Source organism: Silene latifolia, chromosome 1 (genome assembly GCF_048544455.1).
Source record: "Silene latifolia isolate original U9 population chromosome 1, ASM4854445v1, whole genome shotgun sequence".
NCBI classification, from domain to species: Eukaryota; Viridiplantae; Streptophyta; class Magnoliopsida; order Caryophyllales; family Caryophyllaceae; genus Silene; species Silene latifolia.
Genome location: NC_133526.1, coordinates 195907275 through 195978316, shown reverse-complemented (window position 1 = coordinate 195978316; position 71042 = coordinate 195907275). Strand labels below are relative to the sequence as shown.

The window sequence follows — 71042 nt, the reverse complement described above, 5'->3', positions numbered from 1 at the left end:
ATGTGATGAATTATGTTGCTAGTTCATTTCTATTGTCTCCAGAATTCATGGCGTAGACACATGGTTACGGTCAGTTTTGCGTAGTATTGTCGTCTGGTTTAACAAAAATTACTACTACTATAGTTAAATGAGGTTATGGCATAAAATATGGCCGTTGCAAGAGCTACCACGGTCTTATTAAGTACTTCTATATGATCAATTACGTTGCTCGTGTACTTTTATGTACTAGTGGTGATCTAATGTGAATTTTAAAAAGTTAATAGTGTCCTAATAAGCATTTGTCGCGTAGAATCGTTATAACAGTTATTGGTCATTTCCCTATGTTAGGTCGCATTGAGATGGGTCTGTTTGGCAAGACTGTCCCCAAAACAGCTGGTAATGTATTACTCTCCTTGATTAGATTCTTTAATCAGTTAGGGAATGTTAGCTTTATTGTGTGAAACTTTGAATGTTACTGACTTTGGGTCTTTCCTTCTATTTTATGTAGAAAATTTCCGAGCATTGTGCACTGGTAAGTTTGCTATTTCATCCTTTGGTCTACTCTTTGTTTTCATTCTGATTTTTTGTAAGAAGAATGAAGAGAGTGGTTATTAGGTACGAGTTTGATATAGGGCAAATTTTCGAGACTGTCCAGTTCATAGTATGCACTACTACAATAGCTGTTTTCTGATAAAATGTTTTAGGTTGTGATCAGTTTGAAATTAATGTTTTTAATGTTTTTATTTAATTTTTAAAAATTTATTTGTTCTTTTCGGATTTAGTACACCTTTTTACCAACAACTTTCTTATATATTAAAACTTGGTTCACTTTTAAGGTATTCCGGACCCTTAAGTTTTACTTCGGTTTTAAAAATCGTTTTTAATCTTTATTCTCGATTTAAATTCTAAGTTTCTATAAAAGAAATCCGGACTTCGATTTTAAAACCTATAAGTTTACCTTGCTTTTGTATTATGTTTCACTCCCCTTTTGTTTTTCGATTTTAATTTTTTTGCATTTTGAGGTGTGCGTTCACCCATGGACGGTTCTAAAGGATGATTCATGTTAGCCGACCCCAAATCATTTTGGGATTAAGGCTCTGATGTTGTTGTTGTTGTGATCAGTTTGCTGGATTAGAAATTTGTCAAATTCATTAAGATTTGAGGATTGCAGTGCATTTAACTAACGGTAGACGAGTTTCACTTTGTTTATGAGAATGTAGTCTAAATAGCACTTTAATAACCTTTTCAGGAGAGAAAGGTATTGGCAAGTCTGGGAAACCACTGCACTACAAGGGAAGCAAATTCCACAGGATTATTCCAAGTTTCATGCTTCAAGGAGGTGACTTCACTCTTGGTGACGGAAGAGGTGGGGAATCAATTTACGGAGAGAAGTTTGCTGATGAAAACTTCAAGCTGAAGCATACTGGGCCAGGTAGTTATAGTTTCCTAGTTATGGCATTACATGCTTGAAAAGTTAGTACTCCGTAATTAGTAAATACGTAAACATACAGCTCGCTGAGTATAAAGTCTTCTCTAAAAAGTAATTTTCATTGTGCGGGAGTTATTCAACCGTGCCATCTTCCCATGTGCAGGTCTTCTGTCCATGGCGAATGCAGGGGAGGACACCAATGGTTCTCAGTTCTTTATTACGACTGTAACAACCAGCTGGTTAGTAAATTACGCATTTATTAAGAGAGAGCATTATTATATATCTAGCTAGTCGGTGTATATGAGCTAATTTCTTAAATTCATACTGCAACTGTAACATACTCCGTACAGTATTCTGAGCGAACTTGTTATTACCGTATGATTTTGCAGGTTGGATGGCAGGCATGTTGTCTTCGGAAAGGTTCTTTCTGGAATGGATGTTGTTTACAAGATTGAAGCCGAGGGTAAGCAGAATGGCACACCTAAAAGCAAAGTCGTTATTACTGACAGTGGGGAACTTCCTCTGTAATTTCTTATCCTAATCCTAATTTTTAGGAATGGGAATAGTTCAATCTCTAGTTTTTTAATTAGAGTTGTCGAATATTTTTGCCGCGTCATCTTCTAGACCACGGCGATACGAAAAGCTGTGTTGTGGATAACTAATGGCAACACCACTGTATCTGTACCATGGTTGACGTTGATGGTTTCGATTTTCAATATAATGTCTTCTGCACCACGTCCACCAGTACACCATTCAATGACTATTTATCAGGTGCATGTAGGAACCGTCTTTAACGGCCGACTTTGCGACGTGTGTATTTATTAGCTGGTTAACTGGTTGCCTGATCATCTTCCTCTTGATCAATCCACTCGCGTTTTCATTCTGTTTGAGAAACATCAGTAATCGACACGCGCCTTTTAAATGTGAAAAAAATATCATAGACGTAAACAGAGTAATTGCTTGTTGCGCCATGTCTACTTAAGACTGTCAAATGATAACGTCTTAAAACAGGAGACTTCTTAGTTCTAACCGATGGTACAACCCAAAAAATACCAGGTCTATTTTGCTACGGTTGTACAGAAAATTTACAGCAACAGGCCGCCTTATCATTAATTCAAAAGCGTAGAAAGCCCCTCTCTTGCAAATCCGCGACTGAAATAAAAATTCTACATTTCAATGGCAAGTGCCTTCTAGTTCGTCTTTCTTCAAATAATGTTCAAAAATAGTTCAGCATACTAACAGAAAACTGTACAAGAATGCTGGGCGCGGGTGACTTCTTCTCTTTAGTTAACGAGTTCTATGTCGCGCACCTGAGAATAATGCTACCACTGAATACAGACTCAAATACAGCAAATAAATTACATCATGTAGATCAACATAAGATACACATCCAACTATCCAAGTGCTTCTAAAACAAATGTGCAAGGCTAGGGTTGGCTTGTACACAGCAGACATGGAGAACACCTGAGCTCTGATCCATATCCGCAGGAATACAACTCTATTCAGGCTCGCTGTCACTTTCAGAATCAAGAAAGCTGAACTCTCTCGGACCCTCGAGTTTAATCAGCACTGTACCTGAGTTCTCTTCGCTCCAAGCAACTCTTTCTTTTTTCAAAAGGTTAATCACCTGCATTAAAATCCATCATTTTGTGGCCCTGGTACAAGAACCGTATACAGTCTAGATAGAGAACCATTTTGCAATAGTTAATAATACTCCAATGCCTGAAAAGTGCGTCTATGGCTCATTTGGAAATCGAAAATAAATTATGAATTTACACAATAAGAATAGGAAAACAAAAACAGTGATTCTTTACTGTATCTTTCAAATCGCTCAAATAATAACCCTACTATCCTCTACCAGCCAATTAACCGATTGATTAGATAAGAAGAGCTACAATATTAGAAAACCCTTACCGATTGTTTCACAACGGACTTCCCCAAACCTCGAGACCCACATCCTGTTATTACCCGAATATATTGCACAGCTAAAGCACAGAGAACAGGAAGTAATCAGAGACTTGAATACTGAAAACATGGCAATTCATGAACATCAGAGAAATTAAGGATGTAGTACAAACTACTCACAGGAAATATATGTTGCAAATAACAAATGAAGCTTCACCACCTGCATCGCTTGTTTAACGTGTTGTCCATGTAAATCAATTGTCAAGGAGTTTTGTATCCCCCTGTTCCTGCAAATGTCGCATTAAATAAAATTATGGAAAAAGAATCACCAAAAATAAAATACAGAATGTACATAGTCCATAGTTGGTCAGGCAACCTAGTCTTAAATATTTCCAAGCTTGCCTTTTCATCTGCTTCTCGAGCCATCTTGCTGTACAGTTTAGCCTAGGCAAAACAAAATAGGTCTGAGCCAAGTTATAAAGACGCAATAAAACAAAAGGCTGAGTCACAAAGAGATTAATGTGAAAAGGGTGATTGGATAAGATCGGTTTCAATGGTTTATACCCGTCTTATAGCTTGTAGTTGACGCTTGACACATACCGGAGAGACAAAACTAAAAATTTACCCAGTAACTGGCAATAGGTCAAACAAGATTCCATGTAATTTATGCGGTCAGTGATTATTTGCAAAATTTCTTGTGCATCTTTTACTTATAACCATACAGTGTAGCTTTGTCAAGCGACAAAAATATAGCGTCCAATTGCACAAGTTTAGACATGAACATCTAACTAGCCAAGCAGGATCTGATCTAATATCATTGGAGCTGCACTATCTAATTTTCATCCTTTTAGGTTTCAGTAGGAAGTTAAGGCTAGGCAAATGCCTCATAAAAAGCATCCCAACGCAAAATAGGCTATGTTACGCCTACTCTTCTAATTTACTCGCATATCCGTGTTTGACACTCGACACTCGAACACGAGCATGACATTTAGACGGCTCATTTAAGACGAAATATGCCGATTTTTCATAAAATAACCGAGTCCAACACTTGGACATGCACCGTGCTGGATACTACTGAAACAAGTCTGAGAAACATAGGTAATAGGCTCTTGGATTTAAGGGGTAGACAATTCAGCATATAAATCGATAGCAAGTAAGATAAAGAACAAAGCCTGTCCCAACAAAATTTGGGATTGGCTAAAATGAGGAATCACAGAATTGCCACTGTGAATGTTAATATTGATAAGCTCCTACACCAATGAATGCAAAAACCACGAGAATCCAAGAAATTAGAAGGAAAGAGAGATGTCTAGATTTTAGATGTTATATGAACCATGAGGCAAAGGACCTCAAAAAAAAAAAGCATTTTCTCCAGCACCATTTCTTTTACAAACCCGGACTGTTTGGTTTGCAGAAAAAAGGAAAACATCAATCAGAAGTTTTAATGGAAAAGAAGAAGGGCATAATACTTAAAGCTCACATTTGAGAGAATCAGGAGAATAATATACAATCATCAATTTACAGCAATGGTTTAGCTAGACAGATCAGATTTCACTAGGCTAGTGAAAGGAAGAAATGGTTACCTTCTCAGACATGTATCTGGCATAATTCTTTTCTCCACTAGAAAATGCAGCAGCGGCCTACACGACAAAATGCCTCATAATGTTAACACAAGCACTTTAAGAAAAAGGGGTCTTGTTTCTAGAAAAAAATAAGTAAAGCACATTTGTTCCAAGAGAAAGATGTTCGATTTTCTCACAGAGCATGCTTTATTTAGGGAAGTTTGTAATTTTGTATTATGGCAAACACCATCTTTGAAACGCATTTGACAGAAACAAAACCAATCTCAAATGTGTTACAGATTTTTTTGTTGGTCCCTTATTGAGAACAGCTGATTCCAGAGTAAGTAGAATGACCAAAGCAAAGGGTCCAAAAGGTGAGAAAATGAGAAAATGAGGAAGTAAAACAACCTTGTTATAACAAGTTCTAGTTTTATCCCAATGCTGTTGTGCTGTTCCTCTAAACATCTGATATTCAGTTCCTTTTGCAACAGCTAAAATGGAGAAAGCGCCAGAAAAATAAAAAGATGTGAACAAAAATGCTGTGAAAAAATCGCCTTTAATTATTTAAACACTAAGCAAAACATCATGATAGCGCAATTATATATTAACCAGCTCAGGCGCATAAGGCAATTAAATCAGATCTACATCGTAATACAGATACGGAATAAAACATGGCAAACACTAAATGTAATGATTTCTGATGGAGCAGGCAACAGATCAAGTAGCACCAATGAAATAGGTTAAACCCCTGGGCCTTGTCCAACAGAAATCTATAAAAAGAAATCCCAGACAAATGTACACCATATTTTCATGTGTACCTTGAGTAATCACGTGTTGTGGAAGAGAGTCGGTACAGCCGAGTCCAACTCGTTTTTGAGCAAAAGTCTCCATTTGTTTTACTACATTCTTCCAGTTCATTGTAGAAGGTTCATGTTCTGCACTCTTCGGCATACTAAACAAGGATTCCAACAGTTGCTGAGGTAGCTCGTCTCCATCCATCCTTGCATTTTCTGCGCCTAACTTTCTTGAAGAGTTAGAAGAAAGAAGTGCGTCTGCATAATTCCTGAAAACATATATTGTAATCTCTGTCAGTTACACATCAGCATTTGCAACTTGCTAAACAATCTTTTCATCAAACCCAATTGAAAAATACAAACACCAGGTGATGCCAATTCAGATTTTCAGGACAAAAACCTACGGAGTAATATACAGCAAATCCCAACCCTGACCACTGCCAGGAAAAAACAATACAAAAACAATGTTTACTACTCACTGAGAACCAAGGATGCTCATCAGCCAAAGAAAAAAAAATTACCTGCCAGTATAGTTGAAAAACTGCATATTATCTTGAACATCACTTTCAGAACAGTATGAATTGGAATCAGAGCCCCAAAACTGTAATTACAAAAAAACAAAAAAGAAGACAGGGTCAACAACAAACTTCTATCAAGACATGACATATCAATTTTACCAAAAAAAACGCAACTAAAGAAGATTCACAAAAAGTGGTAACACATGTATGGCATGCTACCATGCACAAATGAAGATGAAAAGGGAGCAATTTGAACAATTGATGAAAACCAATCTGTCGGAAGGGACCTCTTCGTCAACTTTTTAAGACGATTGAAGTTTTCAGTCGCTTGCCTTATATTGTGCCTGGAGACTGGGGGTGACTTCAGAGGTGGTTAACTTCCCTCACCAGTCACCCCTCTCCAAGGGCAGCCTGCAACAGTACAGCGGCGGTGTTGGGTTAGTGTATAGGTCAGGAGTGGATACAGTATAGGGGATCGGAAGGTAGATTATAGGACTACCGGAGTGACAATATTGTGCTTTTTCTTGACAATCCAAAATTGTAGAAACAACAGAAAAGCATTTTTGGTCAGCAATCCCAAGCAGTGAAGTCAGTAATTAAGTAGAGTAATGGAATTAGATATTAATTTCGTACCACAAACTACGAATGAGATGTACTATATCTTACACTGTCACTTAAGTCCATGTATCTTGAATTTTCACTGCAGTTTGAATATTTGTCACTTGCAGAAGATTCACTAGGAGATGCAGACAAATCAAGCAAAACCTCCAGTGCCTGCATGATAAAAAAAAAAATGAAAAATGAATCTATTTTAAGTATTGTAGACACTAAAATTTTACATTTTGGACTTTTGGTTAACTTGCAGATGATAGGATATTATGTTGTAATTCCAGAAATCATTAATCAAAAAAGATATGTGACAATATTTCTAGAATATTAGGGAATATTTTTCTTTTGCTCTCCAAGTTGTTAGGTAGTTTTTTTTTTCACTTTTCTTTTTGTGGCCCTTAAATTGCTAATCTGGCCCGAATAAAATAAGAAATTACCCTTTTCTTTAATTTGTTTTCTTCTATTTCCTTCATCTTCAATATCATCATTCATATATATATTTATCTAACATAATTAAAAAAACAATTCAAGATAAACAATTTCTCTCTTTAATTTTTCGTTCATTTAGCGTACTCATTGATATTATACTAAATTGATTTAAATTCTAGTATACTATCCTAAATGAGAATGACTTAAATCAATTGGTGAATTGAGATGGTTTATTAGTTTGACGGCTTTGACCCAAGATGAACTACAATCAAATAATCCTCACATTTTCCAGCACGAGGCCTATACTAGTCAAAGTATCACACGATTAAAAAATAGCAGAATTTAGGGTATGAAAGTCTAAATAAGACCAATTATATGGAGTGGACTTCATGCAAATCAATACAATTGCATACAGCGGTTTGAAACAATACACCATTTGAGGCAGAGAATCTTCGCTACACGCGAAATGTTCACTACACACGACACAACCATTGAGTGTTCGTGCGTCACAAACGACACAGTGGTGGTGGTGTTCGTGCGCCACACACAACCCAACGGTGGTGGTGTTCGTGCGTCACACACGACATTGTCCTCACCGGTTCGTCCACCTCACACGATAGATCGATGATGGTGTCCTACGTTTTACCCTTTTCAAATGAACATCCGACGAACATCCCCCATCCGCGATGCCGTTCAATCAGTCTGTGGTAGTGGTGGTTCGTCCACCTCACAAATGAATCAAATTATGTCGATAATTATTCAAATCAATATCTACGTTCTACGAGGTCGGCAATCAAATTATATGACGGTCATAACTCCAATGAAGGTTAGGAATTGAAAATTAAATAGCATTTCAGAAATCAAGTCAAGTGAACGAATCGAAAAATTGATCGAGTTCAGTATCTTGTTTTCGGCATGTAAAATGTCCTTGCCCATAATTGAAATAGCTATAATCCTATAGGTATGTAATTATGTCTACAGCTTAAAATATTGAAGACATAATTGTGCATTATTAATAAGAGAGGAGATAGAGAGGTAATTACATACCTATAAGATTATAACTATTGAGATTACGTCTTTTTAGGGTTAAAATTTGATGCGGTTGGGATTTGAACCAAGGCAATAAAAGGCAGCTCTTTTTTTTTTTTTTTTTTTTTCCTTTTGGTGTAACAAGAGCTACGAAGGGAAATTTGATGCTGAAGGATTTGAACCAAGGTCAAGAGTACCACCTCTCATGATTTTCCGAACTAAGGTAGCTATAAGCCTAAAAATACAGAGCTCCTTCACAGGGTTTACGAGGGCAGATCGAACAAGAGACCCTGTCTTCCTACTACGAAATTGTAGGTAACGGTGAATAACCCACAAACTAGGCTCCATCCCCTCCCTACGGAATTAAGTCGATAAGCCTTGTAGGTAGTATCCAAACTCTAAATCCCTTAAGAGATAGAATCAAGAGAATTCTAAAAATTGTAATCCACAATCTTTCAATAACAAAACTCTTGTTATTCCAGGTTCAATTTTGTGGTTTACAAGTATATCCTAAGAATTTAAGATGGCAATTTAAGGGTTAGATTTTTTTCATTTCCCTTAACTTTCTAACTTTTAAATCTGATAGTAGGAAACCAAAAGACACGTTTAAAAAGCGGGATAAAAAAGATGGGGGAGGGGATCCTCAGTTAGTCTGATGTCTCACAAGGAGACAGAGAGAAAATGAAGTGTTTGTTATTCCAGGTTCAATTTTGTGGTTTACAAGTATATCCTAAGAATTTAAGATGTCAATTTAAGGGTTAGATTTTTTTCATTTCCCTTAACTTTCTAACTTTTAAATCTGATAGTAGGAAACCAAAAGACACGTTTAAAAAGCGCGATAAAAAAGATGGGGACGGGATCCTCAGTTAGTCTGATGTCTCACAAGGAGACAGAGAGAAAATGAAGTGTCACTCCATTCACAAACTGGAGAATGAAAAACATATAAGGGTCTGAAAATACTACTGAAACACAGGCCAATGATAGTTTTGGGCAACAAGTGCTATAGATCATGATAAATTGCAAAAAAGATAAATTCATTCTACTAGATAGTCTTCAAAGTAATAAAGATGATAGTACTGCCAACAAATAACTTGACAGTTTTCTGAGCTATCAGATCAAGTTACGAAGAAGTATTTTATAGACATACAGTAGCATGTAAAAACATCATCAGAAAGTGTTTTGATCCATTATGTTAGCAGTACCTTTTCAACTTCATATCCACAGCTACCTGAAAAACAAAATCAGACGGTCCTTTCAGCATTTGTACAAAGTGCTGCTTTGAGAAATTAATGAGAAAGGTAACAATTAGGCAGCAGTGAAGACAACGCACATGACGAGTATATGAAGTCAACTACAAAGCGAAATGAGAAGGCCAAAACAAAGAGTATGGAACGGAGGACGACACCAATCATAACAAAGCCCATCATAAGCATCCTGACTTAAAGCTAATGACGGAACTTTAAAATTACAACTCCGTAATCTGTCATATGGTATATTGGTTAAGATAAAAGTCAAAATCAGGGAAATCAGAATGTCAAATTTCTTCAAGTGCAATAAAAACCTAACAAGCATACAAAACCCCAACCATCCATTTTTCGATATACTTAATGCACGCACGAAAACTGTCCCAGCAACCCAACAAGATCATATGAAAAATTGAAAACACACAAACCAATGTCAATCTCAATCAAATGTACATACACGATCAGGCGGTAGCAACAGGTCAAAAACAGCTGAAACAACCATATCATCAGCTACTTAATTAAATTCGGAATTCAGCAATTCCAACCTTTTCAACATTCCATCAAACCAAGAAACAAATCAAACAACACAAATACTCATATAAAACCGCCTTACACATTACTCAAAAGAGTCAAAACCCTTTGTAACAACCTCTAATAACTACACTATCCTACAGGAAGGGTAATTGACTAATGTGTCCTTAATAGATAACTTTAAGGTAATTTAGTTTAATAACAATCATAGCATATCAGAGGGGTAATTATGTCCCAACAAATAACTTCACGATAATTTTGTGTAAAACCGTCTTACAGAAACACATACATAACACATCTTTAACAATTGCCATGCCAAGTTCACAATCATCACCAAGCATCGAGCACAAAAACTGCTCCGCTTCCTCGACATTATTAACCTTCCCACCACAACCACCACCACCACCGCCATGGCAACCAAATCCTTTCTCCTTAACAACCTCCTTCCTCGACGTATCCGACACATAATCCTTCCCTAGAAAATTCGATATCGTTCCGGCTGCCGCCACAACCTTCTTCCCCTTATTCCCCCTAAATTCCGCACAAGCAACAGTATCACCATTACTACTAGTACTACTGCTTCCGCCATTAGAGCTCTGATTCGAGCTCGAGCAACTTGCTTGATACGCTTCCGAATTATCGCTTAAAATGTCGGCAGCTTTGTTCGGATCACCATTAGCTTCTCTATAAGCCGCTTGAGCTTCTTCAATGGAAGCTAATGAAAATGCCTCAACTAAACCTTCGATTATTCTTTGTTCCTCAATTCCGCCATTGTTGTCGCAATTGTTGTCCTTGTTCTCAGAAACGACGACGTTTTGCTTCGATCTTCTCCTCTGCTTCCTTGATTGCTTCATCTCTCAAAAACAATTGAACTTCAATTAAATTAATTGATTGATGTGATTGAAACTACAAATTGTCAAAATGATCGGTCGAATTCGATCCTAGGGTTTAGCGGGGTGGAGATTTACAGAAGGAGAGGAGAATCGAAGATGAAGAAACCCTAAATTGGCGATTAATTTGGGGGAATTTCGAGGAAAAGAGAGGAGAGAGAATATTAATTGGGGAAAATAGGTGGTTGGGGTTGACTGCCATTATTTTGATAATATTTTATTTGATTTAATTACAGAAATTCAATGGAAGACGGAGGGAAAGTGATTAGGAAGTAAAAAGGAAATTAGATGGAAAAAGTTTAAAAATTAGTTGTGATAATTCTATAATTTACTTCAAAAAAACTCGACAATTTACACGAGTTAGTTAATATTGATGAATTATCGGGGATTTTGGATATCTTTGAAAAAAGATTAGAAAATATTCGTGATTTTAAAAATAGTTTACCTATTCAGCATAGTAGAATTTAGAAGTGTATATATATAAAGGAAACTATACGATTTGGATTTTGAAAAGGTTTAATTTTGGTGAGTATTTAAATAGGCGATTAGCTGGTTTCGATGTGTAACTGAAATTACTATTGATTGGAATATTATTGTTAAGGCACCCCTATGAAGTATTTTTTTTTTTTTGAATTAACCCCTATGAAGTATTTTATTTTAGACGAAACAAAATAAATTCGGCTAGGCTGATACGTGAAAATAAATAAACTCGAGTTATTTCTTCATGTTGTTCTCATAGTTTAAATATCCGTCAAATAGTAATAACGAGTAACAATCTCATCCACTTTTTTTCGAGCTAATTGTCTTGGCACGACCCAAACCCCCTACAGAACCGCCCCATTTCACGAAAATCCTTTCCCCACCCACGAAAAACACTCGATACAGGTGTTTTTTTCTTGCCTCCTCGTCCTCAGTTCCGAATTTCTGATCACTAATAATCAATATTCCAAACTGAAAAGTACAATGCTAAAAGGTTGCATAACATCATTACACTTCAAGGGGATTATTAGGCATTTACAGCAGTGTCAGCACATATGCATCGCGCCTCAAAGAAGCTCTCCGATCTCCATCTACAAAACTACAAAAAAGCCGTGGCAAATACGGACTACTACGTATGATTTAGCGCAGAAAGTAGTCGGACAATCCTACGCTCTGTAAACTTTGATCTATCTACCCCATCTTATTCGGAACCCAAATACAGGTTTTCTGCAATACAGAGAAACAACAAACAAATTTTGATGAAACAGCGGAAAAGGTGAGGTCTTTGTGTGAAGCATCATGGTGTCCCTTCTACCGCCTGTATGGGTTCATCATATACAGGATGAGATAAGACCTTCTGCCCGTTATACACATGATTGATACCATGATTTACAGGTTTAGATACGCGATCTTGAAGACCCAGTGAACCATATTCGGATTCCTGAACAGACGAAGTATATGATGCTTGTCTCACAGAATTAAGGGCTTCATAGAATTTCTCGTGCCCTGGTGGCTTGGCAAACCATAGCTCATTTTCGTCTCCTACACGGTGTTTAGCACACTCCAGTGCTCTCTTTTGCACTTCATCTTTGACTCTCTGCATGTAACAAAGGGTAGCCATTATAATCCATGCATTCAATGTCATAAATATTGCTTTAACTTTCTTTTTCGTCAATGGCGGACAATTGAGGATGACAGAAGCTTATGCAAAAGGAGAACATCCTTAACCGTCCCATTTTCAACAGCAACGTGCAAATGTCTAAGCTATCTAAAACTCATGACCAGGTTTTGAAAACCGTCAACAAGAAAACTGCCTTTGAAAAACATTATGTAGTCCATAATACAGAGCATAAACAATTTTCACAGACCTAATGAACAGTGTCGGACTGTCGGATACACACAATCTTACTCTTATGTGTTAATAAAAGAGAGTTTTCTTTTCTAGATGATCCATAATGAACATTAGCATCTCTCAAACTACTCATTTACGAAGTATATAGTGATTATTTGGCTCGCATTACTGATAGTTTCTTAGCACTCCTCAAACTACTCATTTACGACGCCTATCTCAGACAAATTTGTTTGACCTACTTCTATACTGTATACTGTAACCCAAATCAAACCATTGACAGAATCCCACCCTACCAACTATATACAATCCTCGTCACAGACAGTTGCTCCTCCTTTTCAAACCAAAACGAACAATGCAGCTCCATTTATCAAATGCCCTAAGAGCTGTCTTAAGTTAAGACGGTCTTAAATGACGAATGGTGTATCAAGTGTCACCAAGATATCAACACAGTATACAAACAATTAAACACAATTTCTACTAACAAAAAAATTCATGCAGAGCAGCAAGCAGCAAACAGAACATTTAACCAACAAACAACATGATCAAGGACTCCCGCTACATTAACAACAATGACAGCAACAATATCCTAGTGCCTCAACGATTCCCGCAAAATGCGGTTAAGGGTGTCAGATGTACGCAACCTTTACCCCTGTGCCAACATACATAACTCTTTTCAGGATGACCCAAATTAACAGTAACATGCAGAGAAAATTACTGTTCACAACCCCTGCAACAACTTAGGATATCTACTACCAAATTAGCATTAATGACAACAACATTATCCTAGTGCATCAAGGGCTCTCCCAAATTGCGGGGTCAGAGGGGTTGCATGTACGCAACCTTACCCTTGCACCAACACAAATAAGTTGTTTACAACATCATCAGAACCTTAATCCCAAAATGATTTGGGATCGGCTGACATGAATCATCCATTGAAACCGTTCATGGGTGAACGCACACCTCAATGCGAAAAAATAGTAACATGCAGAGAAAATTTGGGGTCGGCTGACAAATAAGCTGTTTCCGGATGACCCAAATTAACAGTAACATGCAGAGAAAATTTTTTATGCACAAACCTGCAACAACTTAGGATCAAACTTAGGCAACCCAATTTGACCAACAGTTAAACACCCAAAAAAATTACCCAACAAAGCAGCATCAGGAACAGGTAAACCATGAACAAGACCAGCAACAAGCCCACCTAACAAACTATCCCCAGCACCAGTAGGATCAACCTGAAACGTCGAAAACGGTTCAATCTTAATCTCCCCATCTTTCCAATACACTCTACAACCATCTTCCCCATCTGTCACAACTACACAACATACTTTCCTCACTTCCTCTACATCTATAAACTCTGCTTCCTCTGATGACGCCTTCAAAACCCCGATTTTCGACAATAACCGATTAAATTTAGTATCTTTAAGCTTAATTAACCTAACCCTACCATCAATCTCATCAAATTCTCTAATCAAACCTTGTACATCAACAAACACAATATCACATATTTCAACCATTTTCTCTAATGTATCCGGTAATATTTCCCCACCCACCCCAACCGCCATCCCAAACCCGTAACCCGAACCCAAACCCGAACCCACTTCGGGTAATTCCCCGGGTCGAATCGGGTCACATGCGGAAACCCGTTTAAGGGTCCGATCCGGACCCGGGTCAGAACCGGTTGATTTAAAATGGGCATGGAAAAGGGTGGTTGGGGAAGTGGGGACCACAATTGGTGGGTTAGTTACAGAATAATTAAAGTCAGACCCGACCTTGGAGACGTAATCGCATGTGACTGGGAAATTATGAAAGATGTTGGCGATAAAAGATGCAGCGCCTCCTAATGATTCAGCTGTCACGACGTCGTCCTTAAGGAGGACGTCGTGACAGTAATTTCCTACTACTAAGCCACGGGTGGAATTGCCCATGGTATTTTTTTGTGATTTTTTGGGTGTGATCAAATGAAGAAAGAATGTTCAATTTGAAGACAATTACGTAGTTAGTTAAAGTTTGTAGGGTAGTTTATTCTGTAGGGAGTACTTTATTTGGGTGATTTTGTACTTGGGATAGTGATGCAAATTAGAAGACTGTTGGTGTAAGGAAATGGTACAACAAATGTTTCATGGATGCAATAGTTTCGATCATGTCTAAGAAATTGTCAGAAAATATTGGCCACGTTACTTGCTATTTCTTGGGGAATGTTTTTTTAGATGACTAGGGAAGTTGCGAACTATACCGGCAAACGGGTTAATCGAGTCGGTATTAATTGGGTGAATTTATGGTTTGTAAGAATTTGGTTAGATCTGGTCGGATCGAATCAAGTCATTTCAGGTTTGGTTGTTTTTTGGGTGCATAATTATCAGTTCTTTATATATAAGGGTCGGTTTGAAACAATAAATATTAGGATCGAGACATATTGGTTCAGGTCAATTTTATCCGGTCTATTCACAACCGCTACCTTTGATGCGCATTGGGTATACCCTTAAGCCACCAGCGTGACAAGTTTGAAATCCAAAAGACATTGTCTCGAACTCTCAGGCCATAAATACCTCCACAACCTTCACTGTGAGACTCAACCCTTACGGTTATTCCTTGGGCATAAGTGCACAAGAATCCTCTTCATTTCCTCTCTAAGATTCATATAATAATAGGTTTTAATCTACACCCATTTTCTCTTTATTTTCCTACACAAATTTAGAGTCATTGGATGAATCTAGAATACGATCCGGTCCATTAAAAAGAAATGGACTATTCATTCTTTTAGGAAATAGAGAAAATCTTGGCTCATTTCTTAGGGTATATTGAGAGCTAGAGATGATTGTTGTCGAGTTTTGTTAAGAGCTTTTATTATGTTATCTAGAAAGTTAATTACTATGAACAAAACAAGGAGGAATTTAACCTCTTTATGTTATGATAAAGTGTTGGGTTCCTTATGTTGATGATAACATGCCCATTTGATTTGTGTTATCTTAGTTTATCTTTTCAGGATTAATGATGTAATCAAGCTTGGATTAAGAAGTGTTGAAGTTGTTATTAATCCCATTGTATTTAGTCGAGTGTCATCTAATGTACAAGCAAGAAAGTTGAGTATACTAGAGTAATAGAAACAGTCCAGACGACTGTTGCTTTCACACGCAAACAGCTGTTTGGATTATGCCACAACTCGTAAAAACTTGAAGACCCTTTTATCTTTCAAAAGCTTTCACGTGACTTATTTTTCAAAGATAAAATATCAGATTTTTATTAAGGAGTAGTCTTCTTTAAAGAGTGGTTTGAATTATTCAAAATGTTTCCTCTTTGTGCAAATTCAATCCTTTGGTCTTTAAGAAAACAAAAAATGCTTTTTGCCATATTTGTGTTAACTTGTCATCATGTGACTTGTCTCACATCCTTTGTTTTCTGATTTTGCATGAGCATTTAAGGTTATCTTTCAAACCTTCTTTCTCTATTCTTACCTTTGCAAAAGACTCCTTTTTGGTGCAAGTTTTTAGGTGGTTGCTATTGCCCTTCACATGTGAGGTCTTTGACCCTTCAAAACCCTAGCAATCCCTTCACTCACCTCCTCTATAAGTACCGAGTCCCTCCTTCATTAACTCTCAAGACTTTTCTGATTTAATTCTTCCATATTTGCAAAGTATTTTTAAAAGCTTAAAAATCGTGTTTCATTTGCAAAAACCTTTAAAAGTCTTCAAGTGTCTTTAAGTTTCTACAGTCGTGGCTACTGTTGCTTTTCTATACAAAACTCTCTTGCTTAAAAGTGTTGATCTTGTAAAAGTTGTCCACCTCTATTCTTTGTTAAGAATGTGTTAGTGGAAACTTGATCCTTTACATTTTAAGTGTGTTAGTAGAGTTTAAGACGGAGTAGTCTTTTACTCTTGACAACCGGAGTAGGTTGTGAGTTGGCAATCGGAGTAGATTGCGAGTTAGCTTGTAATAAGAACGGAGTAGTTCTTGTACTAGGCTTTGCAACCGGAGTAGGTTGGCGTCTTTTATTACAAGGGTCTTTTAGTTTTCGGAGTAGATCACTAAAGGAAAGTAATAAAAAGGTAGATTGGACGTAGGCACTTGAGTTTCTTGCCGAACCAATTCAAAAATCCCGTGTTCAAGTGCTTATTTTATTTCCGCTGCTTTATACTTTGTTTGTTTGTTTTGTTTCGCTTAAACTTAGAAGTAACAGTTCATCATATTCACACATTTGGTCTCAGATCACATTTCACAAACCGAGACAAATAGATACATCGAAACGATTGTTGCTTTCATACTTCAGCAAACATTCATAGTGATACTTGTTCAATCTTTCAATATTATTCAAAGTATCCTCTCATCTCTTTTGTTCTTGTAACTTACTTTAATTCAATAAAGTTGAAGTTATAAATTTTTAAAATAGTACCTAATTCACCCCCTCCCCCTCTTAGGTACTCGAATCCATAAACTCAACAATTGGTATCAGAGACTCGTGCTCTTGATCGAGGCTAACCGCCTTAGAGTTTGATTCGTGGGTAATGGATTCCGAGAAACACTCCAAGATCCCGGTCTTTACCGGTTCGAATTTTGGATGGTGGAAACTCAAAATGGAACATTACATCAAAAGTATCGATTATCAATGTTGGAACATCATCCAAAATGGACCTCTTGCCATTGAGGAAACCGATATTCTTAACGGTTTCACCAAGACAAAAGAGGAAAAAAATTACAATGAGAACGACTTCAAGCTTGCCGAAAAGAATTCCAAAGCAATGTCGATTCTTCAACGTTGTGTTGGTGAGGGGGAAGTTAGTCGAATCTCCGGGTGTCCTACGGCAAAATCTATTTGGGATTCCCTTGTACTTGCATATGAAGGGACGTCCCAAGTAAGAAAACACCGTATTGACCTTCTCATGCAACAATATGAAATGTTTAGAATGTCAAAGGACGAGTCTTTAAATAGTTTCTCTTCTCGTTTTTCTTGTATTATTAATGAGCTTCAAAGTCTAGGAAGGAATTTCGAGTCCGAGGACATCATTCGAAAAATCCTTCGTAGTCTAACCCCTAAATGGCAACCTAAAGTCACCGCCATAGAGGAAGCTAAAGACTTGTCAACCCTATCTCTTCATGAACTAATGAGATCACTAATGGCTCACGAGTTTAATCTCGATAAGCATTCTAGTGAGTCATCAAAGGGAAAGAGTCTCGCCCTCACATCTTCTCCAAGTGATGAAGAAGATGAGGAGTAAGACGAGTTTGCTATGTTCACAAGGAACTTAGCCGGGTTGGTCAATGGACAAGGTAACAAAAAGTTCACCAATAATTACTCGAAAAAACGCTTTCCTAAGAGACGACCTACTTCCACCGTGGGATGCTTTAAATGTGGTGATAAAACTCATCAAATTAAAGAATGTCCCAAGTGGGAAGAAATCAAATCTAAGGAAAGAAGAGAAAAGGTTAAAAAGGACTATAAACATAGAGTCATGAGTGCTATATGGGGAATGTCCGACTCCGAGGAAGATGAGGAACTCATCGAGGAGGAACTTGAGGCTAAAATGTGTCTTGCAAATCATGGTAAAGAAAAGGTCTCAAAAAACCCAAAACTTGAACACTTAAGATGCCTCATGGCTAACCCCGACGATTCCGACTCCGATTCCGACAACGAGGTAAATCATCTAAAGGCCAAGGCTATAACTTACTCCAAAGAGAAAGTATGTAAGCTTCTTGACCAACTTTTTGATAAGTGTCGGTCTCAAACTAACAAGCTTGATATAATGCAAAATGAGATTGAGGAAATTGCTCAAGAGAACTTTAATCTGAAAAATGAACTAAAAGCAACAGATCGCGTCGTCACTGTCACATCTGAAGCATATAATGAAGTTAAAAGAGTCAACAAGTTAAACAAACATTTGACTAAAGAACTAGAGCGTCTTAGGTCGACACCCACAGACGTCTCTGACCTTGAAAATGTCAACACTACCTTGGTGATGCAAGTTTCCTCACTAACCAAGGAACGTGATGATCTTTTGAAGGTCAAAGATGATCTTGAAAATGAGATCTATGACCTTGTAGTTGAAGTTGTAGACTTAAGAGAAACAGTGTCTAAGACTGTTGCTTCTGACCACGATTTAGACAAGTTTAAAAGAAAAGGTGAATGGTTGGAAAATGAAAATGAGTGTCTTAAGAGTAAGGTTGTTTGTCTCAAAAATGAAATAGAAGATCTCCATGATAGGCTTACCTTCTTTCAAAAAGGTATGCCCGAATGTAGCACTTCTAGCTCTTCTCCTCACCTTAGATCCGATGAAATCGTTGATCTAAACCAAAGACTTGACAAGATGACATCTAAGTATGAAGATTCCAAAGAAAGAATCATATATCTTGTGTCTAAACTCAACAACCACACCCATGACTTCATTGTTGAGAAAAGATTGTCCATAGAAAGTGTCAACAATGATGAGCTTAAAAGAGAAAAAGAAAAGAATTTGCATCTTCTTTCACGTGTCCACGACTTGACCAATGAACTTGTTAACGCTAAGAACATCACTGAAAAATGGGAAGGAAGTCAAACCGTGTTAAACTTCCTCACGAATCAAACCGAGAAATGTGATAAATCTGCTGGTTTGGGGTTCAAATGGAACAGTCAGACTGACTGTTGCATCCAGAAGCCTAAAAACGATTTTAGAGGAAGGAAGTATGTAGGTCTTCCCGAATACATCATTTGCAATTATTGTGGTGACAGTGGTCATGTTTTTAATGGATGTACAAAACGATTTGATGACATTGACAAGAACACCAAAGCATTAAATGAAATGAACATTAAGAAAGACACCACAAGTTATGTTGATCACAAAAAGGGACCCAAATTCATTTGGGTTCCTAAACTCAAAAACTAATCTTGTGTAGGGCTTGGTGAGAAGCGGCCGCAATTGGTACTTGGATAGTGGATGCTCTCGTCACATGACGGGTGATAGAAGCCAATTCCTCTCACTTAAAGCGTATGATGGTGGCACGGTAAGGTTTGGTGACAACAAGAAAGGTGAAGTAATTGGTATTGGAAAAGTTGGTAAGTCATCCTTACTTTGTGTCGACAATGTGCGGCTTGTCAAAGGTTTGAAACATAATCTCCTTAGCATTTCTCAACTTTGTGATAAGGGTAATGTCGTTGAATTTCGTGCCAATATGTGTCGAATTTTTGATGCCTCTACTAATGAACTAATACTCGAAGGAAGACGTGTCAAAGATATTTACTTAACTAACTTGAACTCTTTATCCGGTCACACCATGTCTTGCATGAGTGTAATGAACAATGATCCTTGGTTATGGCATAAAAGGTTTGGTCATGTTAGTACAAAAACTCTTAATACCCTTAAAAGACTTGACTTAGTTGAAGGCATTCCCAATATAAAGTTTGATTTTGATAAAGTATGTGATGAATGTGCTAGAGGTAAACATGTTAAAAGCTCCTTTAAATCCAAAAGAATTATGAGTACATCTCAACCTTTGCAACTTTTACATATCGACTTGTGTGGACCTATGAGAACTAGAAGTAGAGGTGGTAGTCGTTATGTGTGTGTCATTGTTGATGATTACTCTAGGTTTGTTTGGGCACTCTTCCTAAGCTCTAAGGATGAGACATTTGATGAGTTTCTAATTTGGTTAAGAAAAATTCAAAATAAACTTGGTTTAAAACTTGTTTCCATGAGAACCGATCACGGAACCGAATTCGAAAACTCATCATTTGGTGCTTATTGTGATGACAATGGTGTAGACCATAACTTCTCGGCTCCTAGAACCCCACAACAAAATGGTGTGGTTGAAAGGATGAATAGAACCCTTGAAGGAATGGCTAGAACAATGTTATTAACTAGTAAGTTGCCTAAGAACTTTTGGGCCGAAGCGGTAAATACCGCTTGCTACATTCATAATCGTGTCATGATAAGGAGTATATTAAATAAAACTCCCTATGAATCGTTACGTGGAAGAAAACCCAACATTTCATATTTTAGATGTTTTGGAAGCAAATGCTTTGTTCATAACAATGGTAAAAACAACTTGGGTAAGTTCGATCCACGTAGTGATGAAGGAGTATTTATTGGGTACTCCGATCATAGCAAGGCCTATAAAGTTTACAATAAACGAACCTTGTTAATCGAGGAAAGCATCCATGTCATTTTTGATGAATCTAGTGTGCTTGGACAGGTACAACACATGGATGATGATGATGAGGATGAGGATGATGAATTTGAGATTGGTCTTGTTCGAAAAGACTTCGTGTTCACGGATGAAGAAGCTCCCAAAGACCGAATTGCAACGAGACACGAGACTGTCACCTTCAAAGGAGATCGCAATTCAGGGGGAACACGTAGCACCTCGACTCTTCTCTGGAAGCAACGGACCCAACGATCATTGCATCCACCTCCGAATCAAGTAGCCCAAAACAGTGAGGATGAAGAACCTTCCGGGCCAATAGTAACATCCATCGTGGATCGATGCGGTGAGGGGGAACAAGAAACTATTGTTCCAAAGAAGTGGAAACATCAAAGCTCTCATCCACTCACTAATCTCACAAGTGATCTCAACTCGGGAATTCGAACAAGATCATCCCTCAACAATCTCGCTCATCTCAATGAGTATTGTGCCCACAATGCATTCCTTTCTCAAATTGAACCTTCAAATGTAACAGTCGCCTTGACTAATGCAGATTGGGTGCTTGCCATGCAAGATGAGCTCAATCAATTCAAAAGAAATGAGGTATGGCACTTAGTCCCTAGACCGCCTAATCGTACCGTCATTGGTACTAGGTGGGTCTTTCGCAATAAGCTTGATGACTCGGGAGAAATTGTAAGGAACAAGGCTAGACTAGTGGTGCAAGGTTATAACCAACAAGAGGGCATTGACTACGATGAAACCTATGCACCGGTAGCTAGACTTGAGGCCATACGATTACTTATAGCTTTTGCGGCTCACAAAGGCATTAAACTCTTCCAAATGGATGTCAAAACCGCTTTCTTAAATGGATATTTGGAAGAAGATGTCTTTGTAGAGCAACCACCGGGTTTTGAGAACAATGATTTGCCTAACCATGTTTTCAAATTAGACAAAGCTCTTTATGGTTTAAAACAAGCACCAAGATGTTGGTATGATAGATTGTCTAAATTTCTTATTGAAAATGGTTTTAAAAGAGGCTCCGTTGACAAAACATTGTTCTTAAAGCAACAGTCAGATGAACTGTTGGTTGTACAAGTATATGTTGATGACATTATATTTGGTGCAACAAATGAACTCCTTTACTTATACTTTTCGGAACTAATGAAATCGGAGTTTGAAATGAGCATGATGGGTGAGCTAGGATTTTTCCTTGGGCTCCAAATTAAGCAATCAAAGGATGGAATCATGATCCATCAACAAAAGTATATTAAGGAAATGCTTAAGAAATTTGGGATGACTAATGGTAAGCCTCATGATACACCTATGGTAGCCGGGTCCAAATTGGACAAAGATGAACTCGGTAAGAATGTTAGTGATAAGGTGTATAGAGGTATGATAGGCTCACTTCTTTACTTGACCGCAAGTCGTCCCGACATTCTCTTTAGCGTTTGTTTATGTGCTAGGTTCCAAGCAAATCCGAAAGAATCACATTTCAAAGCCGTTAAACGAATTCTTCGGTATTTGATTGGAACACAAAATCTTTACTTGTGGTATCCCTTATATTGTCCTTTTGATCTCATAGGCTTTTCGGATGCGGACTATGCGGGGTGCACGGTAGATAGAAAGAGTACCTCCGGAATTGCAACGTTCTTGGGTCCTTGCTTGACTTCTTGGGCCTCAAAGAAACAAAACACGGTAGCTCTTTCTACGGCCGAAAGTGAGTACGTTCGTGCGGCACATTGTTGTTCTCAACTCCTTTGGGTAAAACAACAACTCTTGGATTTTGGTATTATTTTTGACTCCATTCCTTTAATGTGTGATAATACGAGTGCAATAAATATTTCCAAAAATCCTATTCAACACTCTAAAACCAAACATATTGATATTCGTCACCATTTTATTCGTGATCATGTGGAAAAAGGACATATTAAACTTATCTTTTGCAAGACCGAAAATCAAATTGCCGATATTTTTACTAAGCCACTTGCAAGAGAACATTTTGAGAAATTTAGATTAGAAATTGGGTTAATTAATAGCTTGTGATTTTTAGTGTGAGTTCTACAAAATTCTCTAATTGATTAAATTAAATTTGGATATATGTTATTAAGTGTTCTAAGTGCATTGACATCATGCTTTGACCAAAAATTGACACCGTATTTGTGAGTCGGTAATCACTCAACCTCATATCTAAATTTACGTTTATTATATGCTACCTTGCGTTTTTATTTCGAGTGATTAAATTTTGTCTAGTCGGGCCAACCACCTCACTTACCTCATTAAATGGGCCATTAACTACTTCAATCCACTACCTATCCCTACCCGTCCAAACCGCCTAAACCCACTTACCCTTCCATCTCCCAAATCCATTAACTCCATCAAAGCTAACCTACCCTTAACCCACAATGGTAAAAACCTCCTTTAACACAACCATACCCATCAAACCCACAAAAATTACCTCCCCTGTCACATCAAATCCGCCTACATCACCAACTCCAACCATGACTCCAGTTAAAACATCCTATGCATTCCCACCTCAAACCTCAAACTCGACCCCTTCATCAAACCCAGATACACTAAACCCTCAACCATCACCGAACCCCACTGACCCTCCATCATCCGACGATATTCCCATCTCCACAATGGTAGGACGGCGCACACGTGGTGGTAGGAAGAAAAGCTCCACTGTTCCGAGCTCCTCCTCTGAACCGGTTACAGTCGTGGTTGAAGATGTTGAAGATGAAACCGAATTTGATCTAAATGAAAATCCGTCGAAGTCCGGCGAGTCTGACTCGACTCCGGCGAAAAAGAACAACAAAAGAAAGGAAAAAGCCTCTTCATCCCAATTACCCCCAATTTCAGAAACTTTCGAGCAGAGTAATGTTGACAACCCCATTGTTGATACCCCAATTGAAAATCCCAGTGAACCTCCTCAGAAAAAATCGAAACCTCTGAAGAAAAGGCTTGTATACCTTGCTCCCTCGGATCCGGTCTCCCTAACCTCGAAATGGGACTTGGCCATCGTTTGGGATCACCTTGAGAGTATTGACCTCCCTACTTCCATCTATAAAAATTGTGAGAGGTTAATGAACATCAAAGCTATTCACTCCCCTCGGGTTTACAACCAAACATGGTTTGACCCGCCTGCCTTTCACTCAGTCCGTGATATGGTTTTAGCTCAAGGTTGGGAGAAGCTGTTGGAAATGCGTGAGCCGGTGTTTGTGAGCGAGGTGATTCAGTTCTTTGCAACGGTTCGGGTTGAGAAGTCGGGTGAGGCTCTTACGGCTAAGGTGAACGGTAAGCCCCTTAAATTGTCTCAATCTGATTTCGCTACTGCTCTTAATATTCCAGTCGGAGGCTATGACAAACTCCCCTCCGAAACTTGGGTTGCCTTACCATATGCCTCCCCTCTTAGCATTGCTCAAACCGTTTGTCCCAAAACCGTTTCTCCTGGACCCGTAAGCAACACCCAAATCCCACCTCCTCTTCGAATTATTTTCAACATGTTGTGTAGGTCTATTTACCCCTCGGGTGATAGGGGAAAACTCACCATAGCCCAACAATACTTAATCTATCATATTGCTACCCATAAGAAGGTGAACCTAGTCGGGTTAATGTTTAAACGTTTTCAACTCATTTCGACCAAGCTTCGTCGACCTTCTTCTAGCTTGATTCACTTACCCTATGGAATGTGGTTATCGGTTGTGCTCAAGGCACAAGGGGTGTTAGTGAATACTAGCTTGGGTTCGTTGGATATGTGTGATGTTATGAGTGATGGGCAAATGGGGAAGATGTTGATCAAAATTGAAAATGATGAATTGATTTCTGTGAAAATTAAGAAGGACCCGGAGGTTGGGTCATCAAGTCAAGTGAATACGGGAAATATGCGGGAAGTGCTTAATGCCGTGGGTGAGTTGGGTGCGTGGATTAGGGAAGATGCTCGTCAAAAGGACTTGGCAATCTCGGCTCTTGCTTCTACTTTGGACCTCATCCGTGGAGAGGTGGATATCATTTCCACCCTTGTGTCAACAAAAGAAAGTGGTGAAGATGCTCATGTGGATGATGATCCTTTGGGTAGTGGCTCGGATGGTGAACAAGCCTCCTCCCCTTAGCCTTTCCCTTCCCTCTCGGCCTATTAATATTTTACCCTTGCCTTCTCATTTTGTCCCACCGGTTGTGCCTTTCTAAGACTTGTTTTCTTACTTGTTATTTTGAACATTTGGTGGTGTATGTTAAACTCTATTTAGCTTTGTTGAACTTTGATTAACATATGCTTAATCCTTGTTGATGTTGACCTTGTTACCTTGTCACATTTACATGTGTCTTTTTGTGTTTTCTTATGAAATATCTGCACTCTAATGCTTGTGACATCCCTATCCTTTTGATGATGTCAAGAGGGGGAAAAGGTAAACTCATGCTTTAAATCTCCTTGCTTATTGATTAAACTAATGTCTTGCCTAACCTTCTTAGCTTGATTCTTGTTTGGGGCAATGTAAAATTGTCATGATAGTTTGATTCTAGCTTTTGCCCTTGGTAAGGTAATATTGTCCCTTCTCTATCATTTGATCTTGCTTGTTAAAAATCTTGAATTAAGGTGTTTACATTGCTTATACATTCGTTTGGGGCTTGTCATCATCAAAGGGGGAATTTGTTGGGTTCCTTATGTTGATGATAACATGCCCATTTGATTTGTGTTATCTTAGTTTACCTTTTCAGGATTAATGATGTAATCAAGCTTGGATTAAGAAGTGTTGAAGTTGTTATTAATCCCATTGTATTTAGTCGAGTGTCATCTAATGTACAAGCAAGAAAGTTGAGTATACTAGAGTAATAGAAACAGATCCAGATCATTTGTTTTACACGCAAAACAATTTGTTTGGATTATGCCACAACTCGTAAAAACTTGAAGACCCTTTTATCTTTCAAAAGCTTTCACGTGACTTATTTTTCAAAGATAAAATATCAGATTTTTATTAAGGAGTAGTCTTCTTTAAAGAGTGGTTTGAATTATTCAAAATGTTTCCTCTTTGTGCAAATTCAATCCTTTGGTCTTTAAGAAAACAAAAAATGCTTTTTGCCATATTTGTGTTAACTTGTCATCATGTGACTTGTCTCACATCCTTTGTTTTCTGATTTTGCATGAGCATTTAAGGTTATCTTTCAAACCTTCTTTCTCTATTCTTACCTTTGCAAAAGACTCCTTTTTGGTGCAAGTTTTTAGGTGGTTGCTATTGCCCTTCACATGTGAGGTCTTTGACCCTTCAAAACCCTAGCAATCCCTTCACTCACCTCCTCTATAAATACCGAGTCCCTCCTTCATTAACTCTCAAGACTTTTCTGATTTAATTCTTCCATATTTGCAAAGTATTTTTAAAAGCTTAAAAATCGTGTTTCATTTGCAAAAACCTTTAAAAGTCTTCAAGTGTCTTTAAGTTTCTACAGTCGTGGCTACTGTTGCTTTTCTATACTAAACTCTCTTGCTTAAAAGTGTTGATCTTGTAAAAGTTGTCCACCTCTATTCTTTGTTAAGAATGTGTTAGTGGAAACTTGATCCTTTACATTTTAAGTGTGTTAGTAGAGTTTAAGACGGAGTAGTCTTTTACTCTTGACAACCGGAGTAGGTTGTGAGTTGGCAATCGGAGTAGATTGCGAGTTAGCTTGTAATAAGAACGGAGTAGTTCTTGTACTAGGCTTTGCAACCGGAGTAGGTTGGCGTCTTTTATTACAAGGGTCTTTTAGTTTTCGGAGTAGATCACTAAAGGAAAGTAATAAAAAGGTAGATTGGACGTAGGCACTTGAGTTTCTTGCCGAACCAATTCAAAAATCCCGTGTTCAAGTGCTTATTTTATTTCCGCGCTTTTATACTTTGTTTGTTTGTTTTGTTTCGCTTAAACTTAGAAGTAATAGATTCATCATATCACGCATTTGGTCTCGCAGTCACATTTCACAAATCGAGACAAATAGATAGATACGATCGAACGATTGTTGCTTTCATACTTGAAAAACATTCATAGTGATACTTGTTCAATCTTTCAATATTATTCAAAGTATCCTCTCATCTCTTTTGTTCTTGTAACTTACTTTAATTCAATAAAGTTGAAGTTATAAATTTTTAAAATAGTACCTAATTCACCCCCTCCCCCTCTTAGGTACTCGAATCCATAAACTCAACATAAAGCCTATTTGAGCTTAACAAATTGGCTCTCTTTAGAGTGGCACATTACCCATTTCATGATACCGGAGCTCATGGCCTTGGTATGATGATTTAAACTGGGCGTATTTTACGGCTGGATATTTTTGGAGCTTATGTAAATATTTGTTTTTTTGAGGCAATCTCCTTCGGGGTACTGAAGGCAATTTAATGGGTTGACCCCTCCCAAGTTTGACTTTTTCATTCGCAAAAATCAGGAATCGAACCCCTGACCACTTGTTTAAGAGATGAGAACCCTTACCACTCACACCAGCCAACTTTTGGTTAAATATTTGTGAAGTGACCAACATTCATCTTACATGTTCGTTTAGTCGAATACTCCACATGTGAACTTGTGAAGAACGAGTGTATTGCCGCCTGGTCTTGAGGTGATAGTTTGAGACGCTCAGCTGCAAAATTGTGAAAATTGTGAGAGTGCTACTTCTGAAATCTATGAAAATGGATATCACAGCTGAGCGTCTCAATTTGGAGTACTTAAGCCAAATAAATGGATGGATCTCTCCACATTAATTTCATTGGCAACCGTCAAAACCACCTGAACATTTGCTTAATAGACGAGGAGCTTTATCAAGAGGCGCTACTTTTTCTTGACAGTGGCATGATATATAGCACCTGCAGTCTCATAGCCATTCACACCAGCTGAACTGCTAAAAAACCATAGTAGTCTGCGGACAAGCTGATAATACTTCTAGGGAAGTAACGAACACTTTCAGAAGGTTTGATTTATTTCACCTATGATTTTAGGAAGCTTACATCATGTTGGATGGACGAGAGTTTAATGTACCAGTCGTCCTTTGAGGTCGACAAAAGTTTCAGGAAACCAAACATACAACAAGATGCACATACATTATACTCCTAGTAGCTAAAGGCGATGAACACAAAGAACAGTTCTCGAGATTTGTACCTTCAGAAAAGTAATTGGATACGTGCTAGTTAGATCATTATGCGGGATCAAGTAACCCCGATTAAAGGTGCAGTAAGCAGAAGCAAGTTATTTATGTGCTAAGACGGTTATGGTGTTCATAAATTGTACAGACCAGGAATGTCCACCTTGCAAGATATCAGCCTAGTGAATTCCTCCCATGAATGTCTTCGGGTCTGGACAATTCCCGCTAAATTGTGCTTGTGAGAAATCGAAACCTGGGTTCTGCAAGTAAAAGGTTCACACAATTAACTTCACCTAAATAACGATCATATATCTTGAAACAATGGCAGATGCATTTGTAGTGACTTGTGACACCGGACGCTGTAAAACAGATATCACTGACTAGTTTGAGATTGAAATCAGACTCAGTGTTCAAACATTATAATCAAAGCCAACAAATGAAAGTCTCAAAGCAGCACTAGAAGATAGTCGAATGAAAGTATGAAGCCCATTTGCATCCGTGACACTGAATTTGTTTCCACCTTTTGATTTATCATATTACAAAACCAGGACTAGCATCAAGCTGGTAAAATAAACTAAGAAAGCAACAAGGACCTTTTGAAATTCGGAAAAAAAAATATGCTTGAGCCAATAAGACAAATCAACCACCATGGTATGGAGTATCATATTGCACACCAGCAAACCAGCACTTGCATTGAACAAGTAGCATAAACGTGTGAAGATATTTCACATAAGTTAACCAGCTGCTCTAACAAAGGAGGAGCCCAAGGAGGCACATAAATAAATGACAAATGCAAATCTTAGGACTCAGCATTAGGAACCCAATGAAATTCTCCGCTATAAAGCTATAAACGTTAATTTTGTTAATTAGTCAACTTTTCAAGGTGGAAAAAGGTAAGTATATTATATACTTCGTAGTTACTCCTCTATAGGATAGAAGGAGAGTCGCGCAATAAACTATTTCCATCTTTCTCGCCATGTTAGTCATACACCCCAACTGATTATCTGCTCCATACCACATTTAACTGCACAGCTAATCCTATTGCCGAGCTCAAGGCTGAAGCCGAAACTTCTCATTGAAGATCAGCTCACTCATCAAAGGAACCCGTTACAACTAAGAACGTCCGTCCCATTGTTATAGCTAAGTAAATAGGTAGCATAGCCTTCTCATAGTTGTATGATTTTGAATCCAATTTTACATGAAGTTTGCATAAAGTCTGTAAAATGATTAATAACCACAGAGTACGATTTAGTATGTAATTATAGCGTGCAATCAATTCTTAACTCACCTCTTCTTGAAATCTCTGGAGCATCAGGCGCTTCTGCTCAAGATCTGTAGAGTAAGGATCCAGCTGACCTTCACCGATAATAGGTGAAGTCCATGTTTGACCTTTATCCCTCTTTTGCAGGGTTATATGCATCGTGTTATCCTCTGACAATCATGAACAAGCGTAAAGTAGGCGTAAACATTTACATTATGAAGCCGGAAGCCTTTTCATCAACTTAGCCATTCTTCAACATTGAAATATAAGCATTTCATTTATAAAAATTAAAGTATTTAAGCGATATATGCCAAATTTCTAACGTAAGATACTCAAAATACCAAACTTTATACGAAATTATGAATATCACACTATCAACATAGACGACCTAAGTTTCGCTACCCCATTCACATAGCCAGAAACTCAATTACGAGAAACATTCAAGAATTACGTGATTACATCCAGGCTTTTTTGAGTCAAATGAATTGCATCCAGTTAATAACTACTACCTCCGGCTCTCAAGAATTGCCCCACTTTTTAAGATTTGTGAGGATTATTTTAACCAAATGGGTCAATTCCTAAGGATTGGATGGGTATTACATTGCTAAGCAAGCTCAATGGTTTTTCAGCGACAACAATCAAAAGTTCTGATTAAGGAATATTATGAAATAAAAATGATTCACTAAACCAATTGCATTGGTCATTCAACAAAATTTTCATTTTGAGTCATTTGGAAACAATCTCTTTAGTTCACTAATACAGGGCAAGGCTACATGCCTCTAACCCCCTACCCCGCAATTTGCGTGAGCACTGAGCTACCGAGGTAACATTGTTGTTGATGTTGTTAACACAATCAAAACTTCATTACTTCAATACTCGGTCTTAATCAAATAACCAAACAATAATTTCACAAACCCAAAGCTTCCCTACTTCATTCCCAAAATCACAAACACAGAAATTTCCTATCCCATCGACGACACAAGCACATACCTAAGGTCCAGAATGACGAATCCGTCTTTACAGGATGCTGGAAATCATGCTGAGAAAAGTAACAAAACCCCAATTAAAATCAATCAACAACTTTCTAACAAACTTCATCATGCAAATTTCATCTAAATAATAAATTCAATCACTTGACAACATCTACTCCCTTTGTCTCCGTCATTTGTTTAACTTTGAATAAAATACCCATCACGAAGAATATAAAAGGTAAACAAATGATCGAGACGAAGAACGTAATAATTAAATAATTAACTTAATAGTACTAACATTGAGGTAAGGAGGATTTCCTTTAATCCCAACTTCAACATGTTTTGATTGAATTTTGCAATGAAAGAGCTTGGTTGGCACATTTTGGGGCAAATCTATGTACATATTCACTTCATCTAGGGTTTGATCCCACTCAAACACCTTTTGACCTAAAAATTACAATCAACAATCAAAATTTCCCAAATTAATCAACCAAGCAATCAATTAAAAACATAATTAGCATCAATCAATCAAAGAATTAGGGAAAAGTACCGTTGTGAACGAAGGAATGGCGTTTATCGGGAGCTAATTTATCCGACATTTTGTTCTTAATTTCTTGATTTAGGGTTTGGTTTTGGTGATCAAGGAAGTGTGATTATTGGAGTAGATAGTTCGAGAATGAGGGGTTTGGGGTTAGAGAATCAATCATTCACGGTGGTCACCACGACACTCGAAAATTTACGGCGTCGTTTTTATGAGTTGTATAATTGCAAGCTACTCGTATTTTACTTAATTCCGCACATTTTACTTCTATTATTCCATAATTACCCTTAATCTTAAAAAAATAAAAAATAAAATCTCTCTCTTCTCTCCCTCAAAACCTAAACAATTCATACCTAATAATTTGACAATTATGGATTAATTTGCACATATGACATATAATTTTTCAGATTTATCAACAATTCGTCTTTTAATCGATTGATTATATGTGTTTTTTTTTTTTTAAAAAAAGGAGTTTTTTACAATTAGGTTTGGGTGGGTAATTAAAGAGGGTGGTCGTCGATGTGGCCGGAGTAGGATTGGTCGGCGGTTAAGTGGTCAATTTGTGGAGTCGGCGCGGTGGGAGTCAGGCGTGGTGGCCGTTGGAGGGGTTGGAATTAGGCGGTTTGTGAATGATTACTGAAGGATGTGGAGTGGGGCGATTGGTCATAGGTGTTATGCCGTGTGCTTTGGGGTCGACTTTGGGAGGGGTGTCGAAAAGTTGTGGTCGGCGGTGGGAGGGGGCTGGGGAGGGTGGCCGGAGGGAGAGGGCAGGGGAGGGTGGTCGGGGGTTTTGGGTTTTTATGTGGAGATTTCATTACTTTTTTCCATGGGGGCTCTCTAATTGTGGGAGAAATGAGAGGGGCATAGTCGGAAAGAGAGGTACAAAATGTGTAGGATTTAGCGATTCTTGTGTTGGATTTAGCAACTACGTTGATTAATTAATATGCTCACATAATCGATAGGAACTAAACTTGGCTAGTGTGAGTGATAAGACTCTCATCTGTTAAACAAGTGGTCAGAGATTCGATTTCTAACCCTGGCCAATGAAAAAATTAAACTTGGGACTTAACTACCCATTAAGGGAGTGTTTGGTTCACCCAATATAGGTATGAAGTATGTGGTTGGAATGAACCAAACTCATACCATGTGTTTGTTTGACTAAAATGAAAGTTTCATACCATACCTCAGATCCATGAGGTATGGGTTTCTCATACCTCCGGAGGGTGGTGGGTATGAGATTGATACTCATGGTATCAAATTAAAAATAACAAAAAGTGATAAAAATAATTATGTCATATTGTACAAAAATCTTTTTATATATTTATTTGATTAAATTTTATCTACATGATTTAAAAGTATTAAAAATTATTATTAAAAATATTGTATTTTGAAGATTTTTTTACTTTGATTGATTTTTAACCCAATACCACCCAAATTAAAACAAACATAATGTATGAGGTATCAAGTTCCAACCCAATATCACCCGGGTATGATTCCTAATTCCAAACACATGCCCACGAGCGAACCAAACGCGCCCTAAGCTGCATTCGGTATCCTAAAGGAGATTACCCCAATTGTCGGTTAGTAATCGATAGGAGTATTTAATCATCGTAGTTGCTCATTCATATACGCGTTTTACTCATTCATGTACTCCCCTCCTATTCCCGATAATTTTCACTATTGGGAGTTGGCACAAGAGTTAAGGATTGAAATTAAATAAGGTAAAGTATTGTTGTGGGTAAGGTAATTGGAGAGAGAGAAGATATTGTGGGATATTATTATGGGTGGGGTGATTAAAATAAGTATTGTTGGGGGTGATGTGGGGTATTGTTGTGAGCTGAGGTGTTAAAATAAGTATAAAATTTTACTAAAAGGAGAAAGTGGGACATTATTATGAATAGACTATTATGGAAAGTGGACATTTATGTAGTAGAATAGGATGAAGTACTTTTTTTTTTCACTATTTTCCAGCATGTCATTTGCTTAGAAACAGGAAAAAAAAAACTCCCTCTAATTCTCTCCCTCACAAAATTAATCAAATCCGTCAAATTACACAATTATGCATGCTAATTCTCGTATCGATCAAATAATAATTATAATTCTTAATTTTATTAATTATATTATATCTATTAAAGAATTAATTTACACTAATTAAATTAGGGTTTGCTTAAACCATCGCCGACGTCGGGGTGAGGGACGGCGGTAGCCGCGGACGTTGGGGAGAGGCACGGCGGGCGTCAGTAGTTGTGTCAGTGGTACCGGCGAGGGAAGATAAGGGCGTCTCAAAATAAGGGTTTGTAACATCGTCGCCGGTGTTGGGGTAAGGGACGGCCGTCGGCGCTGGGGTGAGGGACGACGACCAACGTTGTAGTGATGGACGGTGTGTGGCCTGCCGGCAGTGGTCCCAGTGCTGGCGGTGGCATGGTAGAGGTGTTAAGGGTTGTCTTTAAAGTGAACAACACAACGTTACTACGTTGTTCTTCTTCTTGTTTGATTTTTGCATTTTTTTTAATGTGTTGTACTTTTTTTTTGGCTATTTTAGTAATTTTAATTATTTTTTCTTGTTTTAATTAATTTATTTATTTTAGGACCCGAACTTTAGAGGTGGCGGTGAGGGTGGTGGATGATGGCTGACGGGTGGTGGTTGGATGGTGGTAGTTAGAGTGAGAAAAGAGTAAATGAAGAAGAGAGAGAGAGAGGGAGGGAGAAAGGGGGGGGGGAGATAGAAGTGTATTAAAACGAAATCATTAAAATAAAAGGGTTTTTATGGTCATTTACGTCCATGAAAGAGTAAAATCCGTACATGAATGAGCACCAACCTTTATCATTTGGCATTGTCGTTCTATTTGTTCGTGATTATGGTTTTCCGTAAATTCTCAATGAAATGGTTTTATACGATGATATACCGCAAAGTTAGATTTGTGAAATTGGGTCGAGGTAAAAGTTAGATTATGCCACAACTTGGTGAAACCTACTTCCTAACTTAGGATTGCGTAGCTATTTAAATAAATACTAGTTTTAAACCCGTGCAAAATTGCACGGGTATGTATTTGAGCCGGTATTATTGTTTTTTGATGAATTTTTTTTTGCATTTCTATTGTAATTATCTATTTGGTCTAACTCAGTGATCTACATAATTAATGTTTACACTTGTTTCAAATACGTATTCACATACAATGGTTTAAGAGGAAATAACGTAATATACTGTTGTAAATAAAATTTGCATATTAAAAAACTTTACACCCCGAAAAAAGAAATATAATTTAATAATCTACTTTAACATATGCAAATTATTCTAAAAATTGAAAAATTTCATGATAGACTACATTAGTAGTCGTAGTAGAAGTACGCATATCTGAATCACAAATTAGAATTTTCAAGTCTTCTTTTCGGGACGACCTCATTGAAACCAACACAAACCGAGTAAACTAATATAGGCCGATTACATTAGTTATATGGGCCGAACAATGTATAACCACAAAATGGCCCATTCGTTTTTTATATATAAAAAACAGCCCATCACACAACTCACACTCTCTCCTATATGAATCACTCTAATTTTCAACTCTAACCTAACCCTAATCTCTAATCCTCATTTCCGCCTCCTTCATCACTCATTCTCGCCTCCTTCATCATCAACACACCCTCATTTCCGCGCCCTCATCAACACTCTCTCAATTCCGCACCATCCCTCATCCACACTCTCATTTGCCTCCTCCCTCATCAATTTTCCGCCGCCCTCATGCACCCTTTTATCGTGTAAGATGAAAACGACAGGGTGAAAACGTGCAAGGCAATCGAGATGAAGACAATGACAGTACAATCGTATACTCGGCTTTTTTTTCGATTTTTCATGACATGAAAATTATTTTTCTTGCATTTTTTGGTGTTTTTTTTAAGTTGTTATGCATTTTTACAATAAAAACAATCAGATCTAAGTGATTATGTATAGGGTTAGTAATTTAATCTTTAAGTTTTTAAATAATAACATGCAATATCCGTATTTCAGACATAACATCTTCAAAATAAGATCCTATTTTGTACCAAATAAATAAGGCCTACATTACTTTCAATATATCATTTTTTTGTGTATTTTTTTATTATTATTTATTATATTCGAACTCCAGAAAGGATTAAATTTATGATAAACTTACTCATTTTAATTTTGTTGTTAATTTAAAACAAAATATTCGACTTTTTACAAAAAATTTTGGAGATATTAATGCTTCAATAGGCAGATCTGATATATTATTGTTCCTTTGTATTTGTTAATAAATTGAAATGCATTTTTATCACAATATATTTCATTTTAAGTGGAAAAATTCGTAGATTTATCATTTACATGCACATTTTAATTTATATTTCAATTTAAAACAAAAAATATTCGACTTATATGAATTTTATTGAGCTTCTAATGCACTTAATACTCAGATCTGAGTTATCATTATTCATTGGTAATTACTTTTTTTTTCACATATGGAATTTCTAATTAATTAATTTAAATAATAGGGCATTTTGCTTGTAATTTTAATAAATTGATTTATGAAATGTTATAATTTCATAAATTGATTTATGAAATTAATTAATCTCGGCCTCTCGGGTTGTAGTTGACCCGAAATAAATGACTCAATTTCAATTTACTGCGGAAGGTAAAATTATTCATAACAAAAATACTTGTTATTCATTTTGTAATTCATTCTCGATGTATTTTCGATTCGTATATAAGTGTAATTTTTTCCTGAAATTATGTAATTTTATTGTGTAATTTTGGTTTAGTAATTATGTAATTCAATTACGGTAACTCGCTTTTGTAATTAATTCTGCATAAATGTTATTCATTTTCTTAACACGGATTGTATAAAATTTTATCATAATATTAATTTGAAGAAGTATTCCGTAAGATGACTTTATATAATTTGTTGCGAGACGGATTTAAGCGCATGCTTTGAAAGACGGATATCTTAGTAATTAAATACGTTGCACACACATGGGTCCCACCATAATCTCGATTTTCAAAAAAAAAAATGTATTAATGACGTGGCGCGCTCTCTGATGAGTATTGTCTTCTGCTTTTATATAGATAAGATTATTGAAGAAAACAATCAGAAGAAATTTTTTTATTGCATGCTCCCAAATTTATACTGGGTTCTTTTGATATTCAATTGCATGTATTTAAAGTATAATTTTTTCGTTTTTTATAAACTTTATCCGTATTTTTTCTCCTGTATTTTTTTTCCGATTATTAGACTCAAGGATATTTACCAATTATGGTTTTCACTTTTCAGTATATGTTTTTCAAATTTATTTATGTCCATATTTTTTATGGCCGTTTTATCTTTATAGCGGTTCTAAATAATTTTTGATATTTTGTGAATTTGTTTCTACTGTAAAATCTGTAATCTACTTAATTTTTTAGTGTTATTTTTTTACACTTTATAATTCATTCATTGGCCCGATTTTTTGAGTTCATAATTATATTTTAACATATGTTTTGTATTAATATGTGTTATATTAATTGGTGTATGTATATGTAGTAGTTGTAGAGAGGAAAGAAATTAAATCCCCTCAAAATTAGGAGAACCCACGTTTCATTAGGAAATGGAATTGAATTTTTTCTCCTTAAATCAAGGAGCCAATAAGATCACTTAAATTGCTTTAGCTTTTATATATAGGGGATTGTTTCTACAAATCCAATACGGAATGACGCCCCCCCTTTCCGAATAAGTCAGCCCATATCCAACTATAAGCACGGCATGTGTCATGATATACTTTCTCCAACTAAGCCTATAGTTTCTCCCAGTAAGAACACCGTGTTTGTAACTCATGAACTCCTTGGTGACCATCATAATCGCAATCATAGGCCCAAATCTCTTCCCATGAGCAATTATGCCTTTTCGATCATGAAACTTGCTGAAGTTTGTCGAAGAAGTGAAACTTTTGTAATCAAATATCTTTGATCTTGGCAATCCCTATAAACGAAACCAACCAAATAGAGTCATAACAACAAATTATTATCAAAGTGAAACTACTAAGGAATCCCAAGATACTAATATATACCTCTATATATTTCAGTTTTCTCCCCTCCACTGGAGCAGCAAGATTATAATTGTGCTCGGAACAAATCCCATCAAACTGGGCATAGTCAAGTACGGCAACTTCGTAATTAAACGGTTTTGGCGTCATGGCATCCACCATATGTTGAACCGAAAGCGGTGGTATGAATTCTTTCCCTTCCTCGAGACTCGCAACGTTGTATTTCGCTTGTATGGCCTCCGTAGTAGCTAAGCTCATACATTGACCATCTTCCTCACCAGCTTGAACAACACACCAAAATGAACAACAATCTTAAACACATCACTTGGATTTTGTCAAATTTTCAACCTTTCAATTTTAATACACACCAATAACAGGAAGGACATAGTCTTAAGCCACAACGCAAGCATAAAACAGAAGAACAATACAAAATTGGGTTAAAAATATGCCATTTTCTTGTGATTTGACAAAAGAAAAAAAAATACAAACTTCAAGAAAATTAGCAACAATATAACACAAACATAGAGGGAAAAAAATACGAAATCTATACAATATTATTAAAAGGGTAACTTGAACAATTGTCTAAATGCCACGTGGCATTATGTAAGCTTTTTGGACATTTCTTCATTTTTTCTTTAGCATTACACTAGTTTTTGAACCCGTGCACTGCACGGGTGGTAACGTAATATGTTATTTTAAGTGTATGTTAGGTAAAGATATATATACTGTGGATAAATGCTTAAATGTTATTGGTAAATTTAAAATTGTACTGTCCGTCTTAAAATCTTTACTGGTTGGTAAAGTATAAGAAATGATCGACATACAACGTGATTGAGCCGAATAATGAAATACGATATTAGTGACAATATAACAAATAACCTTATCAGGCCCAATCCATACTACACAGCCCAATCACTAAATAAACATTAACATAGCAAAACCCGATTAAAACTATCTTGTTGTCCTAAACAGTAACTCAATCAAATTATCAAATGCAGATAAATGTTCTCGCAAAATCCGACTATCTCTCTGTCTCACTCCTCTCATTTTGATCTTCATCTTCCTCATTTTGATCTAGTAATCTTCATCTTCCAAAAACCATCACAGTTTCTTCCTATCAAGATTCAATCTCATCTTAACCATTCAATTATATTATGATTGGGCTTTCTTGGTCGATTTTGATAAAGGGTTAGCAAATATGATGAAAGCTTGGAATTGTCGTCGGCAGATCCGTGGTTAAATAAAGGGATATTCGTTGGATTTCTGCGCTATCCCTGAATTCATCGTTGATATGACGGAATTCGATCGGATCCAATTCCTTACCACCAAGGTTTATCTCTATTTTCAATCCTCTATTACAGTATTTTTCGCACAACCATTCTGTTTTGCATGTAACGATAGTTTTTGTTTTTTGTTATTGTGATTTGTTTATTATGATTTTTTTGTTAATTATAAGATGAATTTGTAATTATATTGTGGTTCAATTATGTTTTTTTTTTCACTACCAAATTAAATCGGCGGTGGACATAGGGTCGGATATTCATTTTATTTTATTTTATTGAATTGAAGGAAATTGTTATTTGTTGATGATTAATCGGGATATAGAGTATGAAAAATGTGAAGGTGACACCAAATCGTGATTCAATTTGATCGGTAGGGTCGGATAATAATAATAATAATAATAATAATAATAATAATAATAATAATAATAATAATAATAATGGTCTACAGCTCCAAGTGATTCCGTTAGATACGTCAATTACAGTAAATAAGAAAGTGACACAAAATCGTTATTAATATTATTTTATAATTTTATTAACTATTCCAATCCAGGTATGCTAACTTGCTATTACAAATTTTGAAAAATCTCCTTAAATACTACATTAGCCGTAGCATTAGAAATTACACCCTTTTGGTCAGAAATAAGAATTTTCAGCCCATTCTTGTTGTTTACCCTCGATATGGCTAGGTACAGTTGACCATGGTTGAAAACGGGTATCGGAAGATACAACCCAACATGACTTAGAGATTGCCCTTGAGCCTTATGAATGGTCATTGCGAAAGAAATTGCTAAAGGAAATTGTTTCCTCTCAAATTTCATTGGGAAATTAGAGGCGGACGAAGGGGTCATTGATATCCGAGGGATATACACTTGGCCTCCTATGTTGCTACCTGAGATGATGGTAGCTCTAATAACATAATTTCCTAAATCCGTTACCATGAGCCTTGTGCCATGACACATACCGACTGAATGGTCAATAGTTTTTAGGAGCATTACAATAGCCCCCACTTTCAACCATATAGCATTACGTGGAAGGCCTAAACAGTTCAATGTGTTTAGGAATTTTATACTTCTAGTTTCTGTTTTGTTCTCTTCCCTCTGTAGTTGGTCACAACTTCGGTAAACTTTTCCCTTGCCTGGTAGTAAAGACATTATATACTGGTTGACTGAATCAACTATGGTTGGAGTTGGAGTAAGGATAGCCCTCTCTTGAAAATAATCCGGGTTACATAAGTTATTTTCGAAAGACGCATACGTGCTTTTGACGATTGATATCAAATGTTCGGTTGTATCCTTTATTAGGACATCATCTGGAATATGTAAAAAGTTTTTTTCGCCAGTCACTCCTCCTATTGCACCTTCTCCAACCTTCTTTATCCATTCATCAAATTCTCGTAACTCCTGGTCTTTGATATCAAAACTCCCCAAATCAAGGCGCATATTTCTCGTTAAGTGCAACACCTTGGAAAAGGAAATTAAAAAAATTCGTCAGTTTTTAATAAACCTGTAAATGCTCTTAAGAATTAAAAATAGATGTTCGGCAAAATTACCTTGCATTCACTCCATAGATAAGAGGAATTAATAATAGATCCTACAATTTTGTCTCTGCCCCCTTTTGTATATAAGGGTAACAACTGTCTGAAGTCACCGGCGAAAACAACTAATTTACCTCCAAATGGCTTTTTTGAGGTTTGCATTACATCTCTCAAACTCCTATCAAGAGCCTTTATACAAAACTTGTGTATCATAGGAGCCTCATCCCATATGATGAGCTTTGTTTTACGAAGGTGATTGGCCAAGTGACGACCATGTTTGATGTTTTTGCAAGTGGAGTTTTCGGATATGTCTAATGGTATTCCAAATACCTCATGGGCTGTCTTTCCTCCAGAAAGGTAAGCTGCTGCGATTCCACTCGAAGCGACAGGGAGAACAATATCTCCTCTGCTTCTTAAGGCGGCGCAAAGTGCCTTCAAAATAAATGTCTTGCCTGTACCTGCATGACCATAAATAAAGAAAACTCCTCCACGATCCATAGCTACTGATTCCATTATTTCATCATACACTGACATCTGCTCCATAGTCATAGATGAGATAAGAAAAGTGTGCTCATAAGTTAATTCTCTTTTGTCATAACCAAACTCGTTTAATAAGTTGTTCTCTCTGTGAGTTGATAGTATAGCACCTGGAATAGGCATTCCATAGAAATTTCGTAGGCTGCTGCTGTTAATTTGCAGAATTCGCTCAATATCAATTAATGCATGATGTTTCAGTTCATCGTCTGTCAATTTCAACTCTGTGAAGTGGTAAATGGAACCATATTATTAGACATCATGTGCAATATTATTAGATTTTTCTACAAATCAATAAATTAGAACTTGAGCAATGATATATTTAACATTAGACTTTACCTTTGTTGTGAAGTAAATTCCGCTGTTGTTCTAGAATGTCGCCTGATAACATATGCCATGTTTTTTCCCACACTTTTTATGGATGTGAAAGACTTCTTGAAAGCAACATTGAAGCAAAGAGATTTCTGATATTACATATGGACCCCCAAGAATATGCTTCTCGGATGGCAGAATAATTTTCTTTGTCATCTTCTGATATGGCTATTGATTTTCAAAAACAATGTTAATGACTGTTTAATACTCAACATGAAAAAGAAAGGAGCATAATTCAAGACTAAGTGAGGAATTTAAATTAAATCCATCAGCAATTATGACACGTATGTGATTCGTTCATTTTTTTTTTCATCTGTGAAGTAAAATGAAATTTAACATAGACATACTCATCATAAAACATACCTTCATTGTCATTAAATGTCATTGATATTCTATGTGAGGTAGGAACATCTCCGGATAAAATTGGATTCATGAATGCGATTAATTACTGATGAACACTATTCTCACATCTCCGGATAAAATTGGATTCATGAATGCGATTAATTACTGATGAACACTATTTTTTTTTTTTTGAAAAGAAATGAAATATGATTTTTAGGTGACCTAATGTACGTTGTATGTTATATATATATATATATGATATGATTTTTTAGCAGACAAATTTTATTATTTTGATATTGGCACCAGAATTAGAGCTATAACTAATAAATAATAAATAATATCTCTTATATGATTTTCTGATTTTTTTGGTTATCATTTGATTCCTAGAATAAAAAAAAAAAGATGTTTGATTCTGAGGATATATATTATAAAAAAAATATATTGACTATATCTTATTGACTTTCTAAAATTATCTAAATATTAAGTTAATATATATTTAAGTCTATGACATTGACTTTCTTAAATAATATCTCATATAATTTTTACCGAATCTTTTTTGTTATCATTTGATTCCGAGATTAACAAAAAAAATATATTGTGTATATCTCTTTGACTTTCTCAAATTATTTTAATAGGAAGATAATTATTTTAATAGTAAGATAATCCTAACAAATATTCACAAAAAAGATATTACTAACAATTCATATTTCATATTTGATTTTATTTGCTATCATTTGTTTATGAGAATATCCAAAAAAAAATTATTAAGTATTTATCATTGTCTTTCTGAAATGATCTAAGTATTAAGTCAATATATTTTTTTCTATCATTTGTTTCTAAGAATTATCAAAAAAAGAAGATATTACATGAATATTGTGTCGTCATAAAATGTTTTTCCTTCGTGCATGTCATGGTACACATGAATAACATGTTTTTAAATTATAATAGGTTATCTAATTTGAATGTTTTAAATAACCAAATAAGTACGTTAAAAATAAAAAGTTAAGAGAAATCGTTATGCAAATTGTTATTATTCATTAAGTGTGAAAAATATAATGAAATGCAAATTGTAGTAAAATATCCATGATGTAGACTATATAATCAATTCTTCACAAACTGTCAAAAATCTCCTTATAAACTACGTTAGTTGTCATATTAGAAATCCCCGCATCTTTGTCGCAAATGAGGACTTTCAATCCTTTCCTGCTTGTCACTCTTGAAACGGCAACGTATAGTTGTCCGTGGCTAAAGACGGGCTTAGGGAGATACAACCCTACATGAGCAAGAGACTGTCCCTGACTTTTATTAATAGTCATTGCAAAACAAACGGTCAAAGGGAATTGTCTTCTCTCAAACTTAACTGAAAACTTAGTAATGTCTGAAGGGGTTAATGTGATTCGAGGGATATAAACGCTGTCACCCATATTGCTTCCGGAGAGTATGGTAGCTTTAATCACACGCTCCCCTAAACCAGTTACCACAAGCCTAGTACCATTACACAGTCCATTTGCTTGATCAATGTTTCTAAGCAACATGACTATAGCCCCAACCTTTAGTGTTAGAACGTGATTAGGAAGTCCCGAACATCTTATTGTGTTTAAGAACTCCGTGGAGTATAGATCTTGTCTCCCTAAATTACCTTCATCTTTGCTTATTTGGTCAGAACTCAAATAAATCCGCTCATCTGCCGTAATTTGAGACAATATATAATCATTCACGATCTCAACTATATCGTGAGTTGGAGCAAGGATCCCTCTCACAAAAGTATTTTGCATTTCCCAAATTTTGAACCAAAGATGGATATGTGCTTTTGACTATGGAGGCAATTGGGTCACCATCATCCTTTATGAGTATGTCATCAGGAAGCTGTAAATCAACAGTACCATCATTTTCTTCTCCGGCAGTCCCATCTCCAACCTTTAGGATCCATTCAGCAAACTCTCGTAACTCTTGTACATCAGTCTCTGAACTTCCTTGTTGTAGACGCATATTTCTTGTAAGGCGCAGTACCTGATAAATTTATATCGAATGAAATTAATACGTAGCTAATAATAATCATAATATGAAATATTTAAGGAAAATATTTACAATTTGTTGAAGTGATATAACAATTACCTTGCATTCACTCCATAGATAAGAAGAACTTAGGGCCGAGCTAACAATATCCTGTTTGGTTCCTTTTGGGACCACGGGTAAGATTTGTCTGAAATCACCTCCGAATACAACTACTTTTCCCCCAAATGGCATATCTGAATATCTTTTATTCGATATCCGCATCACATCTCTTAGACTTCTATCAACAGCCTCGAAGCAAAATCTGTGCATCATTGGAGCCTCGTCCCATATGATAAGCTTTGTCTTAAGTAGTAGTGCAGTTAAGTCATTACCGGGCTTGATAGCCGGGCAAGTGGAGTTTTCTGATACATTGATTGGTATACCGAGTCTTGAATGGGCAGTTTTGCCTCTTGGAAGTAAAATCGCAGCTATTCCACTTGAAGCAACCGGCAATACAATTTCTCCTTTTCTTCGTATGGCAGCGCATAATGTCCGCCATAGAAATGTCTTGCCCGTGCCTCCATAACCATAAACAAAGAAAACCCCTCCACATTCTTTTGCTACAACCTCCATAATTTCATCATATATCGACTTCTGCTCGCTAGTCATCGATGACATTAGCTTTTCATGCTCGACTCCTAACGCTTCCTTATCATAAGACAATTCATCCAGTATCAACTTGTTCCTATATTCTGTTGATACCAAACTATCTGGAAATGGCATCCCATCAAACCTCCGGAGGGTACTGCCATTACTCTGGAGAATTGCTTCAATTTCGGCTAAAGCGTAGTTTTGCAATTCATGATCGCTTAACTGCAAATCTGTATTGTGAATAAAAAACATCGCTTTACTTAATTAATGCATGCTTTGGAAAATAATTTCATTTAAGATAAAATTAGCTGGACACTAAAGTTCAAAAATTGGTAATTATCTACTTCAAATTATATGAGCTTCAGTATTTTACCTTTAATTCGAGAAATTGTTCGTTGCCTATGGAGAATGTCATCTGAAAGTTTATCCCATGTCTCTTGCCATACTTTTTCTGGTTGTGAAATGCTACCGGAAAGTAACAGTGTAGCAAACAGTCTTCTAAGATAGCATCCAGAACCCCAATCTGCCGCTTCGTTTATGGCATCGATGTATTCTTTGTCATCACCTAACAATCCTAATGCATAACATGCTTCTTTGAAAGTTGGATGAAGAACCTTATTGACTGTTCTTATGTCTTCGAATGATTTCGGGCCCTTCACAAAATTCAGTAGGGTCCTCAAATAGAACCTTTCACCACAATTTGGCGAAACGTGATACAGTCTACCAAGAGAAAACCCACGTTGCCTTGGTGTCCACACTCGATTGTCTTGATTCCAGACAAATTTTGAAGGGATCTCGACATACGTTAATTCCCTAGCTTCCGCATACTCTTCATTACACCTCATCTAGGCTAGGAACATTGTCTTCTCAATCAAGGGCCTTTGAATGACACTGTCTATTGGATCATCGTCATTAAAGACAACACTCTGCTCATTCGGTAAGTGGAAGCTTAACCTCTGTACTGGTGGGGTCCGATAATGTGTATCAAATGCGAAGATTCTCCAAGAAGCCTCACATGCTGAAATATAACGACAGTCATAAAACCTCTTGATTTCATCAATCTTCTCAGGGTCATCAGCATTCTGGCGCATGTGAGATGATTGAAGTGTCACTCGATCATAACCTTTATTTATATACTTGAATAAATACTTTATCGAGCGTGATTGGTTACACCATTCGACATTTATATGAGCTCGATATTTCAGTAATAACTTTGGGTTATATGGGACTACAAAGCCATTGTGTAGTTTTTCCCCTTTCTTCACAACAGTTATCCCATTTTTCCTCCTTCTATACACCGGGTAACCATCTTCATCAATAGTTGTCCTTTGATTGAATTGCCTGGGAAAGTGCTTAGTGCATTGGCCCCTGTCCATGCATGGTGACCGTGGGAAGTGCTTTCCACATGGTCCATGCATCATATATTCTGTAACCGCCTCGTGTAATTCGGGATTTTCAGCTGGATCAGGGATTTCGGCCGAAATAATATTATCTATGTCATCCACCTCTAATAATTTATCGCCGCTGTTTAGAAATAGGATAATGTGAGCATGCGGTAAGCCACGCTTCTGGAACTCTATAGTATAAACCACTGTAAATTAAAATTGTTTGTGAGTAATTGGATGACGAAAGATCACGCGTATAGTTATCAGTGATATATAAATTACGATAATATTATATCTAAAGTAGTTTTAGGATTGTTATCCATACCTCCTCTTGGTCGTCCAAATATGTGGCGCTCTTTCAAGTCTTTTATCAACTCATTGAGTTTTATACTAAATACTCGGCAAAGAATATCTGGTCTGTCCTCTGGTCTTAGTCCTCTTTTCTTTACAAATCTTGTTATTTCTGGCCATTTTGGATTGCATGTAAAAGTTATGAATAAATCAGGATACCCTGTCCACTTGCAAATCACCATAGTGTCTTGGTAGTTTTCCCGCAAGTAACTATACCCCGGAGTAAATGATGGTGGAATGATGATGCGACATCCAATCGATGATGGATCAATGGCTCCTCTACCTACAGCATCTGCAAGGTTCTTATAGCTCTCAGACCGGAGACTTTGTTGGTTATTCCTTATGTAAGATAACTGTTGAGACTCCACCATCATGTATCCGTCAACCAAAAATTGCTGGTATACTTTTCCAGCTATTAGAAAAGTCGTTCTCTCACCAGATCGGTCTTGGATCCGATAAGCAAATAATTCCCTCATAGTTAGCTTATTCCTCTTGCTTGTCGTCTTGCTCGTTGAGGCTTTATTAGTAAGTCTGTGATCTATGCCTAATCTAAAACCATCTTCCCCAAATGGAAATAGTAAGGGATATTGCAAGGCAAGATACGAAGGATGTAGCTCAGAGATTCGTTTCAATGTACCGTTCTGCGTCTCAAGTATGATGTCTCTTTGATCAATTGCATCAGTAATGTCTCCAACAATTAATGCTGCAATCCCGGAAGCTGTAGGTAGATTATAGGTTCGTCCGTCTGTCTTCCTACCACCAATCAGTCGAAGTTTAACTTCCCCACATTCAGCAGACTGAAAACGATCTCTAGCCATTCGGAAAGTTTTTGCGAGACGGTTGTGTTGGTCAATCATCCCTTGTAGTAAAGCTATTAATTCATCGCTAAATTGTTCAGGTCTTCCGAAGCTGAAATAGTACACTCTGACTATTAGTTCTACTCATAGTCATAGAAGGTCTAACAAACATTATAAATTAACCATGCACATCTATAAAATTAACACTATAAGTAATATTAATTTAAAGAACACACCTGACAACATTTTTCCTGTTGTTTATCTCTTCCTCTGTATCAAATATGTAAAGTTGGCAGAACTTAGGACGTGCTGTTTCGGAGGGTAACAAACTACCTATCAAGTGGACATTTTGACCGCCCATTTTAAAACAATAAGGTCCCTGACCTTGATTTACTGATGTATCAATTCTACCTCCCATAGATGTAAAGGAAAACATCATATTGTATGATCGGATGTTGTCAATAAAATGTTTGCTTAGGGGATGTTTATTGCTTAGAAGTTCCCAGAGTAAAGGTGGTGGGTCTCGTAATTTAGGAAGCTGCACCTTTCCTTTCATACAACAGATTGAAAATTCTGGATCACTTGAACTTCTGTCCTTCCTTGCTCTTTCTTCATACCACATTTGTGCTTCACAATATCCACATTCATATGTTGGGTCGCCAATATCCCAGTAATCAGGATGGTGAACTGTACAGTTGGGTGTATCACAACTTTAAAACCATATCATTTCAATATAATATACAATAAACGTAAAAAAATTGTTGAAATCGTGTATATGTATATTTAAGATCTTTTATATTTTGAACGTGCGCTAAATTAATGTATGAGTACCTTCAACTGCTTCAGTTTCAACATCTTCTACATCTTGTACTGTATCATTGATGTTTCTAGCAAGAGATTGTAACACAGAGGTTCTTTGGTGGGAAAATGACTTTCTTTTTATTGTCTTCCTTTCTTGCCCTGACGCACTGAGACCGTTTTGCCGAGTATTTTCTTCATTGGTATCTATATTATTGTAAGATTGTAATGCTAACATGTATGAAATGGCATATCTTATGATAGTACATTGAATATATAAAAAAGACCAAGTAAATTTAATGAGTGATAATAAATGACAATCTGAAATCGTGGGTTACATTACCATTTTGTGATCGAATGTTAAGTGTCAGACTTGAATTATTGACAGATGTGGGTGTTAGATCTGACACAATTGCTATTCTCTTTTGTCTTTGCAGGTTGGCAATATGTGCACATTGTTCCGATTCCTTATTAGCCGGCAACTCACCTATAAGGAAACTGTTATGTCATATGTTTCATTTTGGTAAGACTAATGCTTTTAAAATTACAGCTAAGAAAAACTTACTTGTTAAAGTGTTGCTTTGAGGAGAATTGTAGTCGTTAGACTTTTCTTTACGGTGATAACTTGGTGTGGAGTAAGAACTACTCTCTAATAATTACATGTAATGAAAATAATAAGATTGATTTTTGTAAACGTAATGCATAATAGTAAATTCATAATTTTAAGATGTACACATCGTGTATATGATATATCATTTTTCGTTTGTCAGAATAAATGATAATTGGTAGTTCAAGTAGTTCAGAACTGAAAGTCGGTTATTTAAATTTTATAATACTTACCTCTGATGGTGGTAATGCAGGATATCGGAGTCGTGGAGGCATTGATGTCACAGTCATCCGTTTGGCAACGGCTGGACTGATTAGCAGATAAGATCATTTTTCCCCTTTTTCTTGCTACATTTTCATTTACTCGAGTATATAATGATGTGGCTGAAAGCAATGAAACACAAAAATTGAAATAAGGTATCTTTATTTAAAATAACAACATAAACCTATCTCCTTTTTTTTTTTTTAATGAATGTATCCCTATTTGATATTCGTATAACATACCTCTGTTCATGTTGTTGATGTTGTTGTAGGATGTTGGGCTTGTTGTTTCGTTGATATCGTTCTCTATCATTTCATGGTGGCTGGGTTTCTTAGCAGATAAGATCAATTTTCTCTTTTGTCTTGACACATTTCCATTTACTCGACCATCCCCTATCTATAAAAGCTGAAGCATTCTTGGCTTTCTATTGGTCCCTGATTTTTAGGGGATGAGAAATCTTTTATTTAAGTAGGGCCCTCCATGTTTTGTGTACGTATTTAATTCCTCTCTTTCTTGCTTTCATTAAATAGATGCTTTCATTAGTGATTGATTTAATTTAATTCCTTGATCCTTAATTTAATTAATATTAATAATTAATAATAATATAATAGTAGGATTAGTAGTAATAATAATAATAATACCTTTTAAAAAAATAATAATAACCATAATATTTATTTTTTTAGAAAAATGACAGATCGACTTTGAAAAAACTGATAAACAAATTACTCCGAAAAAAAAAGAAAAAAAAATAACAGATCTATTTTGGATATAAATAAAAAATAAAGATAATAATAACCATAATATTTAAATAAATTAATTACAAATCGGTTTGTAAAAAAACCAGCGTAGTTTTTCATGAAATAATAATAATAATAATAGTATTAAAAAAAACAAGAAAAATGATAGATCTACTTTGCATGTAAAAATAATAATCATTATTTCCTTAAAAAAATGATAAATCTGCTTAAATTTTCATTTAAGAAATAAAAATCAACGAATATATCAAAATATTCACAAAAAACATAAATGATGTAAAATTGGACTCACAATAATCGTATCACAAAGGACAAATCAAAGAGGAAATCATGCAGTATAATTATTGATGATATATGGTGATGAGTGATATGATGGAGACGGTAGATGGGGGTAGTGATTTTTATTAGATGAAGGATGAGTGAGGGTGATGAAAAATTGAAAATGAGTAGAATATGAAGCAATAATTTGAGATTTTTGACAGAGGGGCCGGTGAAGTGAGATTGAGAGGACAAAACTCATGGAAATGATATAAAACTAAAGTGCTAGGGTTTGTTTGGAGTGGGCCGTGGGGTGGGTTTTATTTGGGTTGGGTCGTTCGGTATTTGGTCGGATAATATATTAGAAGATTTTGATAATATTTAATTGGTTTTTTTGGATTGGTCACATTTTATTTACTTTGGTCATAATATAATAAGTAGAGGTGACAATTATTGACACGACCTGAAAACTCGACACGAACCCGACATGAAGTTAGCGGGTTCGAGTTAAGACGTTGTGACCCATTTAAGTAATTGGGTTGACACAAACACAACAGGAAACTTAAAATGGTCGGGTTATGGTTGAGCTTTTTTGACACGAACCCGACAAGAATAACCCATTTATTTAAAAGTATATATATCATAATATTTGGATTTAAATAATAATCCAACCAAAAAACTTTAAAATAAGCATCTTTATTCATTATTTTTGGGATAATAGAGTTATAAAGCTTAACTTATTTATTATTTTATTGGGTTAAACAGGTTAAATGGTTTAAAATGATCTGTTAAAAAATAAATGGTTAAACAAGTCGGGTTGGGTTATAGAAAAATTAAATGGGTTGGGTTAGGGTTGAAACAAATGATCCGTTTATGTAAATGGGTTGGGTTAGGGTTGGGGTAGTGATGATCCGTTTAAAGTTAACACGAACACGACACGACCTGGTATGTTTGCCAGGTCTAATATTAAGTCGTAAATATGCAATACCCTTCATAATCTTTACTCTATAGGACATTTTAGATTACTTATGCATTTTTTAACATGTATTACATCGGATAACTGTGACTAACAATAACTTACTCCCTCTGTCATACTCATTAGTTATCAATTAAATTCCACACAAAGACCAATGAGATATAATAATAATAATAATAATAATAATAATAATAATAATAATAATAATAATAATAATAATAATAATAATAATAATAATAATAATAATAATAATAATAATAAAAATATTGCATCATAAATCTACCACTTACACATGTACAATTTACAAAACAGTTAGTACAATAGAAATGATAATGATAACTATTGACTAATACTAAAAATAGAAAATGATAACCATTGACTAATACTAAAAATGAAAAATTATAACTATTGACAAGGACCAAGTGAATATATTATTTGTACGTCGAATCTAAAATTCTAGACTATTTATATTGGCACAGTGAACATTTAATCATGTTCTTTTATATGCACATCGAATGATTGCGCCTAACAAATTCATTGCATTCCCTTTCTCCATTTTTTTTTTATCTTCTCACCTTTCTATTACTAGTTGTTGCCCCGCGCCCTATCGGGCGCGGTGCCCCAATTTGGTTAAACGTGTTTTGGATGTTAAGTTGCGTATAGTATTTGTAGAAACTGTAATAAACCATAGCATTAGTATTTACAATAAAAGTTGTTCGTCTTACACATGCATAACGAAAAGATTATATGCACCTATTACATTTTTCATTAGGCCCTAAATATTACTAGTGCTTCCAAAATATTATATTTGTTATAAAGTACATACTTATGTTACATAGATGTAACTTCATATTGTTATTTTTGTGTAGTGGCTTTGTTATGAATATCATGCTGTTGAAGTTACTGGTTGTTGTGGCAACTTGGTTTCTTTGATTTTGATCCTTCGATTTTCACGGAGATAAGTTTTGGTGCTTCATCTGAAGTTGCTGTAATGGGTGTATTATCTGCAACTTGATGCTCTTTCCCTCTTTTTTCAGATTGAATGTCGTTGGCGCTTCTTCTGATCAAGGTTGTTTCCGTGTTATTCTGGTCAGAGGCTTCAAGGGAGCAGACTTGTGCGCAGTTAGAAGGGATGTGGTTATCAAGTGATGCACATGGTGTTTCTTCCGTTAAGTTTACAACTTTTTTCAACACCCAGTGTAGTACATTGTTTGTTGAGAGGGTTGTATTAGGTCCAACTTCAACTGTTATTGCAGATGTCTGGAGATTGCTTTTCAGCAGTTCAAATCTGTCAGTGTTCTCCTGTAAATGTAGTGTGCGGTTGTGAGTTAGGTTTTTGTATATTTATGTAGAACTTAAAGTCTAGAAATTAGGACGGAATAATAAAGTACATACTGTATGTTTCATTCTGAAAATATCTGGAGCAAGCATGTCGAACATTTTTTCGACGTCTGCGGTGAAAGCTGTTATTGGTAGTGTGCCAGTACCATCAGAAATTTCACAGTTGAATGTCACCCTGTAAGGCTTATTAGAAAGTGGGTTCTAGATTTGAAGGATTAGCTGTATCGGTAACTATAGAGTAAAGAATGTTTTTTACCTTGGGATAGATTTAGCTTCTGTCTTTGTACAGTTTGAGCATATAAAGGTATTTCCTGCTGAAGTGTCTGTACGTTTGTTGCAGTTTGAGCATCCTAAATATGCGTTTATCTTTTCAAAGACAGGTTCTGGTATAGTGACTTGCAGAGTATATCTTTCATCTTGCAGAGTGCTATTTGCCTGCATATTATGTGGTTGTTAGACAATTCAATATTGTGAATTTTTTATTGTGGGATTTACTAACACTGACAATATCTAGTTATGCAGCTCAAGCAGACAATGTGGTGTGTGAAATGTGTGTGTTTAAATATCAGCTAGCGGGAAGTACGTTGATTTTAAAAAGACAAGTCTGTATTACCTTTTTCATGCGTAGTTTAGCAATTGTTGTGTTTTGTTGGTTTCCCATTAAGCCTTTGAGTGCTAGAATTCTTGCTTGGATTTGGCATAGTTTGCTTTTTTGGCGAGCTGCCCTGGATTTGGATGTGAAGGTGTTATTAAGGTTGTTTCATTTTAAATATAAAAAATGCTACGAGAAGGGTTTACCAGTCCTCCAAAGCGCGGGCCTTGTCACCGTCAGGTGAATGTAGAATTGTTGTCGACATGGTGGTTGTCATTGAGAAACCTGTGTTTGTGTATGTAGTTAGTTTTTGCAATTTGACTTTGTAAAGTAATATTTGAAAATGGAAGATGATTGTACCTCTGTGAGGTGACACTTTGAGTGCTGTAAAACCCACGACCTGTAGTTGCTCTGCTTTTTGTAGCAGCAGATCCGATTCTTCTTCAGCCAAGTCGTTCCAAGCAGAAATGAATAGTGGTTGTTCAGTGCTAATGTGTTGTGCATAGGACATTTGCATAAATTAGTAAGAAAGTTATATATTGTTTGTTAGTAGTGGCTGATATTTTCAATTAGTAGGACAATTACCTGTGATCAATGACGGAAATTTCACGGGCAGCAATTACACGTCCTTCATCTCTGGTAATTCTTCGTGGGTGGTTTTCCACAAATACAACAACAGCAGTGATATCTGGACATTTTTGTAAAGGTATTAGGCCTTATAGTCAGTTTATATTAGTGATGAACTGCGGATGAGTACCGGCATAAGTTTGTATTCTTACCAAATTTTTCGTCCGGGTCAGCAGTTTTAGGAATCTGAGCAATGCTTCTATACTCGGGTAGGATGGGCCCTTGACTACTGTCAGCGCGTTCCACAATTGCTGGCTTGCCAAATTGCATTTGGTACTTTAAATCTGATGTAGATATTCGCCATTTGTCGTCACAAGGTTTGATTGGTGCATTAGCAATTTCATAGTCACCATTATACATTAAGACGTCCTTATATCGTTCTATTTGTTCCCCAAAGAGTGTGGCGCGCATCTTTGTTCCCTATAAGTGGTGAAGTTATTGTTAGAATATAGTTAGTATTGAAATTAGTTGTGTCTGATTTAGTGGAGATTAAAACATTTGCAAGTAGCTTATTATAGGTAGGAATATTTAATGCCTTTTCGTCCTCTAACAGCAAGTTCTGGTATAGGGTTCCCTTTGTGGGCGATCGTTTTGGACGTCCTTTCTCAATGACGTGCACCTTAACTTTGTAGTTTTTGCTTGATGTTGTCAGTTGGCTAAGATATACTTTATTTGGCCGCATCCTGCATGTAAACAATTGTAAGCGTAAAGATATGTTGAAAGTTGTATTGTGATGCTTAATTAGGTGTAATTTCATAAACTGCTAAATTTTTCAGTCGTTTAGATGTGGTCATGGTACCAACTGCCATCTGGGATCTTTTAAATAACTCACAGTCTACTCTATAAGTTCTCAGACGAATATGAGGAAACAATAACCAATAAATACCTATAGCAATGCAAAATGACATGGTTTCTAATGGTAATGCACAAGCGGCAAGAGGTAAGATATTAATAGCAACGTTCACCTTGAAAAAATTATCTAATCAACAACTATTTAAAATTAATGCAGAAGCATTTAGCAAGAAATATCAGGAACTTCAAGAATTAAAAGGGGAAGTTATCATACTCTGCGAGTGTCTCTGAACTGTCGTAAGTTGGTTAGAGTCCTATCTTAGTTATCATAAAAGTGTATCAAGTCTACCGTAATTTCTACAACAGACATGAAAAAAAACAATGATACTTTTTCTGTTTTTAGCTTTACAAACATGCCCAGACAGCCAGTGTACAAACACTACCCAATCAAACCAACAAATTTATAAAGAGAAGATAACAAAAACATCAAATAAAATAAGTCTACTCGCTCTTCATTCATTGCCTAATAAGTGGACGGCGATAAAGTTATAGATTAAGGCGACCATGTAAATTCTTAAAGATTTAATTGAATTGACTTTTGCATGCAATCAGTGAAAACAACAATAGCAAATTGCAGAATCACTAAATAAGCTGAGATTAATAGTTTAAATACACAGAGGTAACTTTTAAAAAAGCAATGTGCAAACAGATCATGGGTAGATTATATGCTGGTGCAGCGGGTTTAAGCAGGTGAGTGATATGTAATCTGTAATAAGCAGCCCATGCATGATTGGCTTGTACGATTGACTACTGTAGATTGGAAGTATACGACATTGCATAGTAGAAGATTAATAATGGACAACTTAAATAATAGAAGCAGTGGCTATAATATTGATCAATTGCATGCGCTTAGATCTTTAATTTCAGTAACAGCAGTAGGTTAGTAGTTTAGAACATGCATATGGAAATGATTAATGCCAATGATAGTGAGGAGATGCATGCAATTGAATTGGCAGCAAATTAGTAATGAAAAACATGCAAATTGGAATGTTTCATGCCAATGATTGTGAGGACATGCATGCAATTGAATTGGCGATTTACGAAATCCAGATGTGTGAAGGATCAAGTGCCTAATGAACTATTTGGCAATAATACTCACATAAACACTATTATTCTGGTGAAACCATTTGGCGTAAGCCATTGTCTAAGTGTAGACTTCCTTATAACATAAGAATGTAAAACATGCAAGAAAAAAGGACTTATATTAATATAAAGTAAATAGTAACAAATTAACAATGAAGAGTATACAAGTTTAGAGAATGAGTATAAATAAAATTTATCATATGCATGCAGTAATCTATGGAATAAGATGTTAATATCAGTCATAGTTTTAGAATAAATATATGGAAATTTTATACAAAGGTGAATATAAGTAAGAGATAGTCTTGCATACCTTTTGTTCTACACTTCTTTCTTGTTTGCTGTTTCTGGTGAGTTGTGTTAGTGCTTGTGTTTGTTTGGTGGAGTAATAATAATTTGTGAATCTATATGTAGTGTGTGAGTCCTTTTATAAGTCTGTAAAAGTTAGGTGTTTTTTTTTTTAAGTTTTTTTTTTTATCAAAAAATTGAAAAGCTGCAATATATTAAATGCATTTCTCAGATATAATTTTTAATGGGATAGTGGCTTAAATCCGTCTGGGACAATAAGTTAGTGCCGCTAAACCGACTGGGGAAAAGTGTTTATAATTTCAGTGTATGAGTTGCTAAATGTTTAGGTTGATCTATGGTTATTTTGCTTCTAATGCATGCGTAACTATAACATCCACATTTTTTTTTTTGATATTGGTGTTGTTCCTTAAGTTAATCCTAAAGAGCTAGGAGTACCGTGTAATTAGGTTTAGGTGTTGGGCTTTTTTGGCTTAGTAAACAAACACAAATGTCTACAGCAAAATGTTTGCATTATAATATTGCCATTTGAACATAGTTACATGAGTAGTTTTTGTAGAATACATGATTCAAAAGATACAGATTGGTAATAGATCTAAAGCAAGTATTACTTGCTTTAGAACAGAACACTGACTGTAGTAAGTTCAAGTGTTCCCAAAAGCTAACTATTTAATAATATACATTATTTTTTCCCAGCGTTGAGATCGTATGCACGGGGATGTCTAAGGGTTATTTGAACTGGTGTTGTCCTTCTTTGTAGAATTGTTAATTTCAGCAGTTGGAGTTGAAACTTGTGACATTGTTTTCCTTACTTCTCCATTTTTCCTAGCATCTGCTGTTCCATTTGTACTGTCCTATTTCCAGAGTTCATATCTAATTTTTCAGGCTGTTGTTCCGGGTTGTCTGGCAGAGTTGTTGTGGCAGTTTCTTCTGTGCTGTTTGTATAACAAGTGCCTATGTTGCTGGTGTAACCTGAGCTGTGTTTATATTTTTGGTGTAAGGAACTGTCTGTAGCTCCGTCATTGGAAGGCTGTTCTTTGTTGGCTTGGTCAGTGTCGTATGATGAGACAGTTGTTGTTTCTGCGGGTCTGCGGCTAGTATGGATATCCACACTTTCTAATTCCCATTCTACAGCGTTGCTAGTTGCTGTTATTGTAGCTGGGGCAACTACAATTGTGAATTGGGATGCCTTAATAAGATTTATTGTTTCTTGAAATGCTTCATATTTCCCCTGTGCAGTTTGAAACTTGTAGTTATTAATCATAGAACTTAGAATATTCAAATGTTCAGAATTAATAATTGCATGATAACTTACCTTGGCTTTCATTTTGACAATGTCACTGATTTGCATGTGTAAAATCTTTTCTGCATTTGTCGTGAATGCTGTCACTGACAAGTTTCCAGTGCCATCAGTAACTTGGCAATTAAAAGTTGCCCTGTTTTTTGGGTGGTTTGAAATGTTAGTAAGCAGACATTATAGAATTTCACCTTACATGGATGATTGAGTTGCCACTTAAGCATTTTTTTACCTGGGCAATGATATAACATTGTCTGTCAAACAGCTAGTGCAATAGTAGACATCTCCTTCTCTTGTATTTGTCTGGTTTCCACATTCGGAACAACCTAAATATGTATTAACCTTGTCGAAGCTTGGGTTTGGTATTGTGACTTTGAGGATATACTTTTCCAATTGAGCTGAGTTATATGTCTGTGTGACAGAGGCGTAGTCCATGCTTCAGAATAGGTGGTAGTTTTTCTTATGTAAAAATTAAATTTGTTTGTCACTTAAATACCTGTTTCATAAGCAGTTTTGCGATCGTTGCTTTGTGTTTATTTGGGAATGATCGACGACCATTTAAAATGCGTTCTTGCATTTCGATCAGCTTTGGGCGGTTTAGGCTGCGCCTGCATTTTTAGTGATCTGTGTTATCTGTCCAATGAGGTTGCTGAAATGGTGTAATCAGACTTAGGTTGGGAGTCTTACCAGTCTGCTAGGTTTTTCAGCTTTTCGCCTGACGGTGAATGAATAAATGTTGTCGACATTGTACTGGCCATAGAGAAACCTGTGATTTGTACTTAGTGAAGTTAGTTGTGTAAACATTTTCAACTGTAATAATAAGTTTAATTATAGTATTAAATTCTACCTTTGTAATTGCAAGGTTTCAATGCTGTGATGCCTAGCAGTTGTAACTTAGCCGCTTTTGAAAACAGCAAATTGCAGTCTGTTGAAGCTAAGTCGTTCAAGGCAGCGATAAGAAGTGGATGTTCGGTGCTGACAAGTTATAAATAAGGAATAGACAGCTTAGATACAAAGTTGTAAAAATTTATAATGTAATATCTCTATATTTGGATTCATTTCAAATTACCTGTGATCTAAGATGGCAAGTTCTCGAACTTTGTATTCTTTCCCCTGTTGTGTGGTGATATTGTAGGTATGTTCTTCGACAAAGATGACAACGCCCATAACATCTACATACAAATAGGGTCAGTGATATTTATATGTGTAAGATTTCCGTATGCATTTGTCACAGGTACTGATAAAAAGGTTGTTATTTTACCATATCTTTCATTTGTGGCAACCACTTTTGGTATTTCACATATGTCTTTATACTTTGGATGAATTGGTCCTGGCGCCATGTCTAGAGAACGAATGTTAGTCAGACGGTTGAAAACCATTAGGTGCTTGTGATCATCTGGAGTTGCTAGTTGTTCTTTGTGAGAAGTTTTGATTGGCGCATTTGAAATTTCATAGTGGCCGTTGTACACCAAGGCGTTGCTGTATAGTCCAATTTGTTCACCAAAGAGTACGCCACGTATTTTAGTACCCTGCAAAGTTACCGTAGCATTATTTTCTTTGTATATGTGCTTACTTAATACATATTTCAGCTTTTTCCATTACTAATATAGAGGATGACGAAATTTGTAATACCTTTTCATCTTGGAGAAGTAGATTTTGGTATAAGATCCCTTTTCTTGGCCAACACTTTGGGCGCGTTTTTTCTATAACTTTGACTGTCACACTATAATCCTTAGTTGTTGTAGTTAGGTCATTAAGATAAAGGCGGTTATTTGTCATCCTGCAAATTGTGATATTAGCATAAGTGGAAGGTAATCTGTTTACCTTAGATTGTGATATTTGCAAATTGTGATATCTAAGCGGAAATGATTGACACTGTAATGTGCAAGTTCCTAGTTAATATTATGGTTGAATGCAAGATCAATGTATATAAGTTTGGTTATACTGATATTTGGTTGCATGCAATTACACATAATCAGTTTTAGTGACATTGGATTACATGCATGTATAGTATGCAGATATAGTCTTTAAACCAGATAAATGGCCCAAAATCTTAATTTGATCATCTGTAAATGAATAGAAATCCTAAAGCTTAGCTTAAACAATAAATAAAAGATATATGATCAGTTGATCGCATATGTGGACAAAGGTAGAAGATGATATTGGACAACATTAGTAGCCGGACGATTACATGCATGCATAGTATGCAGATATATTCTCTAAACCAGATCAGTGGTCAAATATCTTAATTTGGTCTATTGTAACTGAATACGTATCCTAAACCTGAACTTAAACAAAAAATAAGAATTATATGATCAATTAATCGCATATACAAACAAAAATAGAAGTTGATATTGGACAACATCAGTAGTAGGATGATGTGTATTTTCAATTCAAATACAGGTACTTATTTATATTCGCATGACATGAATGTGTACCAGTATGTTCAATTTCTAATTTTTCACTTGCATGCAGTTATTAGAGCTGGAAGATCATGATATTCACATTTTTAATAAACATTTTTTGGTATCTTTGAATGCGTTGCTTACCTAGATGCAGAAAGCTTATAACAAATAAGCTTCTGATTAACAATATTTAGGAATTGTGAAACAGGGTGAAGGTTACAGAGCGTACCTTTGAAGACGATGTTTTCAGTTGCCTTTCTAAGTTAACTCCGTAATTCTGTTGTTTTTTTTATTTGTGTGTGATCTAAATGGGTTTGTGTAGTCTTCTTTTTATAGTGGACATGAATTTCGGTATGTTTGGAATACCTTTAAATGTAAAAGTTTTACTTATTAATACATGCATACAATAGAAGGAAAAGTAAGTTGTTTATTATAAGTGGTGGTGTTCAAGACTACTTTCCTTACTGATCTGCTTTCAGCTGCCTTTAGGAAATAAGTAGGTTAAATGTAGCTATAGCATGAACGTTAGACGGAATGTAAGGGGTTCGGGTATTTTGGTTTGTCCATAATAACTCGTGTGAATTAGCATTAAAATTAGGACAGTCATGCTTACCCGCTTAACTTTCAGAGATTCAAAACCGAAGATCAAGGGGGCCATTGCATCTGGCGAGATAGTAACTATTACTGAAAGTTAAATTTCGGATTTTTGCAAATACTGTATCTTGTAGTTTTTGTAATCCAACGGATATTGTGATGTGCTTTAAAATAAAATGGATTACATAAAAGTAACAGTCTAATCAGAAGTTTTAGCTCAGTGTTGTTTGGTGAACCAGCCATAATCAGATTTGGTGTATTTGTCGATTTGGTTTCAGGAAAGCGTGTCACCAAAATAGTGTGTAGTGCCGGCATCATTGAAGTTGTTCTGTTGTGATGTTAAATCTCCATTATGATTAACAAAATGGTGTTATTTTAATTTATTGTTATTCAAGAGGAGATTTGGCGTCTGAACTAAGTTGTGTCTGGAATTTTGTTAACTGGATCTGTTTGAACTGCGTAACCTATGTACTGGATACTGTAGACACAACGCTGGTCGTACATTTTAGTTTTCCATATAAATAAGCATGGCTGTTATATATGCCATTTAAGTCTCTTTGATTTCAATAGAGCTTAAGTGAGAAATTGAGCTTTTGCGGAAAATGTTCGCTCGGTTAATAGTTCTAACTGATAGAATGATCTTGATATTGTTCTGGGACAAATATACATTCCTTTTAATATATTTGGTGCCAAATTACACAGTTATGACTTCTAATGACGATGAGCGCAGCTGCAGTTTCTGTTGAGTAAACAACTGCAAAACCCAAACATATAGCAACATTGAATTAGATAGTTGTTATCACTGGCAAATATATGTATCGAAATGAATTTGAAAAAGGAATAATACCACAGCAAAACAAAAAAACCTACCTGTGAGGAAATTGCTTTGCTTTTTGTAGTTAATGTCATTCTGTTGATGTTGCCAATTGTTTACATGTGATTGCTAGAAAAGGAGAAGGTAATCTGTTGAAGAAAAGTGCAAATAAATCAACGTATAGTAATTTCCTGACTGCAAGTTTACAAGAAATTTCCAAATAGAAATAAAAATGGGAATACAATTTGTGTCAATAATGTCGTAGAAACTGCAGATAAATATTGTCCATTTTCAGATTGAACACAAACTATTAGTTGTCTACATTACCATTTATGAGTTATTGACCTACTTTTAGAAGTGTCATCCTCTAAGGTGAGTCAAGAAAACAGTACCTAAGTTAAAAATGGTATTGGGCTAAAGTGGCTTCATTCCAGCAGTCATTAGGCCGTTGAAATAATGTTGCAACAGCAGACGTCCAAAAGATTTGCAGGTGTGTTTCATCAGAAAAGAAACTGCATTCCTGTATTTGCCTTGTAACTGGTAAAATGACAATGTCAAATGTTTATCAGAATCAATTATGAGTATATATATATAGAGAGAGAGAGAGAGATAAAGAGAGAGAGAGAAAGAGAGAGAGAGAGAGAGAGAGAGAGAGGTAGACATATAGACAGGTACAAATGTTTGTGGTTGTGTAATGAAAACTTACATAAGTCAGTTGCTAAGGGATAATATTTGCAAGTCGTAGAACGGTGAATGACACAACGTTTTTAACATGGGTATCTGATGTGGAATCTGCCTTTGTGTTTGACACAACTGTAATTTGTTTTGATGATCTAGCACGGGAGAGCGCCACGTATAATTGGCCATGTGAAAAACAAGGCCTAGGGAGATACACAGCCACTTGGCTAAGAGTTTGACCTTGTGATTTGTTGATTGTCATTGCAAAGCTAAGCTTCAATGGGAACTGGTTCCTTTGGAATTGGAATGGATAATTACTTGATGCTGATGGCCGCAACTTAATGCGCGGAATGAAAACATGCTCCCCTTTATGGTGTCCAGTTGTTATGATGCATTCTATCAAGTTAGGGGTGAAGCGCTTGCAAAGTAATCTTGTTCCATTACACAAGCCAAATGATGGAAGTATGTTCCGTAACAGTATGACCGGACAATTTTCTTTCAAGACAAGTTCATGTGGACTCATTCCTCCTGGACAAAGCTTATTGACAAACTCAGCTGGGTAAATATTGCATTTGTCATCTAGTACTGTGTCATAGCTTCGGTATGTCACTGCATCTCCCGGAAATTTGTTTATCAAGACAGAATTTATTGCATCAACATCATCGTTGATTGGTGTAAGGATAGCGCGAGTTGTAAAAATGTCTAAATTAAATTCAGTCAAATCAATTTCGGGAAATGCAACAGCTGAGATTTCAGTTATAGGATCTGGACCAGTCTGAGAAGAATGGCGAATAATCTCATTTGGCAGTTGTACCAATTGGTTTTCTTCAGTTTGTAATTCCCCATTGCCTAGGGACAACAAGAAGCTAGAGTAGATAGGATCTTCCCGTGCTCGCATATTTTCAGTTAATCTGAATTTGATAAATTCTGGCCAGAATGAAGAGTTAACTATACTTGCTTCTACTGCTTCTCTTTGCGTTTTATGAGGAATTACTGGTAGAACTTGTCGGAAATCACCTCCAAAAACAATGATTTTTCCACCAAAAATAATGTCTGCGTTGCACAAATCTCGGAGTAAAAGATCAAGTGCATCGACATTAGCCTTTTTTGCCATTGAAGCTTCATCCCATATAATTAAACTGGTTTCCCTTATTAATGCAGCTAGACTGCCTTGTTTTGGTACGTCACATGTTAGAGATGCATCAGTATCAAGAGGAAGTTTAAATCGAGAGTGTGTTGTTCTTCCAGAAGGTAGATTAGCAGCAGCTATACCAGAAGTAGCTGTTGGTAAAACAATTTTCCCCATTAAACGGACCTCTGCATATAATGCATTATACAGGAAAGTTTTACCTGTACCCCCTGGGCCGTCTATAAAGAATGCTCCTGGCTTTTCTTCTTTGACATGGGAAACTATAACATCAAATGCTGTTTTTTGCTGAGCATTTAGCATATTCCGACAATCAAGACAATCTTGTGGAATAGGAGCGTCAAGTGCGTCTATGATATCTTTTGTCCTTCGGATTTCATCATCTTCAGACTCTAGTAAGTAGTCTAAATTGAAATCCTTTAGAGATTTACCCATTGCTTCCAAGGACATTTCCACTGACGATGCTGTAAGGTGGCTTACTTTTTTAGGGTCATTTGGGAATTTATGTTGTAAATCCTGTGATAGATGAGGGTAATATTTTGCCCATAGTTCACCTGGATTTCTTGGTTGGCAAAAGATGAGTACTACAGCAAACAGATGCCTAAGCGCATAAGGCATCTGAACTTCACATGCTTCACCCAAACACATATCAACTGTATTGTCTTCTTCAATCAAGTGACGTTTCAGAGCAGCTTCTTGGAAAGTTGCGTATGTCTGTCCATTAACAGTACGCAAATCTTCAAAAGACTTTGGCCCTCGAACATGAAGAAGCAGTATACGCAGAAAATATCGCTCTCCTTCTGAAGGAGAAACGAAAACAACTCGGCCAATCACCAGAAGTTTAGTTCTCCTCTTAAACCATCTTTTCTCTTTTTTATCCCATCTAAATTTTTTAGTAAAGTTACCATAAGATAACTGCTCAGCTCCTTCCTTGCAATTTTCTGCAAAAAATTCTGTAAGAGGTGTCCGAGCACGCTTTGCATTTGCAACAACTGCTTCTAAATTCTCGGCTGGGTTCAAGTGCAAAGACTGCATATTGTGTAAATGTACAGGCAAAACCATAACTGGTGGCTGCGTTTCAAATAGTTCAAATCCATAAATACGCCACATAGCTTCACATGGTGAAACCCATCTACCAGATTGGTATTGCTGAATTTCATCAACAGGTTTTGGATTACCACTCTTCACAACATTAAAAGATATCTTATCGTGGCCCTTGTAGACATATTTATATAAATATTTAACAGCTTCAATTGTTGAGCATACTTCCACATTTATATGGCAGTCGAAGAGTGACAATAAGTAGGGGTTATATGGTATAACCCACCTGTTGTTCAATGACACTTTTCGAACAAGTGCAGTTTGTCCGTCATCGCGCCTTCTATACTCTGGATAACCATCTGAATTAGTTGTTGTTTCAGTTGTAAAGCTCTTTGGGTAATTGTATTTGCACCGACCCATACTGTTTTTTTTCTTCATGCATTGATAGTCTGGGTTGAAGTTACCACAAGGTCCATGAATCATGTGCTTCAACACTAATGCACGTAATCTTGGATTGTCTGAATGTGGTATTTCAAATGAGACACAAACTTATCAAAGTCGGAAGGGGAATTGAGCTTGTACGGTGGCTTTAGAATAATCAACATGTGTGCGTGTGGAAGACCCCGTTTTTGGAATTCAACAACATAAATAAAAGCTGCCACTTTTCCAAATATATGCTTTTCCATTATCGCTTTCTTGAGCTAATAATTTGGCGTGGAAAACCCTTACAACTATATCTGGACGATTTTGGGCTTCTTCTCCAGGTCTAAGTAGCTCTTTTATTTCTGGCCAACTTGGATTACATGTCATTGTTAAAAACAGGTCTGGTTTACCATACTCTTGGACAAGAGCCATTGCGTTGAGATATCTTTTTTTCAGGTCACGAGGTCCACCTATATATGTTGGAGGTAAAATAACCCGGCGTCCTACATTTGCAGCACAACTTTCCCCAGCATCTACAGTATCTAGTATTCCTTGATATAACTCAGCCCGAATAGTTTCTTGATTATTCCTAAAGAAATCCAGTCTAGTATTTTCGACTTTAACATACATATCAACAATATATTGTTGCAGACAACGACCCGCCTTTAACAACATATTTCCAGGCCTATGTTGCAGCTTGTAGCAATAATATTCCCGGCAAGAAATTTGCTTTTCATCTTCATCCGGCGCTGCTGCTCCTATTAATACATTTAAAACTCGTTGTAATTTTTAAAAGTCAGGCACTCATTAAATAGTTTTAAAAAAGCTAATAACTGGAAAAAAAAATAAAACTACATACGGGTTTCCTCTGCTTCTAGTAGAGCCTCAACACTGTCTACATTAGCAGAATGTGACATGGGTTGATTGCAAACTGGTTCAATGTGGCTGTTTTTTTTTTTTTTTCAAACCTTGCCTCCATCCAGGTTCACCAGAGGGAAACAATAGTGGGTATTGTAACGGATCATAACAACCATAATAGTGCATGATCCTGTGACTGTCATTTGCTTTTCCAGTCACTGTAATGTGAGGACCTTCAGATAAACTGGATGATGAACTATCAGTCCAAATTACAGCTACCTCATCAGAGGATGGTGGATTATATACATTTGGATCTGCACGAGGATTTTTGTTTATCACAATTTGGGTGTTTTCATCTACACTTATATCTTTCAAAGACCGAAAGAATCGTGCATATGGATTGGTCTGTGTAACATTCATAAGAATTTCTATAACATCTTGGCGTAAATCAGAGAAACAATTAGCTCGATTTACAGCCTCATGTTGACCATCATAAAAATAAAGTTGTAAATATCTCGGTTTACCATCTATGGGTAGTAAATTTGGCACGTGATGATACATCTGTCCCTGCAATTTGAAAACATATATGCCTTGTTGGGTTTCAGCATTAAACTCTCCACCAATAGAACTAAAGGCGAAAAGGTTATTGTATGCCCTAGCATATTTTCGAAAATGTTCGGCATCTTCCGTATTGGCAGTATATAATCTAGCCAATTCAGGAGGATATTCATTATGAGCCATCTGTATGGTACCATCTCCACAACAAAAGTTCCTTGTTTCAAATCCAAGTTTGTATGCCTGGCATTTTTGACAACGCTGAAGTGTAGGTAATCGCAAAGGCTGATGTGGCAAAGGTTGTCCTATTGTTGCTATGGCGCTTCCTAATGGAATTTAAAAGTAAGTAACGTATGTGTAAATTAATTTAAAGAAACAGAATGCAGAATTAGACTTTAAAAAATGTACCAACAGGAAAATCTGAAGGTACTACAACTTACTGTCTGTCTGCACAATAGGATGCCTTGTCCGAGGTTTTTTAGGCTGCCTATTAAGCACACTACTCATTCCACTATACCACAAACAAAAGGTTTCAGAAATTAATATCATTACAAGAATATATCTTTACAATAATTGAAACCATTACTACACGAAACAACAGTCATTGGGAAAGGAACACTCACGCAGTTGTTGAAACTTCTGACTGTAAAGGAGCCATACGCAGTCGTTTAGGCCTACCCATGCCTGCTGTTTCTGGATAATATGGAAACGCATCTACATTTTGCAACAGAAATAATAATATAACAGTTTTTAGTAGCGACAGTTTCGTTGCTTGCATTTTTATAAACTAACAAAATATGAATTGTCCAATCTATTGCAAATTCCTTTACATTGTTAATACGTACCCATTAAAATATCTGGAATTAGTACTTTGAGCTTCTGTATTACTGAGATGTAATGTAAACAATGTGTAACTGTGCAAGGTGAGACGTAGTTAGTGTACAATCTAATCCGAAAATGGAACATGGTGAAATTGAACTGCAATAATCATGACAATTAAAAGCATAAGATTTACAGATAACACAACATTTATATATCAAACTTTTCATTGAATATTACAAACGGGAACTACATTTGCAAGTACACGAAAAGTGGAAAATAAGTCCCGCTGTTTTAGATGTTTCTACCAATAACATAGATGTACACAATACGTAACATGAAACATACGTAAGCAAAAGCCACAAACCATATATACAGAAGTGTAGACCTACCATAAGTGCCTAGGTTTTAATCAGTAACAATAATGTAGCATATTGAAGTTTTCACTAAGCACCTAAGTAGGCTGCTGCTGCAGTTTTTTAAAAATAAAACACTACATCATCCCAAAAGCTATGATCTAGTAGAACGTCTAAGTAGTTCAGTTACGTCTTGCACGTTTGGACACTGTACGTAGCTCCTTAGGCACCTTGAATTTTTTCCTTTCACCATTTTCCATTTTGTTTGTAAGAGACCTTAGCATGGACGACATATTCAATGATCTTTTCTTGGGAGTGAGAGGAGCAGAAATCATAGTAGGAATCATAAGACCGCCATCTTTTGATTTGGAAGTTATATCATGTGGCAGCAACTTTGAAGGTTTAATTAGGACTTCCATTCCCAAAAAACGCTCTTTTGAAGCTATGTAACTTTCCATTTCAAGAGCGCATAAGATTGCCGCATATGCAGTAAGACGCGGATTATAATTTGCATCAATGATTTCCAAATTATACAAGGGTACAAAGAACTCAATAACCTTTTTTGCCAAACTATTTTTGGCATCTTCAATATGATGACAACAAATACTATAAAATGTTTTATACCCACAGATGCCTTTAGCATGACCGATTGTAATCCAAGCAGTGTATTTAAACTGACCGTGGCACACAGTTTCAAGATTGGAGCTTTCAACACCACATTTGTTCAGGACCAACTGCAGTATAGCTGTGTAATCCACAATCACCGGTTCACTACCAATAGGTGCCCCCCTACCTAGCTTCTCAATTAGTGGAGGCACTACAAGCCCCTTGCTAAGACAAATAAGCAACTCCCGACGCTTTAACTTATAAAGACCAGCACATCGCTCAAATTCACGCCTCCTAGAAATTGATAAATCCTCAACCCAAACACTAAACCTTTCAATTATATCATGAACAGCTATTTGTGCAGCCTTTTCACAGGATTTTTCTAAACTTTCAGCTGGCCCGCCTACAAATGCGTATGCTTCTGGCCCAGAATCAGTGAAAACCGACACGACAAATAAGTTTCTCTGAATGTCTAACAAGTCATATTTCGGGGCGGGGAAGTGAAGGTGTTGAGTTATCTTCAACAGCAAAGCCTGGAAAGGAATCATTATTTGGGTGGTTTGATTAAATCTAGACTTTGCCATACCCTTGCTAACATGTGTACTGCGTGCGGCTACCTAACATGAACTGCAGTAAAAAATAGCTTAGTCTTTTAGGAATTGTCTTCTCAGATTAAAACTGTTTGCATACCTAGGCTCAATCAAAGTATTGTCCATATCTTTTTAACCAGCAACTTTTAAATACTAAATTGTATCTAAGGGATGGTTTAAAATTGTAAATGACCAGTTAACGATTTTAGACTTGAGTGCTTCAAATGTAATATACACTACTTTCACAGTATCAGTTAACAGCCAACATCTGCCTAAAATATACAAATATCACCAAAACAAACATGCAAAATACCAAGGCACCACACAATTCCTACCCAATAAATGAAATGTAATGTACTTTCCTGCTGCATGCATGCAAACGTAAGGGTAACAACATAACACATTAGCAAACATGCATTGTATAGAAGCCCAAAACATGTTAGTTTGCATGTCAACACTCAACATGTGAAGAAGCCAACAGCTCCATTAAAACAATCACAAAAACAAAGTTCTAAACTTTATCAAAAAAGTACCTTTGAACTGGAAGGCTGCATTAAATCGAGGTCTTGCTAAGGAGTCTCCACCTTCAACACACAATGAACAATCTTGATGTTTGATATTTTTTCTAAGAAATTATATTTTCAGAGAAGAAATTTAAATAAACTAAGAAACTGGAATGCAATCCTAATGCTAATGCTAAAGATTATATATATAGAGAGAGGGAAATCATAGACAAGACTTAGTGGGGTAACATGTCAATCCTCGGTGACTACTATTCATGCAAAAACCATTATGCCTCTGAATTAAGCTAACCAGGTGGCTGTAGTTTAAAAAGCCTTTTATATAATTTCTAACCAATTTGTAAATTATATCCAAGAAATTATAGTAGTTAATGTAAAATCGCTTTAATGAATAACCACAATAGTTTTGTCTTAATTTGAACAACCAGCCTGCATCCATCGCGGAATGTCAGTGAAAGAAATTTAACTGATATAAGCAGTTTGTGAAACTCGTTCGCAACATTGTATTCATAATTTCCAAAAAAGTAATATTACAAATGATAAAAGAGTAAAACGAATTAGTTAGACAGTCTAACAAAGTGCAGCTTCCAACCAAAAACTTTTAAAGGATTACGAAACCCAGAAATTTAGGCTAATTGTTAAATTTTTCAAAAGATTATAAATGCTCTGTTGAATACCTACTATGGCAATTAAGTCATGTTACTTCAAATAATATTTTGAGTATTGAAACTTAGTTTTAGATGTGACAAATAAAGTGATATTTCGAAAGTAAGACCAAAGTTTTTGATAAACACCATATGAAAATAAACCAGGTGAAGACAACACAGTAACTACACACAGACACGTATGTCTACCACATAACATGTAATGGCAATATTCTACAGCATCTCTTTCTCTATAAATACAAGGTAAAGTTTCCCAACAGCCTTAAACATTACACTCTATACATTATTCACTCTACTCTCTCTTTTTTCTCCTCAGTTGAATAGCAGTTGCTTATTAACCTTTTGGAAATGGCTTCGAATGCTTTCATAATGAGGCACATCCAAGCCAAAATTGATACAATAGTTCGTGAGACTCCAAAACTTTTTCGCCGCTTGAACATAATCATGGTTGCAGCTGCAATTTGGAGCTTGCTAAATAATGAAAATCCTACATTAGGACGGCTGCGGCATCTTGTTGTGGGTGATAGAAGTCAAATCTCACCAACAATAACAGATCATTACATCTCCGACGGTAAGTCATATTTCTGCGCAAGTATAAATACATTAGCTATTTTAAAATCTTAAAAATAAACGCATTCAGTAACTGCAGAATCAGTAAACAAGAAACGTCAAGAGTTAAAGGACCTTAGCGACGAAGTTGTCATACTATTTCAAAGGCTGCAAACAACTCTAAATTGGCCTGTGGTAGTTGACCTCTGTTTTCAAAGAGGGCAAATTGTCATGAGACCAGTCGAAGAGCAAGATCAGATAACAATGTTGGAGATTTACACTGATCATGTTGAGAGGTTAATTGATGAAGGACAAAGAGAGCAAAGGCGAAGAGAGAATGAATCTTCCTCCTCTTCTAATGACAGTTGTAATTTAGAGATCTGGTAATCAAAGGTTTGTTATATAGTCTAATAAGCCAGTATGAACAAGCAAACCACTTGGAGAGCATCAAGGTAGGCACATGATGTAGTGCTACCATAAGCACATGTAATAAAACAAACTTTCTTAAATGCATGCATAGTTCTGCCTCTCAACTATCATCAACAACACCAACAGCTTCAAAGTTGCCTACAACAAAATTTAAATCCCTAACACAAAGCATACCTTAATTCCCCGGTAATAGTTACATATCAGCAACCTGGTGCTGGCCAATTTTAAAATTCCAAGATACATCACAAATAAAAAACCATTGTACTAACCATTAAGCACAGTTAATTAACACTGAAAATATAGACGATAATTATGCATAGAATTAACTACAAAGCGCCATACAGAGAACTAACTAAACCAAACCAAACCACATACATTACATACTACTTACCACTTACACTTGTACAATTGCACATACAAAAGGGTTTAATGAAAAACAGCAACTACAAGAGCACACATTAGACACAACGCAACACCACCAACGTTGATAACCAGCATACCCGTTTTTCCAGGAACATATATTACAACAGCAATAGTTCAAGGATAAATAGACCGAATAGCTGAAACCACTGCACCATACACATCAACAACTTCCGCCCTAGCATCCACTTCTGCCTCAAACCTAATCCCGAAAGGGACCCGACCCAATCGAGGCTTGGTAAAGTAATAGGTATCATCACTAATACCAACCCAACCATAAGGTTGACGACCATCATCGACATCTTGCAATAACCAGTCCTCACGAGAGCGACCACGAAGCGCAAACATATGCGCAAGTTTGAAAGCAGCATGACAATGCCTTTCTTGAGTTCCAAATTCGACCAATATGCCCTTCCTAAATCCTTCTGGACCCCATACAGGTCTGACCTTAGCTACCGGGTAACCCAATCTTACCAGCACAGACTTAACCCTGTTGAAACTTTTGCAGGATGGGTTACCACGATCCTCATGAAAGGGCATGTTTGCCAACACACAGGTATAAGGCTTAGCAAAGTAATAAACTGGCATGGCTAAACTGCGATTTAGTTATGCTAATTACCCTTTATACCAGTTTTTAAACCAAGCTTGTATAAGAACTGACCAAAACAACATCTATTTATAGACAATGCATTTCAGTTTAAATCAGAAAGTCGTGTGCAAACAGTATAATTCTGATCGAAAATCAGAAAAGCGTGAACAAACAGTATAATACTGTTCATGAATAGGTTCAACAACTTACACACTAAATATTCCTAAACTTAGAACTGTACTTTAACAAAACAACACTTTCTTTTTAAGAAAAACACACTATTATCAAGCAAAGCGAAAAACACAACATTTCAGTGAATTGTAAAATTTAAACAAAACAACAAATTAAAGAAAATCACACACATTATTATCAAACAAAATAGACGATGAATTTATGACAACAATCTCTTCTTAAGCATTTGTCTGGAAATTTGTTAAGACCAAATAAATGAATAATCTTTTTCCTATTAACCAAGCGTAAAGCAAGCATCACAAAATCTAAGGCCCAAAAATTCCAAAAATTAGTCATTAATCCATCAACTACAACCACTAAACATCTCCCACAATCACAAACAACCAGTAGTAGCCAACAAAATGAACATGCAAAAAAATCAAAGAATAAAACACAACAGGCATTAAACAAAATCAAGATTAAACTAATAAACAAACAACATTACCCTGTGCTGCATATACAATGTCCCATTCTGAGCAAGAATCTGCGCACGTGTACTCCATGCACCCAAGCACCGGCAAGATCCACATGCATGCAGCAGAAAAGATCTTCTGCGCAAAAATACAGAGATACAGATTTCAAAAGTGAAAAGGAGAAAATAACAAATACCAAAATTTAAAAAGTGAGAAAAAATAAATAACAAATATAAATAAAAACAAAAACACTGACCTAAACTGTCAACAATCACAACCTCAAGACAGGGAAAAGCACAGACGGAAAGCAATCTCGAAACCCAGCATAACAGGAGAACCTTATCTACACTTCCAGAAGTTACTCTAGAAAAATAAACAAAACAGGAGAATTTGAAAATGATAAGGAAAGAAAAGGGAGATGCAATTAAAAGTACACATGAACAACAGACATACATGAATGAGAAGAAGAGAAGAAGAAAGAGAAACTTAGAAAGATTTAAAACCAGCTAAAAGACAAACATATAACAATAAACCATCCGCGGTCTTTAATCCGCGGTCTTTTAATAAAGAGGAAGGAAAAGG

General features: G+C 36.2%; 8 protein-coding genes across 8 annotated transcripts in view; 1 reads left to right on the top strand and 7 right to left on the bottom strand.

Moving 5' to 3' along the window:
* The window catches only part of LOC141615885 (peptidyl-prolyl cis-trans isomerase CYP20-1), a 3331-nt gene extending 1188 nt beyond the window's left edge, over positions 1 to 2143 (top strand). The window contains exons 3-7 of the mRNA XM_074433827.1: positions 328 to 375; positions 488 to 511; positions 1229 to 1411; positions 1572 to 1647; positions 1798 to 2143. Coding sequence (XP_074289928.1) covers positions 328 to 375; positions 488 to 511; positions 1229 to 1411; positions 1572 to 1647; positions 1798 to 1936 — 470 coding nt within the window. The 3' untranslated portion in view covers positions 1937 to 2143. The remainder of the gene's footprint in view (positions 1 to 327; positions 376 to 487; positions 512 to 1228; positions 1412 to 1571; positions 1648 to 1797) is intronic.
* Positions 2144 to 2561: 418 nt separating this feature from the next.
* On the bottom strand, positions 2562 to 11164 carry LOC141615869 (SMR domain-containing protein At5g58720). The gene is made up of 11 exons (XM_074433826.1): positions 10319 to 11164; positions 9457 to 9482; positions 6854 to 6961; positions 6191 to 6270; positions 5694 to 5938; positions 5284 to 5366; positions 4897 to 4953; positions 3690 to 3757; positions 3494 to 3600; positions 3323 to 3393; positions 2562 to 3035 (listed from the first exon to the last, which is right to left on the bottom strand). Exons 1-11 carry the CDS (start codon positions 10881 to 10883, stop codon positions 2907 to 2909), a joined length of 1539 nt encoding a protein of 512 aa, XP_074289927.1. The 5' UTR covers positions 10884 to 11164; the 3' UTR covers positions 2562 to 2906.
* Positions 11165 to 11861: 697 nt separating this feature from the next.
* On the bottom strand, positions 11862 to 14770 carry LOC141615852 (inositol 3-kinase). Its single transcript, XM_074433825.1, has 2 exons — positions 13827 to 14770; positions 11862 to 12495 (listed from the first exon to the last, which is right to left on the bottom strand). Exons 1-2 carry the CDS (start codon positions 14676 to 14678, stop codon positions 12196 to 12198), a joined length of 1152 nt encoding a protein of 383 aa, XP_074289926.1. The 5' UTR covers positions 14679 to 14770; the 3' UTR covers positions 11862 to 12195.
* Positions 14771 to 27777: 13007 nt separating this feature from the next.
* On the bottom strand, positions 27778 to 31200 carry LOC141615836 (uncharacterized). Its single transcript, XM_074433824.1, has 5 exons — positions 30740 to 31200; positions 30488 to 30636; positions 30209 to 30257; positions 29246 to 29388; positions 27778 to 28217 (listed from the first exon to the last, which is right to left on the bottom strand). The coding sequence occupies exons 1-5, from the start codon at positions 30786 to 30788 to the stop codon at positions 28137 to 28139; spliced, it is 471 nt and encodes a 156-aa protein (XP_074289925.1). The 5' UTR covers positions 30789 to 31200; the 3' UTR covers positions 27778 to 28136.
* Positions 31201 to 38612: 7412 nt separating this feature from the next.
* On the bottom strand, positions 38613 to 40871 carry LOC141590494 (uncharacterized). The gene is made up of 3 exons (XM_074411084.1): positions 40850 to 40871; positions 39596 to 40338; positions 38613 to 39506 (listed from the first exon to the last, which is right to left on the bottom strand). The coding sequence occupies exons 1-3, from the start codon at positions 40869 to 40871 to the stop codon at positions 38613 to 38615; spliced, it is 1659 nt and encodes a 552-aa protein (XP_074267185.1).
* A 1066-nt stretch (positions 40872 to 41937) lies between these two features.
* LOC141590489 (uncharacterized) lies at positions 41938 to 44319 on the bottom strand. Its single transcript, XM_074411080.1, has 4 exons — positions 43848 to 44319; positions 42944 to 43704; positions 42589 to 42838; positions 41938 to 42512 (listed from the first exon to the last, which is right to left on the bottom strand). Exons 1-4 carry the CDS (start codon positions 44317 to 44319, stop codon positions 41938 to 41940), a joined length of 2058 nt encoding a protein of 685 aa, XP_074267181.1.
* Positions 44320 to 47985, bottom strand: LOC141590483 (uncharacterized). The gene is made up of 7 exons (XM_074411077.1): positions 47916 to 47985; positions 47646 to 47795; positions 47149 to 47292; positions 46839 to 47036; positions 46244 to 46694; positions 45185 to 46119; positions 44320 to 45065 (listed from the first exon to the last, which is right to left on the bottom strand). Exons 1-7 carry the CDS (start codon positions 47983 to 47985, stop codon positions 44320 to 44322), a joined length of 2694 nt encoding a protein of 897 aa, XP_074267178.1.
* Positions 47986 to 60288: 12303 nt separating this feature from the next.
* LOC141590478 (uncharacterized) lies at positions 60289 to 62919 on the bottom strand. Its single transcript, XM_074411071.1, has one exon. It carries the CDS (start codon positions 62917 to 62919, stop codon positions 60289 to 60291), a length of 2631 nt encoding a protein of 876 aa, XP_074267172.1.
* Between the last annotated feature and the right edge of the window lie 8123 nt (positions 62920 to 71042).

What these genes read in the sequence shown, in the direction of transcription:
- LOC141615869 (XM_074433826.1), bottom strand. Translation starts at nt 10,883, where the DNA reads ATGAAGCAATCAAGGAAGCAGAGGAGAAGATCGAAGCAAAACGTCGTC. An exon ending in GTGGATATGAAGTTGAAAAG is followed by an intron (nt 6,962 to 9,456) that starts GTACTGCTAACA and finishes TTTATCATGCAG; the next exon opens with GCACTGGAGGTTTTGCTTGA. An exon ending in ACAACACGTGATTACTCAAG is followed by an intron (nt 5,367 to 5,693) that starts GTACACATGAAA and finishes TCTCCATTTTAG; the next exon opens with CTGTTGCAAAAGGAACTGAA.
- LOC141615852 (XM_074433825.1), bottom strand. Translation starts at nt 14,678, where the DNA reads ATGGGCAATTCCACCCGTGGCTTAGTAGTAGGAAATTACTGTCACGAC. An exon ending in TTGATCCTAAGTTGTTGCAG is followed by an intron (nt 12,496 to 13,826) that starts GTTTGTGCATAA and finishes TGTTACATGCAG; the next exon opens with AGAGTCAAAGATGAAGTGCA.
- LOC141615836 (XM_074433824.1), bottom strand. Translation starts at nt 30,788, where the DNA reads ATGTCGGATAAATTAGCTCCCGATAAACGCCATTCCTTCGTTCACAAC. An exon ending in CCATTCCTTCGTTCACAACG is followed by an intron (nt 30,637 to 30,739) that starts GTACTTTTCCCT and finishes TGTAATTTTTAG; the next exon opens with GTCAAAAGGTGTTTGAGTGG. An exon ending in TCCAGAGATTTCAAGAAGAG is followed by an intron (nt 28,218 to 29,245) that starts GTGAGTTAAGAA and finishes TTTTACTTGCAG; the next exon opens with AACCCAGGTTTCGATTTCTC.
- LOC141590494 (XM_074411084.1), bottom strand. Translation starts at nt 40,871, where the DNA reads ATGACATTTAATGACAATGAAG. An exon ending in GACATTTAATGACAATGAAG is followed by an intron (nt 40,339 to 40,849) that starts GTATGTTTTATG and finishes ACCACTTCACAG; the next exon opens with AGTTGAAATTGACAGACGAT. An exon ending in ATCTATGGAGTGAATGCAAG is followed by an intron (nt 39,507 to 39,595) that starts GTAATTTTGCCG and finishes TCCTTTTCCAAG; the next exon opens with GTGTTGCACTTAACGAGAAA.
- LOC141590489 (XM_074411080.1), bottom strand. Translation starts at nt 44,319, where the DNA reads ATGAGGTGTAATGAAGAGTATGCGGAAGCTAGGGAATTAACGTATGTC. An exon ending in ATCTATGGAGTGAATGCAAG is followed by an intron (nt 42,839 to 42,943) that starts GTAATTGTTATA and finishes TAAATTTATCAG; the next exon opens with GTACTGCGCCTTACAAGAAA. An exon ending in GGGAAATGCAAAATACTTTT is followed by an intron (nt 42,513 to 42,588) that starts GTGAGAGGGATC and finishes AAATTACGGCAG; the next exon opens with ATGAGCGGATTTATTTGAGT.
- LOC141590483 (XM_074411077.1), bottom strand. Translation starts at nt 47,985, where the DNA reads ATGATAGAGAACGATATCAACGAAACAACAAGCCCAACATCCTACAAC. An exon ending in CTGCATTACCACCATCAGAG is followed by an intron (nt 47,293 to 47,645) that starts GTAAGTATTATA and finishes GTTTCCTTATAG; the next exon opens with GTGAGTTGCCGGCTAATAAG. An exon ending in TAACATTCGATCACAAAATG is followed by an intron (nt 47,037 to 47,148) that starts GTAATGTAACCC and finishes CATACATGTTAG; the next exon opens with CATTACAATCTTACAATAAT.
- LOC141590478 (XM_074411071.1), bottom strand. Translation starts at nt 62,919, where the DNA reads ATGATTCATGGACCTTGTGGTAACTTCAACCCAGACTATCAATGCATG.